Raw genomic sequence first — 58,115 nt, forward strand, 5'->3', positions numbered from 1 at the left:
TATATGGTGTGGTGGTTTGATTGCTGCTGCTGCGATATCACTGTATGCAAATTCCCTTATTGCCAAGCTCCATGAGTTTGGAGGAAGGAGGCATATAAGATACAGGGATCTTGCTGGATATATCTACGGTAAGTTTTTCTTTTATGTTGTTTTTTGGGACAAAAATATCTACGCCTATGGTAAGTTGAAATGTGGTAATAGAAGTGAAAAACAAGTAGACTCCTCCTCGTGTTCGTCTCAGCGTCGTAATTTGTTGTTCGCATTCTCGTTGCAGGTGGAAAGGCATATTCTCTTACATGGGCGCTGCAGTATATCAATCTTTTCATGATAAATACTGGCTACATCATTTTGGCTGGTTCAGCACTAAAGGTGATGCAATTTTGGGAAGCAAGTCCATCTTTCCTATCCATTCTCATTAATTAATTTTTGGACACTTTGATGACTTCTCTGGGAGAGATGTCTCAATCTTTGCAGAAGAACTTCATAGTTTCCTTCGAGTATTGGATAACTAATCTCATTTTCCTGTTTACGAACCAACTACAGTTTATCGGCCTTTCTTTTCATTTACATATTGATCCCAAGCAAATCTGTAGGCATTTGTTCTTTTTATTAATTTCAATTTATGGGACTTTAATAATCTCAAGTCTTTGAACAAGTTGTAAAATCTTCTTGCATATCCAATATTTGTGGAATCATTCTGATGTTCTATGAGCTAAAAACTATGATCGACATACCTATTCTTTGTCGTTTTTTATTTTGTTAAGGCCCCCTTTTAATAAGCTTGTGTGATTTTGTGTTGAGCATTCGTGCTGAAACAATTTCCCCCCTCAAATCTTTTCTGTGCATTGTGGTGCAGGCCGTCTATGTTCTGTTTAGGGATGATCATCAAATGAAGCTTCCATATTTTATTGCCATAGCTGGATTCGTGTGTGCAATGTTTGCTGTATGCATCCCCCATCTTTCAGCTCTGAGAATTTGGCTGGGATTTTCAACAGTCTTCAGCCTAATATATATTGTAACAGCTTTTGCGTTGTCGCTTAAAGACGGTAACCACTCATGTCTCTGCCTAAAGAACTTTCCATGTAAAAGTCTGTTATTCTCTGCATTTCCTGAGGAAATAAAATGTCCTTTCCTGACTGCTTCAGGCTTCTTCGGTGAGAGTGACTATAGCTATCAATGCATTATCTGAAATTGACGCTTATATTCATTCAAGTATTGATTTTTTCGTTTGGATATGAGTTCATCAATATCCATGGCTAAGCGTTCTGTAAATATGCCATATGCTTGTAGAAAATTTTGAATGCTTGGTCCTCGCCTAAAATTCCTGGCGGTACTACGTTGAACATTTCTTTTATTCCCCTTCTCGACTTAAGGCTCCTCGGACAACCTTTTAAAGCTTGCAGATAAATTCATTTCAAATTTACTTCATTGTGATTATTTTTCTCCCTTGTCATTTGCATATGTGGCGATCTTTCCCCTTATTTTCTTTCTCAGAAATACCTTTCCTGACACCGTACACGATATTGCAACGGATGTCTTATATTTTTGCTAAATGTGAAGCATAGAGCAGCATCCGAGGCCTAGCAAACGAATGTCAAATTCTCCTTTTATCTGTTTCATTTAAAATTTATAAATAGTCCTATTCTTCGATAATTTGGGATCATATTACACCCCGTAGGATGGCTATGAAGGAGCTTTATCCCTTGTGTTGTGAATTTGAACTAATCGCCAATGCATCATCAGGCTTGAAATCACCAGCTCGAGATTACAGCATCCCCGGTTCAACAACAAGTAAAATATTTACAACAATTGGAGCGTCTGCTAGTCTTGTGTTTGCATATAATACAGGGATGCTTCCCGAGATACAGGTAAAATAGGAGCCCATGATCCATTTCAAAGCCTAATGCAGATATATCAATCTCTGTTGTTGTGTACTCTGAAAATTAACACTTAAATGGTGTGACACAAACAGGCAACTATCAGGCAGCCGGTAGTCAAAAACATGATGAAAGCTCTATATTTCCAGTTTACAGTTGGAGGTCTACCTCTTTATTTGGTAACATTTACAGGGTATTGGGCTTATGGATCTTCCACATCATCCTATTTGCTGAGTAATGTGCATGGTCCAGTCTGGTTGAAAGCCACTGCCAACATTGCTGCCTTTTTGCAGTCAGTCATCGCATTGCATGTACTCACATCTAAACTAGAATGCTTGTTGATTTTAAACATTTCCTTGAACAATTTCACTGAACTCAGTCGTTCTTCTGCTTCTTTCAGATATTTGCAAGTCCAATGTATGAGTTTTTGGATACTAAATACGGGATCACAGGAAGTCCGTTGGCTCTGAAGAACTTGTCATTTCGAGTTTTGGTAAGGGGTGGCTACTTGGCCTTCAATACATTTGTGTCTGCTCTCCTTCCTTTCCTTGGAGATTTCATGAGCCTCACAGGAGCTATCAGCACATTTCCGCTGACATTTATACTGGCGAATCATATGTATTTAGTGGCAAAGAAGAACAAACTAACGTCCTTACAAAAGCTCTGGCACTGGCTTAATGTTTGTTTCTTTGGCATCATGTCTGTTGCTGCCGCAATTGCAGCACTACGGCTCATCGCTGTTGATTCCAAAACGTACAGCCTTTTTGCTGATTTATGATTAAATCCAATTTATTCTCTAAGCAAATGCAAATGTAGTGGCCGCGCTTTGTGCTTTAAATAGGCCTTTATTAAGGAATAAAACGGGTATTACCTATCAAAAGATCGTATGATTGTTGTGTTCCTCTAGGATCGAAGAGGTTATTGTCTGAAAACAGTAAACATAACTTCACTTAAAAGTTACTATAAAAAAGTGAAGATAAATCCAATGCATTTTCAACGTGTATACTTTCTTATAGGCCACCGGTGAGTTTTACCTTAGCATCATCAGTGATGGACAGCTTCATAGCTAACACATACAAGAGCCAGATGAAGTCGCAATGCTCTTATTACATGAATGTTAATGTTGCTATGGCTGGGCGAAATGGTTTTATGCACATAATTCATAAAGAACAATCGGATCGCGGCCCAAGAAGGACAAATACGTCGATGGGTATTTTCTACAGAAAAAAATTGTCAAACTTTACTACCCAAGAAATAGTTGCTAAAATAATCCGTATAGGAATCATTGGCCTGCAATCATTCATCCAGAAAACGAAATAGTGTAAAATGTAATGCACTTTCATTTCCCTCGTAGCTTCTTTTTCTTTGTACCGCGCAAGAAAAAGGCAGGAAGGAAGCAGAGGGGCTTTAGATGGATGCCAGGCTTTGCCGACTGTTCTAGCTGTTGGATACTACCTTCATCCACCGACCTGCCAATTTTCAAATTCTAAAAGTTGAGAAGGAACCTGAAATATTCTAGAAATTATTTCATCAAGGTGTTCTCTCACAAGAGCAGGTCAGAGTTGACATCTTACCATCCTAGTTATCATCCAGAAACCAACTTTACAATTATGAAGATTGAGTTGAGAAGTATTAGAGGAACCCTCAAGTACTGTGTTGCATAAATGAGACCTATAAACTGGCCTTTAAATGATTTTGTCTTGCCGCCTGAAAAATCTGAGAAGCTCCATCCTCTGGGAGCAAGGAAGCGATCCTCATTTAGGATTGCTAGCGCATTTGCAAGAAGTAATAGCCCCTCAAGCAATGTCCACAGACCCATATCCCTGCATTATCAAGAAATCTAATCTGACGTAAAAAATCAATTCATTATACAAGTAATTCGCACTTTCTCTATCATTTGTAAAGATAATTCAATTGATAACAGAAGTAGAAGGGGGGAAAAAGACAAGGACACATCATATAAAGTTATCTGCAAGACAGCCAGCTACAATCATCCTTAAACCTTCGATTGTCTCAATCTCAAACTGTATCTCAAGGGTTTTAACTCTTGATGCCTTATGCCTTGGGAGGCCTTGCTTTAGTTCATAAAATCAAACACCATTTCCTAAATCTGAGCTGTGCTTCTAATTCCAATGCTACGAATATATCACATCACCGTTCTAACACCGGTCTGCAACAGCATTTTAAAGAACCTTGCTGATTGTGGGACATCATAAGAATTGGAAACAAGACATTGTCACGGCATTATAAATGTCGAACAGAACCAAACCATGGCTTTTCAAGCACCAGTTAATCAATATGTTCGCCTGTCATTGTAATGTAGTATGGCAGGCAGCTGTAAAACTAAGAAGGATAAGGGTCAACCCAAGGTTGGTAAAATCATATATTTTATCCACCATCAGTTGGAGCACCATAACAATAGAGCAGAAAGCATGATTTTTGAAAGTTCACATGGATAAACTTTCGAGAATATGTACACACTAATGCACGATCTAATTAAGTTTGAAGTACTAAAACTATCGACAAACAGACATCCACCCCTATGCCCGCCCTTAATGGGCGTCTATAATCTAAGTTGCTTGTGAGAACACACAATGAAGCCAATCGAAGATTCAGGTGCTAAAATTTTGGATATTGATGCAGCCAAACCTTACTACAACAGAATACGATCAAAAAAGGATTTCCAATAGAATAATGAAGGTATTAATGCCAAACTTTGAAATACAGCAATGAATCGAAAGAAAACTTTAGTATATATAAGTAGGATTCCCAGATCTAACCAAAAAAATCAATACCCAACAATGCAGACGTCGAACAAGAAGTCTACTTTAGAGCAGGAACAAATGGGAAAGCGAAAAGAAAAAAAACTTACGAAGAGAAAGCTAAAATGTGGAAACCCAAATATAAACCGTAATAGAAAGGTAGATCAGGTCAGAAGATTGAGAGGGCAGATAACGGGAGAGATAAGCTGATAAAGAAAATGGTGCTGATGCGCTTCACTTCTGTTGGACCAAACGGCGGGAAGGACAGAGGAAATAAGAAAAACAGAGAAACGACAGAGCGGAGCGAAGAGCACAGTCTGATTCATTTCCTCACCGTTTCCTATTTTTGGCAGCCTGAACGGGGCAAACATTTTCTTTGTCGTTAATTTTGTTATCGCGCCATTTCAAATTTTCACACAATCGATCATCTGTGAAATAAATTATAAACAGTATTTTAATTGTGATTTACTAAATATAACATGTAAAAAAATTTTATTTTGATTTACGTAAAATATATTCATAAATACTTATATAAATGTCTCCAAATAAGCACATCATTGCATGAACCACGTCTGGGAGGATGTGCGGGATGAGTATGAGAGGAATACTAATTTAATCTCTTTTTGGTAGAAGACCACTGTCTTTAAAAAAATAATTATAAAAAAAATCTCACAACCAAGCAAGCAGCTTTTGATATTAAAAAAAAAAAGGTTTATGATACTTATTTGTTACTCCTCCGGTCCTTAATATAAGACCCATTTAACTAATTTGATTAAATTAAAGAAGTTAGGTAAGTTAGTTAATTATAAGAAAAGTGACACATTTTTCTTAAAATACCATAATCATCTTTCTTAATACCCTCTCTCTCTCTTCTACTTGATTATGGTTGAGGGAGTATCCATAAGGGTAATTTAGAGAAAAATGATAAATATGAGAAATGAGTCTTATATTTAGGACCAAAACCAACTCAAGAATTGGTCCTATATTAAGAACCGGAGGAGTATAAGATTTTTAATATTACATTGCTTTTTTTTTTTGCCTGAATAATTACACTGCCTTACTTTTTATGTACCTTTCTTTTTTGAAATCGCGTAAGCCAAATGTGCCATTAAGAACATGGTAAAGCATCAAAGAGGGGAAATTGTCACCAATTTATATATTGATACGTGAATGAAATAAAAATCTTAAAGCACGAGTCATTCATCAAACTTCATTTGATCCGTTTAAACACGTTAGCTTTTGGGGGAGGGGGGGAAGATAATAAAAAGGCCTAATTAAAGTTAATCCAAATTGCATTACCAAGCTGGATTAATGGGCCCTAAAAACAGCGAAGTGGACCGAAGCCCAAATAGACGAGAGCCCAGTTATGAAAACAACCTGTGCTTTAAACTCTCCGTTTGATAAAAACCCTCGATCCCCAGCTCTCCGCCGATCTCCGCTTCTACATCAACTGGGGAGCGTAGCCAACCAGCCGAAGATGGTGAAGGGACGCCAAGGAGAGCGAGTTAGGTCTGTGATCTAATTACTAATCTCCTTTTACCTGAGTCTTAAACCATAGCTGCTGCAGCTCAGTTCTACGGGTTGCTCATAAAGATTCATTTTTGAGTGAATTTGGTCTTTTGAGCTGCGGCCGTGAGCTCTCCACTTGGTTTTACCTTATGTTGATTATAGTAGTACGTTGCCTGTGCAGTTCTCGGGTTCTGTTTTTCCGTTACGTGGAGACATCATTACAGATGATTCACAGATATTGCTTTGAACGTTATGTACTTATTTTGCATTGGTTTGTAAGCTCTTGCATCATTGTGGCCAAGTATAGAAGTCGATTAACTTTAATTAGGCCTTTTTACAGAAATTAGCAGCTGATGATAGAACCATTTGATGATGTTTACAGAAATTTGATCTGTTGGATTATTCTTATGGGAAATGCATCATTTGGTATATAAAATTGCATATATGTTTACAATTTGGTATCCATTTGTTTAAATAAAGTGGAATAAAAATATACACACATTTATTTAGACCTTGGTATTATATTAACAATAACTGGAAAGAACAAGCTTTCGTGGTATATATTGCAAGTTTGCAGCTTATAAGGTTGCATAATTGCGTGTTTGATTATTTCTGGGTATACATAGGAGCTTGACTATTTCACAGATTTATTTATGCATATTATGTTCTTGGTCTGAACTTTCTTATTTGTTTTCATTTTTCCTGATGCTAATGTTTTGATTGTTTTTCCTTTTATACCAGACTCTATGTTCGAGGGTCAATCCTTGGATACAAGAGGTATTTTACTCTTCTCAAACTAAATTGTCATTTTTCCCCCCTCGTATAATGCGTTTTATTACATTGAAGATTTCCTTAAGAGTATCCAGTGAAAGATTTGGTTCAGTGGATATTGATTAGTTTGGATTTTTGTTTTTTAAGCTGATAATTTGATAATGTTGTCCAGGTCCAAGTCAAACCAATACCCAAATACATCACTTATCCAGATTGAGGGAGTGAACTCCAAGGAAGAGGTTGCATGGTACAGTGGCAAGCGCATGGCATACATTTACAAGGCCAAGGTGAAGAAGAACGGAAGCCACTACCGCTGCATTTGGGGGAAGGTTACCCGCCCTCATGGTAACAGTGGGATTGTCCGTGCCAAATTCAAGTCAAATTTGCCGCCCAAATCTATGGTGATTGTTGTGAAATAGAATTGATGAACACTTTTACATAGCTTTGGCTGAGGCTTTCTGAGTCATTTGAAAATTGAAAATTAATCTATGTGCAGGGAGCAAGGGTAAGAGTCTTCATGTATCCAAGCAACATTTGAGGTAATTATTCCGTTTTATTGATACTCTTGTGTTCTTCTTTGACATGTTCAGTTCTTTTTGTTCTTTTTACACTTATGGAAATGATTGGTAATATAGTATAATCTTTACATTTGCGTTGAGAGATGCTGACTAGATCAACTGCTGCTAAGTGTTGAATGTAAAGTCAAATCATAGCAATCTTCCTTATGTGAAGATGGTGTTGTGAGATTGCGTCGGTAGAACTTGACCTCATGTTGTAGGTTGCTTCTATAACTTTGACACTTCAAATTGAGTTGTTCATTGCCATGACTTTCATACTTATGGGTAACTTATTTTCATACGCTCTGCCATTTGTTTGTTTCCCATGGTCTGGAAGTTTCACTATGGGAAGTTCTAATCATTGTTACTGCTCAATCATAAGCTTTTTTCCCCCCCAATAATAAGATATTTGCAATACGCATGCATGGCTTCTCTTCAAGCCAAGACGATGGTAGGGTTGTGAATTTCTGCCATAGATCTTCATTTTGAGCTCTCTTTCTTTTTTGCACAAATATTTCTTTTAAACCAGAAACACTTGGTGATTAATGCAGCTTATTATAAGTTATAAATTTTGTAATATACTACCTCCAGTCTTTAATATAAGAACTAGTTGACTAATTTGAGTAAATTAAAAAAATTAGCTAAATTAGTTATTTGTAATAAATTAGTATTATTTTTTCTAAAATAGTCTTACTAATCAAGTGTATTAGCTAGAATTATTATTATTACAAGGATTATCTTGGGAAAAAATAGATAAATACTACCTCCGGTCCTAATTATAAGACCCAGTTGACTAATTTGAGGAGATTAAGGAAAGAAGTTAAGTTAGTTATTTGTAATAAATAGGTGTTGCCGTTCCTAAAATATCCTTACTAATCAACTATATTAGCTAGGACTGCAATTATTAGAAGGATTATCTTGGAAAAAATGCATAAATATGAGAGACAAAGTGGATTGGGGTCTTATATTTAGGACCAAAATAAAAGTCAAACAGGGTCTTATATTAAGGACCGGAGGTAGTATAAGAGACAAAGTAGATTGAGATCTTATATTTGAGACCAGAATAAAAGTCAAACAAGCTCTTATATTGAGGACTGGAGATAGTATTTTATTCATATGCCCACTAGGTACCATGGTCAATGTCATCTTTTGTCTGGCGTGCACCTTTATATTGCTGTTCGGTTTACTGTTGGTAGTTACTTTCAGTGTTCGCTCTTAAACCGCATGGCTAGTGACGTGGTTGCGTGCCATTTTATCTTAATTACTTCATCAATAATTTATGTTGTCTTGTTCTTATTTTGCATTTTGATTTTCCTTGTTGCAGATTCTCAGGGCGCATCGTGTAGTCTGAAGAGCGTTTATTCATAACTAGGAGGAGGCTGTTTTCTTTTAGTTTAATTTATGACCTTTTGTTCTGTTGAGCACAATAGATTGCTTGTTCATGATGTGGAAAGATCTGCATTATTTCCCATGAGTGTCAATCAGCGTTGCGACAACCCTTGGTTTAAAAGAAGACTAGGTATATATATTATGTTCTTTGTTGTCTGATTTTTGATAAAATCATGGCAAGAGTATAATTTTTCAGATTAGCATCGCATTATTGACTCATTTCAGTAAAATTCTTCCAGATCATGTTTTTATTTGACGGCAAAGATGATATTTGTTGTGTAATTTCTTAGATCTGGATCAAGCTGTGTTTCTGCGTAAATATTGAACGATTATATATGTACCGTGTTTTGATTATATAACTATGTGGCTAACAAATTTACAAGATGATGAAGTTTACAAGCTTTGAACAAAAAGATTTTTTCTACGAGAGATCTCGAGCAATATATGGAGCCGACTTATCATTTGACACTGAAGATGCAAAGAATTGGATCCCAAATTTTGGATGGTGTATTTGATTTAAGAGTACTGGTTGCTTGATCCATGTTTATAATATCATCAAATTGCTGATGTGAGACTTGGGAAATATATGCATATAACCTAATGTTAATCAAATGGTCCAGCGCAGGGGGGATCATTTTGGAATTTGGAATCAAATCCGTTCCTATATAGTATTGCCAAAACATTTATTACTATTTGCTCATCCCTCTACGATCTCCGCACCTAACCAATAAATATTTGGAAGGATATGTGTTTTGGCCCGATTTGTTAAAAAATAAAGAAGTCAGTTGCGATGTCTATATCATTGGAGGCAATAATAAATAAAGACTCTTCACCAAAATAAATAAATAAAAACTTGTAGCAAAATAATAATAACAATAATAATAATAATAATAATAAAGACTCGAGCAACGTATCCCAAGTAACATCAAATTTATGTGGTTAATTGTTTGATCGTTCTTCCTAAATCTATACAGTGATCTTCAGATTCTCATTGGAGAAATGATAGTTTGAGACCAAGAAATAATCCTACGACATGTTTTTTAATTGGTTTTGTATGCGTGCATATTCCTGAACCATGTGCACTTCCACATGTTTACCCAAAGTTGCAAAAAAAAAAAAAAAAAAGGCAATCTGAGATCCCCCAAAAAAAGGGTCAACGGTCAATGCCTTCCTAATAACAAATGTGATCATGACGTTACTTCTCATGGATTAAAGGAATGAAAATGTTACTATTATTAATGGAGTATAATTGTAAGAGTCCCAACTCACAACTTTGCACGATGATAATTTGAGCTTTACAACGAACAAAAGACCTGATAAAAAGTCAAACACATCAACTTATTCAGTCGGATGAAAAATAAATAAAGCAACTTTGAGTTATATTTTTTAAAAAGCTAGAATCAATATGCACAGTTACACACATTCACAATCTCGGCTGTATGAAAAACGCCATAAGCATTTAAAAATTATTTTCTAATTCTTAATGTAAGATCTAATTAACTAATTTGAGAAGATTAAGAATATTAATTAAATTAGCTAATATTACACCTTAAGCAATTTTCTCAATTCTCTTCATCCCTTCCCTACTTGATTATTGTTAATCTTAAAAAAAATTGATAAACATGTGAAGTAGGTTTTACATATAGGACCAATATTAACTGCTTGATTAGATCCAACATTAAAGACTAGAGGAGTACTTTTATATAAAGAAAAACAAAACCCATCTCACATTCTTACTATTAACTTATTTACTTGCGACTCATGTGGCCTTTATTGACTTAGTATGACCTTTTTTTTTGGTGAAGAATAAAGAAGGGGAAGCCGATGAGCTGAACAACATGTCTCATATCATGGCTTCTTTCATCATATATGGTAGACATGTTGCCCATTAATTCACTAAATGGGTGCCACAAACTATTCTTTATGGAAATCGTTTTGTTATACCAAACAATTTCTTTATTTTTGGATCGGAGAGGACAATCAATTATTTAATAATTTGGACTCTCACGCATAATAACAGTTATATTAATACGTGATTAGGTGTACCTTACTGAGAAATTATACACGCTGCATGCCAGGGAAGAATTAGAACTAGTTCAAAAATATGATGAATAAAATATTTTAATAACAGAAGTGAAAGAACGAGAGTGCAAGTACATGACAATAAGTGGGGCCGCTCATGACGTCTTTAATGTATTAAAAATTTGAGGGAAATAAAGAAAAAAATTGAGAGAACTGATAAACTCAAATCATCCAATAATAGATCCTGCTTGGCAAAAAAGAAAAGAAAAGAAGAAGCTATGAGCTTAAGGCTTACTTACTGAGGATAACTTAAAATATAGTAACATAAACAAAAAGTTCACAATTCAAACTTTGTCTTGAAAGATAAGATGCTTGAATTAGCTTCTTAGAAGTAATTTATACCAATTTGAGTAAAAGTATTTTTTTAAAATATTTTTGTCTATGCCAAACACCCCAAAGTAAAAGTCGTTCACTTGTGAGAAAATTAGTACTTGTTTGAGCTAAGATTTTAAAACAGTTGCATGAACAGGTATAGATCATTCTTATTTTAGTTATAGGTTAGAAAAATAAAATATCTTGAGCCTAACGCGTGTTGGTTATATATACTTTATTATAATTCCAAGTGGAATGCGTGTCCCTTGCATGAACAATTCTGGGCTGACCCCATCTTCGCTCGTTGAAAATCCACTCCCAAAATTTTGACTTCACCTCTTTAATCATCTTAATGAGTTTGATCACTTCAACACAATTTAATTAATTAATTAATTACTTTTCTCATGCCGTAATGGGTTTGGTTGATTTTTCTGTGCCTAAACTTACGGAGAAAGTGACTTGAAACGCTTCAATTCCATTTGTCATGTGATCTGCAAAACGAAACGCACTTTGTAATAAAACTTTCATGTGATGTGAATTCCCTTTTGCTTTGCTTTCCTTTGCGTCCTTCCTCCTCAAAACCCTCCAAATCAGGGAATCAGCGTACTAGTCGGCCTTTCAAATTTAATAATAATCCCACTTATTATATGCTATGCTACTATTATTTTATCCATGCGATGCTTAGGCATTATCAGAGGCAGGTTATTAGCACGCTTCTTTCTTTAATACATGCACAGTACAGCTACCGCTTTGTGAATGGACTATTTGTTACAATAATACAAGTACCTCTTAATATTGCGATATTGTGCAGTCAAAATTTGCTTGGAGAAATACCCAAGAAACACAAAATTGGAACGGGTCAAGGGAAGGACCTAATTTCTGCACGACTCAGATTTTTGGGCCTTAATAGTTGAAGAAAAGTCATAGGTTTTAGGCAAGTAGATTAAGCAACGAAGGAAGGAAGGCGGCGTTTGGACCAGTCTCCTCTCCAGTAATGCTCTTCCACCTATCACGCCACCCCTCTCTCTATTCTTTTTTTTTTTGGGGTTACAATGAAACTACTGGTAAGATCAGATTTTATTATCAGGAATCCGACTAATCCGGTTCAACATAACTGAAGTCACTTGAAAGGAGTAGGAGTCTCTCAATTGATTAGGATTTTTTTCATGCTCCGGACTAAAACCTAATACGTCTGATTAAGGAGTTAAGATACTTATCATCTGAACCAATTCCTTGTTGATATCATGCCACCTTTTATTTGATTTGCGCAATGCCCTGGAGTAATCTTCTGTCATTTCTTAAAGTTCCCAAACACGGTTCTCTTGTTTCTTTCAAACCCACTTATTTTAACTTCTCAAAGACGAAGCATGTGCTCAAGAGAGAACAATGCTTCTCTTCTCAGGTTCCGTAACTGTGTTTGCGTTTTATTTACCATATTTATGCTAACGCCTTGGAATCTTTTCCCATTTATTTTAGGATATTCAGTTTGCTTCATCGCCACACCATTCTCCAATTTTTAGAAACATTTCATTTCATCCTTTTATTATAATGCTCATACTTTCAATTTAACTTGTATCGTATAATGAGCATGGTTTTTGAGCCCCCCCTATTTCTTGGTAGATGCGTCCTCCACTTTGACGTTTTTATTTCCAAACCTCAATTCTAGCCCACCTAACATATTCATTCCCCAAACACTAATTTAATTAGATAAATTCAATTTTAATTGTTAGCAGAAAATAATAATGATAATAGCCCCAAGCATCGAGAAAACGAGAAAAAATATATATATGGTATGATTTTGTTTTCTTCGTCCCTACATGCATAAATAAAGGGTTGGGTTGCTAATAAGTAATTATTAGTGATTTAGATATTAATGTACTCCTCTGGTCTTTAATATAGGACCCAATTCTTGAGTTGTTTTTGGTCCTAAATATAAGACCCATTTCTCATATTTATCAATTTTCTCACCCATAATCAAGTAGAAGAGGGAGAGGGGGTATTAAGAAAGATGATTATGGTATTTTGGAAAAAATGTGTCACTTTTCTTATAATTAACTAACTTACCTAACTTCCTTAATCTAACCAAATTAGTTAAATGGGTCTTATATTAAAGATCGGATGAGTAATATTTTTAAATTTTAATTCAATTTTAAAGGGGGAAAATAACCGAAACGAAGTGCAGGAAAATGAGCCTCTGCCTCTGCTGTACGCGTTTCCCTCCTCTGCTTTAAATGCTCCTTCTCTTTCCCACTGTCCCTTCCATTCATTTGCAGAGGCACGTTTCTTGTCGGTAATTCTCAAGCCTCCAGCTTTCTTCTTAATTCGAACCATTCTCTTTCTTTCTCTGCCCCTCTGTCTCATTCTGTGACTTTCTTCTTAATTTCTCTGTTTCTCGGGTGTTGCTCCTTTATCTCCCATGACATCAGATTCTCAGATCCATGGGAGAAGGCTTGCGCACTCTTCATTCTCTTCATGCATAATTTCTTTTTCTCCATAGCTCCTCCATTGCTCAGATCCCTCCTGGCTTAAACCCTACGAGATCCGTCCCCTTCTTCTCGTTATACAATTAACCCCTCCACGCTGACCCCCTTCTCCTCTGTTTCCCAATTTCAGGACGCCGATCAAGGCCGGCCTCCCAAAATGAAGGCTCAGAGTCGTCTATTCACATTCGGGCTTATCGCTTCCTGGTACTCCTCCAACATTGGGGTCCTCTTGCTCAACAAGTACTTGCTCAGCAACTATGGCTTCAAGTACCCGATCTTCCTCACCATGTGCCACATGACCGCTTGCTCCTTGCTCAGCTATGTTGCTATAGCTTGGTTGAAGGTTGTGCCTATGCAGACAATTCGATCCCGGGTCCAGTTCTTCAAGATCTCCGCCCTCAGTTTCGTCTTCTGCATCTCCGTCGTCTTTGGCAACATTTCGCTTAGGTACTTGCCCGTGTCCTTCAACCAGGCAGTTGGTGCCACGACTCCATTCTTCACTGCAGTTTTTGCTTACCTCATGACTTTCAAGAGGGAGGCCTGGCTTACTTATGTTACCCTTATTCCTGTTGTTACTGGAGTCATCATTGCAAGCGGGGTACGTGAGTTATCCTATTTTTCTTTTCAATTTATAATTTGATTCTGCATGTGCAATTCTATTTTGCCTTTTGTTTTTCTATGCCATTTAGAATTGGATGAAGTACATGTTACGGACGGTGTTTTCATTTGTGGAAAATTTGTTGCTGGCACTTGATTCCTTATCATTTAAAGATGGGAATCTTTAAATGTAATTTTATGTTTTAGTTATTTCTGTTACAAATCCTACGCTGGGATTGGTGCTTCACAAATGTTGAATTTCTAAATGAAAAAAACTGTGGATCTCATTTCTTATGTAATGTTCAAATTATGTTATACACCCAATATTCGGACTTCTAATTTATTACTTCTATTGGTCTTTATGTGATTATAGGGTGAACCAAGCTTCCATTTATTTGGGTTCATAATATGTGTTGCAGCTACAGCTGCAAGGGCCCTCAAAACGGTGTTACAGGGAATTTTACTTTCTTCCGAAGGGTAAGCTATTTTCAAGTAACTCATTGATCCGTGTCTGCACTTTGTGCTACTAAGGAACAACAACTCACATCATAGTTATTTTATATCAGGGAGAAGCTGAATTCTATGAACCTTCTACTTTACATGGCTCCAATGGCAGTTGTTTTCCTTCTTCCAGCCACACTTGTAATGGAAGAAAATGTAGTTGGCATCACACTAGCTCTTGCCAGAGATGATATCAAGATCATCTGGTATCTGCTATTTAACTCAGCACTTGCATATTTTGTCAACTTGACCAACTTTTTGGTCACAAAGCACACCAGTGCTCTTACCCTTCAGGTATGTCCCACTTCTTCAGATAGGACTATGCGTTTCCCCTCCAAAATTTTCAACCTAATAGACTTTTCTGTAAATAAAAGGTCAAATACTTGCAATTGTTACAAACAAATCCAGTATTTAAATTAAAGTATATGTGTGTTTTGCCATAGTCTTCGTCATTCCAGTGGTTTGTTTCTTTGTAACTCATTTTGACTACATATTTGGGCGCATTCCTATGTCTGTCGTTGGGTTTATCTTGTTTTAGTGAAAGGTAGAATCTCTTATGATTACCAGAGAATCAGAGACTACAAAATAATAACACCAGCCTGTTCCAAGAACAATTCAGAGGATCAGTGAGAATTTTAAAGCTAGCTTAGACCTTAGCATTGCCCAACCCTTTTACTGACAGGTCAAGATAAATTAGATCTAAAGATGAATTCTTTAATGAAATTTTACATGTAAGGTACATGGGTTCAAATATTTAGGATGGGGTTGTTATCAATGGAGTCAAATTGTCGCATAATCTGTTTAATTCATCAGATTCACTCTTGATGCTTGCGATGGGATCCCCTGCTAAAAATACCATAAGAGAGCACAAAAAGCAAAAGGAAGTGATATTGTATTTCATCATAGGGGATCTTGTTATGCAATGGAATTCAGCACTCTTCAAATCACACTACATAACCTTTAGACAGGTTCCAACAACACCGAATACAACACAATACACCAACAGCACAGAGAACATAAATGGAGTATGACACTGCGGTGGAAACTTAGATTATGAGTTAGACATGACGGAGTAAGGGTACTATAATGCCTGTAACATGTCTCATAAGTTGCTACGAGCCAGCATACAGCGCTTAAAGACAATGCTTAAACCAACATAGTAAGAGAAGAGACAAGGTGCAACACTGAAAATGGCTCAGGATATGAAAATACTCAGAGAATGGATCCTTTCAATTTTTCCCTGAAGTTGACAGCATCAATTTTGGAGAAAAAGACAAACACTGAGTGCATGGGGTGTATCACTTGAGGGGATCCCACGCATTCAAGTGTGACTCACTACTGAAGTGGGCTTGTGACATCTTCTACCTCCCCGCACCCAAAATTTTCTCTATAAGAGTCAGAAAGAAATTGAGAGAATCATTGTCAGTATTCTTCCTAGTACTTCTACCAAAATGTTCTCCCTCGTCTGAGGCTGATCACCGTACTCAAATTCTCTTCCAACCACTTCCACCTATGTGGTACGAAATCCTCCTCTAATTTCCCTTTTCCATGCATATGGAACCACTGCTCCTCCTGATGGTGCTGCCATCTAAGAGAATTGTTCAGATCTTGGATCATCTATATTTCCTAGCAGCACATGCTGCACCTCCAAGACGAGCATAGGGACTGGGAGGCTTGTTTAAGATATTTCCAGTTGAAACATGGTTCAGTTGGTTCTCTGGTCACAGCTGAACAACCTGATTGTTTCTCAACTGAGTGAAAACAAATCCTGAGGGTCTTGTTAATTGCAGTGAATTGATTTATGGCCATAGGCCGCATAGCTGAAACTTAAACTGAGGATGATTTTCCTGAGTGGTTTTGTGTATTTTTCGAAGAGGAAGGTTCAAAATTAACTTCTGCTTATGTCGGCTCTCTCTCTCTCTTCTCCTTTTTATGTCACCTTATGATTCAGAGAATTGTAAGATTATGCAGTAGTGGCACCATGTTTTGAAGTTTAAGTTGATAGGAGAAAGGAATCTGATTGGAGTCGAATGCGGTCTCTTAACGAAGTCTAGTTTTAATTCTCTTCATAGTAATCATGAACTGTGGCTGCATTGATATATTAAACGAAATGATTGGGCAAATGTTTTGGTTGCTTGACTGCTTATGGCTTCCTCTACTCTATCCACCTCAAGCCCCCAGCCTTTTCAACACAGTCGTTATTTTTGCTTTATTAGATGCTCTCTGCATTTGGCATATGTGATTTATGCACCGTCTAACATAAGAGTTGGCTCATGCAGGTACTCGGGAATGCTAAAGGGGCTGTAGCTGTAGTGGTTTCAATTCTTATATTTAGGAACCCAGTGTCTGTCACTGGAATGCTAGGCTACACGCTCACAGTGTGTGGAGTTATACTTTACAGTGAAGCCAAGAAGCGAAGCAAGCCACAACATTCTTAGGGAAGTCCCAAGTGATGTCCCTGTATTTTGTTTTCATTACTGCACAGACGACCTCAAGATTCCATGAGGCAAAAGTGTTGAAGGATGGTAATTGTCAGAATCCGGAGTCATGAAATCTTTGACTGAACATTTGTTTTTTTCCCATTCGGAAAGCCTCATTCAACGGGTTGACATTGTATTGGCAGCTGTGCAGAGTCAGCCTACAGTAGATATTTTCAATAAGTTACTAATACTCTCTCATTCCTTCTCTATTTATATTGTTAGACCCATGATGCTGGGGTCATCGAGGAATACCTAGCATTAATTCTTTTGTTGAGGTCTTTACATTCATGTTTTTGCTGTAACGCATAATGCCATCATAGATTAATTCCATTCAGTGATTTGTACATAATTATGATTATGATATTTTCAGTTTGAATTACACTTATTTCAAATTCCCCTTAGTGTTTTCAAGTGAGCTTGCCTGCTGGGTTTTCCAGCACGAGATACAAGGGAGATCTGGTAACGAATGATCATATGGAATGAGAATGGATTTGCAAGAGATTATAACGTTGCATGAGTGAAGCCATTAAAAACGGAACCAATAAAGATTCCTTCACTATCAATTCAAGTACAAAATGGACGAGAGGCCATGCCACCCCTCTGAAAGACACATCTTGCAAGCCACACTATTTAACTGAATGCACAATTGATAATCATTTGCACACCACACATAGAAAGATGTAAAAGGCCGAGTATAAGGCCATCATTATAGAACCAGAACAGGAAAAAAGCACGCATACAAACACTTGCAATGGACAAAAAATAAAATATCAGGCAGCAAGATTTAGGATTCTGGAACAGGGGTGGTTGCTCGTTTCATTGATGCAGACTTGATTAGATGACTATAACTTCCTTTCTCCTTAAAAAGCTGAGAGAAGTGGTGTTTGCAATACAAAATGCCCTCAAGAGCTGCATAATTTGACGGTGATATGGGACAGCCACCATGTGAACACTTGAAACATGATTTGTGATAGGCTTGACCCTCCACTGTTACCTACACTCAAAATAATTGCCTTTTATAGATGATGACAAACAAACTAAAGCATTTTCAGCATGACTAAGGAGACACTGGGTTTGCTCATATAGGTAAAGCATAAAATATACTCTCTTTAGTTTTAAATGTAGAACCCATTTCGTAGTGTAAATTACATTACCAAATAGGTTTAGTTACTGACTTTCAGTGGAGAAAGAGTTGGTTGTGCCCTTCCTGACTGAGTTGAACTCTAATGTCATGGCTTTCTTATATATATATATTCAAAATTAACATATCACATCAGCACCCTAGCCCTTCAGTTTAAACATGTTCGTGGTGATCATGATAAATAAGTAACACTGACTCGCTAACTACTTATATCTTTCAAACATCAAGCAGGGAAAATGGACACTGGTATAATAAATAAAGTTGACATTGACAATCTGCTAGGCAGCAAAGAATGAAATATAGGTACATTCTATTTCACTGTGAATCAACAAGTTCCTTGTCATACATATGACATTTTATAAAAAGTTTCTCAATAAGACAAGGAATTCAGATCCAAGGCACTCAACGCAAGGGAATCTATGTTTGATAGCACAACATGATATCATAGGAGGCATTTAGAACGGAAGTTGATACATGTTCATCAATTAATGCCAATAAGTAACAAACACCATTGAATGTCTCTTCATGCCGACATTTAAGTCCAAAATTCATTAAATCAAAGTAAATAGGACAGACACTGTATCACCATCCTTATATCCTGCCATAGCCCTAACAATTTCCAGGTACATATGAATACCATTGTTCCTGTTGCTCACATATTATTGAACCAGAGAGAAAAGAATTCCACTATTATAATGAATCTGGATGTGAATAGCAATAAAAATCCATCTTTGTCAAGACCTGAGCACCAATATTATCCATTCGTAACAAAAGCATAACCTAAATCAAATAGCATCGCAGAATTCACTTCTGGAAAATCTAGAACTGTACCTTCTCCAATGGATAAGCAGTTTTACCGCATGTAGCGCATTTCTCTTGTGTCCCAGAGAACATGCTGGCAGCCTTACTAGGGGACCTTGTCTAAAATAAACAAAAAATGCTAAAGTTCAACAATAAAACCAAATGCCATAGACAGATCACGATATCAATGAACCGTATAATCTAAACATAGTTTCTAAAGAAAACAACAGAGAGAGCTTAATATTTTTATTACCAGCTCAGGAGTCGTCTTATCAGCAAGCTTTGCAGCTGTTCAAAATGAAATTATTGCCAATTAAAGAGGTATCTGATTTAGAAATCATAAAGAGAGATCTATCTTGCAAGAAGACCTACGTGACTGAAAGTTCTTGTTGAAACTGCCTGTCTCCTTGAAGAGCTGCTCATAATGAGGCTTACAGTAGAGAACACCCTCCATTGAGGAATAGCTGCTTAGCTGAAAATAGAGATCATCAATAATATAAAGAATTCAGCGCTTTACTAGTTAACTAAAATATGTTCAAAATCATAAAAAATGTTTAAAATTCATTTTTTTAGCAGTCAGAACCGTTTTCTTGTAAAAAGTCAAAATATGTAACATTCTACTGTGATAAACCATCCCATAGTTTACACATCCACCGTTTGCTTTTGGCTGATATCACGGATGGATGCACAGTCTTCGATCTACGCAGATCAAAGAATTCATTCTCTCAGAAGTCATTCCAGCTTATGGGAGTTTACTCAAACGGAAGCACAAACTAAGTGAAGATTCAAGCAAAGAAACAAAATAACGTACGAAAGTAAGCTCTAAGAGTAAAGAAAAATAGTCGATTCCCCCCTTAAATCAACAATGCAATATAAAAAACAAGCAATTACAATAGACTACCTTTAATGTTCCTTTGCAATGAGAGCACCTGAAGCAAGCTTTGTGGTAAGCAACGCCATCAGCGGTTAGCTGATCCACGGGATAGACCGTTTTCTCGCATGCCTTGCACTTCTGTTGGGTACCGATGAAAGACATAGCTATGCCCTTTGGATCTAGCTTTATCACCAATTCCAAATCCCCAAGGGCCAAGCCAGTGAGTCAGACTCCCAGACTGCGCGTCTTTTCAGATTTGTATCTGCAACAACCTGCGCTGATAAACTAACCCCGATATGAAAAGTCCCCAGGAGAAAACAGTTTTGAGTTAATAGTCAGAAAAGGGTCAAACTAGAAGACAAATATCCGCTTGGTTCCAGAGAAAACTACAGAAAATCGAGTAGAAGCTGCCCTAGAATGGAGTCGGGAGCTAATGAAATACTGTCGAACTGGCAGAATCAAAAGAGCATGCTTACCTTGAAAACAGAGAATGAGAAATGGCGGATCGGTGAGGTTTGTCTGCGGGGACTGCTGATTTAAAGCGAAGAGAAGATTGAGTCAGTTACAGATTTGAAGGGTAAAAGGGACCGAACAAGATGAAAAAAATGATGACGGATCAATTATATAATCAGATGTTAATTCTTATTGCACCCCTCTCGTCTCTCTTACATCAGGATCACTCGACCTAGTTTATTGCTCCATGGATTTCAATTTTCAAAGTTCTCATTTTTTTTTGGAACTTGCTCTTTTTTTTAAGGCCAAGTTTCAAGAATCTTTGGACAAAATTAACCAAAAGGGAAAAAAAAAAGGAAGAGCAAGTCAATGTGCATCGAATCAATGAGGGATATTGAAGGAACAAAAATAAAAGTATTAACGTGGGGGAGACGAAAAAAGAAAAGGGAATTTTTTTTTTTTTTGGGTGAAGAAGAAAAGGGAATTTTATCACGAATGGAATATCTAATTGAATATTGAATAATACAAATATATCTTTCCCGGACACAGCCAGACAGGCGCCTAATGGTGGCCTTGACATCGGTGGGCCAGGGCCTTTTCAATTTCAAAGGTTAAAGTAAATTAACCTCTCATGATTCTTGGTTTTTTTTTTTTGACCTCATAACCTCTCATTATTCATTCAACAGAAGCGTACTAAATTTTAACTTTTAAAAATGAAGTCGCGAAATTAGAAATCTCAGCATTCATATGATATAACCCATATTAAAATCCAGTTTTTTAGGGGAGAATTGGTAAAAAAAAATTGTGGTTTGAAAATTTAATTGGTTGAAAAAGACTTGGATTTGAACATGTGCAAATATAATTTATGAGTACACCATATCTTTTGCTATGTGCAAATAACTTTCTGTATTGATGATTATTACACATCATTAATGATATGTTACACACAATAGAAGATATGTTACACTTACGTATCATAATTGTACTGGCACAAATTCGTGTCCTTTTAACTAATTAAATTTTCAAACAGGATTTTTTTAACCAAATTTCCCTTTTTTTTAATATTAAAGTTAAACTTCACACCTTCCCATCCTTTTCTTGGATAAAGAAAATTGGTAAGTTCTGCATCAACTTGTAAACACTTCCTCCATCCATAACACCATTGCCAATTGCCATCGTCTTCTTAGTTTCTAAGAAAGGTGTTTTTGGAATTGGAAACACGTCAGCTTGAATTAAGGCAAAATAAATTATAGAAAAAGGCACATCCTTTTTGGGTTATCAAAGTTTTGGTGTTTCTTAGATAATTGTTATTTTATAATTTTAATGAGCATTCATGATTTTTCTGAAATTCTACTTTTTTAATGATAAAATAAGGATATATTTTAAATATACCAAGTAAAAATATTTTAATCAAGTAAAATCAAATCTTATTATAATGTAAATTATTTAATGAGTTTTTTTAAAAATTATATGCATGATCTTAAAAATAAGTATTTTGAAACAGATATATATATATATATATATATATATATCTTTTTAGTTTAATTTTAATCAATTTTTCATTTGTTTTTATTCCCACTAACTTGACTTTTCATCATTCCTCGTTCCTTTTGTTTATTTCTGCCATACCCCATTCTTTGTTTAGTTTGGTATTTGGATGAAAACAAATTATAATTTTAAAAGTGATTTTACGATATACGAAATAAATATATAAGAAAAATTTTGTCTTGATTTACGTAAAAATATTTTTTAAGAAAAATTTTTTTGTTAACACAAACACTCCCTTGGTCCAATCCCATCTTAGACCTCATATCAACTTGCTAGCTACTAGCCAGGCATCGTAAATCATGAATAATTATATTAATGTCAAATATGGTTTTAGCTAAGATGTGGCAACGGAGACCCTCAACCTCAATCAACGGATTGTGCCTTCTCCTTTAGTGCTCTCCCGACGAACAGTAACACTGTAAATTATATTTTATAACTTTATTATAAATTTTATATTTTATATTGATAATTATTCAGGGATAAAAATTAAATAGATTAGATGGTGCCTAAAAAAAAATAAAGGAGAATTAGTAAGAGGTCTAAAAAAAAATTTAATTACCAAAAAATCTCAATACAAATGACCAGTCTGAACTTGTTGTCATTCCTTACTTTGAAACTTGTTATTTCTTGTTCTTTACTTGTTAACAGAGTGTAGAGTAATTAAATCCCTTCATTAGGATTTGATTATAAATTTCCCAAAAGTAAATAAAACTTAGGTCAAATTCTCTTAGTAGGATTATGACAAAATTTTCTATTGCATTCTGTCACACATATATATATATTTTTTCATATCATCTAATTTTAAATTTTCATGAAAAAAATAACACATTATAAACAACTTGAACTAGCTATTCACTAATACATTAATTTTTTAATTTTTTGGTTCATAGCTTTGTGCTATCAATGCATAAGGGCTCCTACAGCAGGACATCCCAAAAGCACCGTGATGATGAAGCGAAGCGAGGCATGGAGAATCCAAAGGGACTGAAATGAAGCTCATGGTAGCAGCAGAAACTGGAGAGCCCGCCAAATCTGTAACAAACCTTCCCCTTCTTCCTTACCATATCCCCCTTCTCACAACCAACCAACTTGAACCACCATGTTTCGCCTTCTCACTTTCTCTCTCTTCATTCTTTCTCTCCTTCCAGCTATCTCCTCCCTTCCATGCATCGGCGTCACCCACCATTTCTCCCGTTCGTCGTCGCCCCACCGCATTCCCACCGCCCTTCATTCCCTCAACACCAACTCTCTTCTTCTCCGAGATTCTGACCCTCACATCATTCGACCCTTCTTGTACACCAATGTCTCCGTCTTTCTCACCATCCCTAACAGCTTGGTCTCCCCCATTGCCACCAACCGCTCCAACGCCGTCCAGTGGCTGTACCATCACGTTGTGCCCTTCTACCCTCGCGTCAACATAACCACCATCTCGGTCGGCAACGACTTCACCGTCGCCTCGCCGCAGGCTGCGGACCTTATCTTCCCGGCTATCCGGAACGTCTACTCGTCGCTTCACGATCTTGGCATCCACAATGTCGCCGTTTCCACCTCATTCTCTTTCGTCAGCGTTATTACCAAGTCGTTCCCTCCCTCAGCCGCTAGATTCCAAGATTTCGCCGGGGTTGATATTATGGGGCCGCTCCTCCAGTTCCTGAGCCACACCAACTCGTCGTTCTTGATCAATTTGTACCCATACAACATGTACAAGCTCAATTCCGCCATCCCGATTGGGTTTGCTCTGTTTGAAGAGCACCCCTTCAATTTCAGAGACGATATCGCCTCTGGGGTCCGGTACCAGAACCTTTTTGATATGATGATCGATGCGGTGGTGAGCGCGATGGGGGCGGCTGGGTATGAGAATATACCCATTGTAGTGACAGAGACGGGTTGGCCGAGCACCGACGCCATTGCTGAGAAGGAGGAGGATACAAACGAGGGGTATGCCGAGATGTACCTGAAAGGTCTCGTGAAGCATTTGAAGGCCGGCAAAGGCACGCCACTGAGGAAGGAAGGAGTGGCGTGTGTTTACGTATACGAGCTGTTTGATGAAGAAGACGAGGGAACACGAGAATCAGGTCGGCATTGGGGGATTTTGTATCCAAATCTGACCAACAAGTATTCTCTTCAATTCTCTGGTTCTTGGTCTGCTAGGGCCGGGGAAGCTGAGGCTTGGGTGAAAATTTTATTAGAGGTTTCATTTGTTTCCCTTGTCTTGCTCTCTCACTAGAAAAACGTAGCGCTGGTACCATTCCCTGTCGCCCGTAAGATGTCAATTTTGGGTGTCTGTTTCGTCCTTGGAACTCTGATTTTAGTTAATAACTTTAGTCTGCAAGCTCAGCCGAAAGAGTCATTTCTTAACTGTTCCCTACTCAGGCTTTGGGACTGAGCCCGCGTCCCGGGTCATGAAGTTCTCTATTGAACAGTTATCGTCTCTTTGTCCTGTGGATGCTCTAACAGTAAGCAAACTGCAATTTTGGATTAGTGGTAATAAAAAGTGTATCTCGTGCTTAATAAAATTTTTTACCAAAAAAATCGTTTTTATACGGATCATATTGTTTTCAGCGAATTTATGCTCAATAGATGGGGTGTATGATAGATGTGGCCTAAGACGAAGACTGTAGCAAAGAGAGCCACGGCCTTGAACGAGCCAAAGGCCCTTCATGGGGGTTTATGCTGTTGTGATTTAAATTCATTTATAGATATGATATTAGGAGCAGTACTGGAATTAAGTCCATCACAGAATTCCGACCCTTTCGCTCTAGACGTTTGATATATCACGTTCTTGCACCTTCGAAGTTCGACTTCTTTCCATGTTCACCAATCAGTAATCAGTAATCTCCTGTCATCTAATACACTAAGCCAAGTTGATGCCGTCCCGTCCTAGGAGAATGAATGATCATAGCGTGTAGGTTGAACATTATGTAAGGAGCATATATAGTCTTTGAATGATTAACTTTGTTCTTTTTTTTTGTACCCAAAAAAAAAACTTTAACATATTCTGGTAAGTTCTAAATCATTTCATACTTATAATTAGTTCTTTTAAACAAAATATGAAATTTAGTTTATTTGCAAAATTATTGCGAAATGAACTTCTATAAAGAAATAAATTTTGTATCTATTTCTTGTTTATTAATCACCAAATATATGCGACTATGTCCTTATTGGATTATCTGACTAATTGCGCATGACGGGACTGTCACCCCATGACCAATAAACCAATCTAATTTTATAAGTTTTTCATCCATTCTTTCGTTACTCCGGGATTTTTTTTTTGGGTATAGATGGAGGGCCCAGGCCCAAACGCTACCCCATATCAGACCTTTCTAACCTAATTCTCTTCTCGTAACTCCTCCCCCCAACTCGTACCCTGTCTTACTAAAGAAAAATTTAAACTACCCATAAATAACTTAAATTCATTATTCCGTTAATATCAACATTTTATTTGTCCCATTTTTAGACTGACAATGAAAAACTCATTGAATTTTGCAGATTATGCTTCCAAATAGAACACATTAAAATACAATTCTGGAACTACAGATGACTATTTTTCCCTTTCAATACTACAAGAGTTACAGGATAACAACTCTCACCACAAAAAATTCTAATCCACCAACCATGGATCTTGTAATACAAGAGATTTTCTTATTTTTGAATTTTTAAATTGAGTGTAAAATATGATATCCTTCTAGATGTCAGTCAGCTGGATTTCAAGCGACCCAAAGGAAATTTTTGGTGATACCCCCACTGGAAAATGGAGCGTCACACAGGGTAAGAATTGAGCATCCCCAGATACAACGAGAGCCAACATGGTATTAAATTTTTGGGAAAGTGTCTCCAGACTTGTTACTATTGCTGAGACCTGGTGCTTCTCAAACGATGTTCATCCCAATCATAGTATTCACACACTTATCCACATTTTTTGCCAACGCCGTGGCTGCTCCTATGTAAGTATCTGGTGTCAACTTTGATAGATCTGTCTTTACTTCTTTCGGTATGTCCAAGCCTTCAATGAACTCTCTTATGCTTTCTTTAGTGACTGACCTCCCCCTGGTCAAGTCCTTTAATTTCTCATAGGGCTCTGGAACCCCATATCTTCGCATAACCTATATATGAATTTGCAAAGGCAGCAAACATATATATTAAAACCATGACAATAGACAATGCCAGGGCAAATCTGCATACGAATACAGCAAATAAATCAAAATCATTCTATCATATAATGTCTGGAATTACAGAAGTCCATTGGCTACAAATATTCCTACAACCAAGTTTCAAGAAGGGATTTGGGGCCCGTCGAGCCGTGGTGCACAAGTGCTTCTAGCAATACCATTAATATTTGCGACAAATTTAGCAATTTTTCTAATTCAACTGGGGCAGTTATGTCCGACAATTATTTATATCTGCTTCTGATTTCATTTCATAACAGCATGAATTCCTCGTTTATCTCCCAAAAAAAGGTTCTCACCTTCTTGTGATGGGGAAATACAGATGATTAGGAAACAGCTTTTATTCCAGGCAGCATAGACAAACAGGCACTACGAAATACAGCCATCCAATTTTATTCACAAGAATCAATAACTCAGATAGCACTAAAAATTGTCTCTCGCACCAATTCGTGAAGTGAACTGTGTTAAGTGAATATCACATCACTAATAGAGCTCAAGCCAAGTATACTCAAACATTGAAAATGAACAAATTATCAAACCAGTGGAAGTCAGAAGCATATACATACAGTCTGTATTGGTTCAGCTAGCACCTCCCAGCACAGGTTCAAGTCTTCACTCAAGCGAGCTTCATTGACCTAAAAGGGCAAACAAAACTTTAAAATAATGCTAGCTGTAAGAAGAACAGCCTATTGTGACATTATTTTTTCTCAAGGATTATACACAAACAGGAGGACTTTGATCTATGGGCTTGCAAGCAGCAAGTCACTGCAGATGTATACAAGCACTTTCTCAGATTAACTGCTATCAAAGAACAGAGGAAAGAACCAAACCTTATCACTTTACTTATTTTCATTTGAACTGGTAACAGAAAAGACACTCTGAGAAACCAGCAAAGCACATTCCACGTTATATATAGTACCTGAAGCTTTGCTATCCCTTGAAGTGTGCTTTTGTAGGCTAGAAGAGAATGGCCTATTACTACACCCATGTTCCTTAAGACAGTTGAATCCGTCAAGTCCCGCTGAAAATTTAAAAAAAAAATAAAAATTATTACTTCCAATAGCAACTTAAAATCAAACTATCAATGGTTCGCTACCACTCAATTGTAAGAGATCAATAGACTACAGCAGCTAAGACAAAAATGTTTTCCACATCATGGTCAAGCAACATATACATGTGTTCTAATATGCACACATGCCACAATTCATACTTGCTGCAAACCAAAATCCAGAAGATTAAATAGGCATGAGCTTCTTAGGATCATAGCTTAGATCGATTTCAATACAGACATGAAGTAAAAAATGTCGGATAGAAAAAGCAAGCTAATATAACTCTTGCCTGCCAACGTGAAATAGGCAACTTCATGCTTAGATGAGATAGACCTCCATTGGCCACTCCAAGATTACCTTCACTATTCTCAAAATCAATGGGATTTACTTTGTGAGGCATAGTTGATGACCCAATCTCCCCAGCCCTAGTGATCTGAAAGAAAGATATTGCATTAAGGAGATTATACTAAAAGTCCAACACCCTACGCTACTGATAACCTCTTTATTAGAAAGCTCACCTGCTTAAAGTAACCGAAAGATATGTAGCCCCATATGTCTCTGTCAAAGTCGATTAGTACATTGTTGAATTGGATAAGTGAATGAAACAGTTTAGCCATATAGTCATGACTTTCAATCTGTTACCACACCAGAGTAGTATAATCAAAAGGACATGTAAAGTGATCGATAACAAGTTTAAACTAAAGTGAACTGCTGTCTATAAACTTATAAATCCACAAGGTCATAAAATTGCAGAACTTCTTTATGATTTTAAAAAATGTTAACAAGATAAAAATGATGAAAATTTTTAAATAATCTATATTAGTGCCAAGAGGCACAGCACAAGCCTTAACAATTTCCCGAGTCTTGACAGCCTTCAAGATATGGTTTACCAAATAACATATAGTTGTACCGCTCTTAGCATAAAGAAAAAGAGAGGAACATACCTGAGCAACATAAGGATTAAAACTCAACCCGAGAGATTTTACAAACTCTTCTGCAATGCGAGGCCAATAAACATCAGGATATGCCACAAAATGTGCATTGTAATTTCCGACAGCACCAGCAAATTTCCCCAGTATCTCCACCTCAGATAGCTCCTTCCTTTCTCGGCTTAACCTCACACCAAATATTGCCATTTCTTTTCCCAATGTAGTTGGTGAAGCAGGCTAGAGGAAAGTGAAAAGGACGGTAGAGTGAATTTTTCATGACGTTGCATAGCATCAAAGTTCATGTACCATCATCAACACATCAATCAATATATATAATAAAATGAATAATAAGTCACACTATTATTCACAAGTTATGAATAGTATAACTTATTTTCCATATTTCATCCAATACATAAGGAAATGCATAAGTTTAAAACTATAGAAGACACTAAATCTTAATTACTAAACTAATGCACAAAATAGACTACCTGTCCATGTGTGCGTGAAAGCATTGGGACATGCGCATTGTCTCTAGCCATCTTACATATAGCCTTAATTAATTCATCCATCACAGGAACAATGACTTCGTGCATCGCTTCTTTCAGCATCAAGGCATGTGCAAGATTATTTATATCCTCAGATGTGCAAGCAAAGTGAAAAAATTCAAGAACCTGCAATGAAAAAAGAATAAAGTTTCAAAATGTTATGAACTATCAGAATTCATTATGCCAAACTGAAAGTAGTGCACGGTCTCATTGAACAAAAGAGAAAAGGAAGTGAAGTGCAACCTTAGCTACTTCTTCACTTGACTGGCATTTCTGCTTCAAGAAGTACTCTACTGCTTTTACATCATGATTTGTCACCTTCTCAATATTTTTTATCTCCATGGCATCACTGATGTTAAATTCATCAATTACTTCTTGTAAGTAAGATTCAGCCTCTTCACTGAAACTTGGAACCTCCGTAACTTCAGGAATTTGAGACAGCTGAAGCAACCATTTAATCTGACAAATAACATATTGATCAAATGAAGACCAAGATGAGGAATAAATTCATCAAAAGTAACAGAGAAATTAGCTCACCAAGGACGAAGTAGGCCTATGTACATATATGCTCAAACGTGAAGTATACATATAAATATATACACCGGTACGCACTCACAAATTTATGCAAGGAGTCATACCCCATCAAGAATCATTACATGTTCATTCCAGCATAAGCACATGACAGTCATTCTAGCTCATCACAAAGTAAAACAGGGTAAATTCCCAATCAAACAATCGATCACATATTTTTGCTTCAGAATTATTTTTCTTAATAAACATATAACATGGCAACGTCGTAAATTCCTTTCTCAATTAGTAAGTATAATCCAAATATGAGATGAATTTGCCTCTTTACACGTCCTTCACCGCCACACCCACTAAAAAATATTTTTTAAAACAAAAAGGTCAAGGATTTCTATAAAGTAACCCCGTGCACTCAGCTTAAATTGAAACTTATACCTCAACAAGAACCCGATAGTAGATTAGACCATATTCGCTCATATAAGGAGACAATTCCTTAACTTTGCCCCAATAACGACCATCCAATGGCGACAAAGCCGTCAAACCAGAAAGCTCAAATCCACCCGAATGAGCTCCAACCATCTTCTTCACCTGGAGACGTCAAATTCAACGATAGCCCATAAAATAAAACACTGCCCAGAAACATCATTCCAATAACAATCACAAAGTTCGATGAAAAGAAAAATAGCGGGAACCTTTGCAGCTGGTGTAGCGGTTTCGTTGAGGATGGCTTTACATAGGCATCCTCTGCTAGAAACAGAGGTTGGAAAACGAAAGGAAATATTAGAAAGCTGGGTATAACATGTAGGTCTTTGAAAGTTGCTTCTGACGTGTCTGAAGTTTGAGAATTGGGCACTGTTATACACACTGGAACAAGCCCCAAACTCCATGAAAGCAATGCTTGGAATTTGGGATGGCAAAACGAAAACGCCAAACTTACTGCTCTGTTGTAGCGCCGCCGCCTCTGCACAGCAAGGATGGATGAATTAGTGAGAACTGAAGGGTAGTGAAGGAGCAATGAGGGCTAGGGTTGAGGAAGTGAAATACAAGAATGATTTGTTCGAAAAACAAAAATACAAGAATGAGAAGCCACAGATTCCCTCGCCCTCCTCTGTCAAGCGAGCGACGGATTCGCGAGAACTGAGAAGGATAGAGGTGTCGGGCTTGCAGGTCCGGTTCGTGTGGGAATGCCGGGTCGGTCCATCGCATTAGGTAAAGAGTATGGACTTTCTAAAAGAGGGGCCTACCTTAACCGCTTGCAAGCGGGCGATTTCCAAAAGCCTGTTTAGTTGGAGAGAAGATTGAGAGAAGGGAGGAAAAATAAACCCCTCGTTTGGTTAGAAATTTTAAAAAAAGAGAGGGTAAAAATCTTCCTCTCCTCCTCCCTCATCTCTTCCTATTTTAGCTTCCTTTCAAATTGAGATTTTTTGAAGGGAGTCAAAATTTTAGATCCCTCTTATTTTTTTATATTTCATTAATACCAAAACAATAAATTATTATAAAACTAATTTCAATAAAAAATAAGTTATTATAAATAAAAAAATATGTATTATTATAACTAAAAATATATTATAATAAAAATTTATATGAAATAAAAATATTATTACAATTAAAAATTTTATTATTATAGATTAATTAATTTTTACAAAAATATTATTTTATTAACTAAAATGTTTTAAAGCAGGAAGAAAAAGCATAGTCAAAAGAAAACAAAAATTTCATTTTCTTAAAAGCAAAGTAAATATGTTAATTTGATTATTTAAAATATATTATTATGCTAATTAGAATAAAAAAATACTGTACCAATTGTCTAATACACATATTAACCCAACAATATTGCATTTTTATTAAATTATGTAATTTGAAGTAAGATGTAAATTAATTTTTGTAATATATAAATAAAAACAAAAATTAATATGCAAGGGTGAAATAGTAAATTGTTCATTACTATCCTTTCTCTCCCTTTCTTGAATTAAATAAGGGATCATTAAATATCCATCTCTCCTTTCTTTTTTAATCAAACCAAATAAGATAAAGTTAAACCCCTTCCCACCCTCCCCCACCGTAGGCTTCCCTCCCTTCAAAGCAAGCGGGTCCTAAGGAGTAGAACCTCACCCGAGCTCAAATGTATCATCAAATAAGGTAGGTTCGTCCACAAGCACAAACTGCACAATCACCCCGGCAAAAATTGATTAAAATTCGGATTATTTAGATTATTAGATACTACAAGACTTAGTTAGCTAATTTAGAAAAATTAAAAAAATTAGTTAAGTTAATTATTTGTTATAAATAGACGTTATCTTTGTTAGAATATCCTTACTAATCATGTATATTAACTAAAATTACCATTTGATAAAAATTGTAACATGTACAATTACTACGAGGATTGCTTTGAAAAAAAAAATGAAAGACAAAATAGATTGAGATTTTATATTTATGACCAAATTAAAAGTATTATAATAAGAAACAGATATAGTATTAGATATAAAATTAGATTATATAAAAATTAATAAATATTAATCATATATATGAGATCATGAGATAAAAATCCACCTACAGAAAGATAGAGCATAGATTTGTACGATCCTCTTTGTTTTCCCGTCAGATTTGTACTAGGTAAATAAAATAATATCATAGATATAAAAATTTGTTTATCTATCCTAAGTTCTTTGCAGAATGATAATGTAATATCTTAGACCAGCAGTACCTTAAGAGAAATTTATTTATTAGATTTTCTTATTTTTATTTTATTTAAAATCAATTTGAGTATCTCTTCCGTGAAATCTCATATTAGGAGACATACTTGTTGTTAGGTAGTACTACTTCCAGTTCTTAATATAGGATCTCGTTTGATTTTTATTTTGACTCTAAATATAAGACCCCATCTATTTTGTCTATAATATTTATACAATTTTTTTCCAAAATAGTTCTTCTAACAAGAGAGTTCTGGCCAACACATTTGATTAGTAAAGATATTTTAAAAAAGATAACATATATTTATTACAAATAACTAATTTAACTTATTTTTTTAATCTTCTCAAATTAGTCAACTAGCTCTTATAATTAGAAACAAAGGTAGTATTGATTTTCAGACACTACTAAATACAGAACTTTAACAGAAGTTTGAATTCAAAGCAAATCTAAAACAAAGAACTATAAAAGTTTCGGGATCTGAACTTTTTATTTTATTTTTTATAACTGGGATCTGAACATTTTTGTTTCCAACCGAACTTTTGCACTGCTGTCCCCATCCCAAATGAACAGAATTTGGCGAAACAGGAGGAGGATTCGTCCATTTTTAAAATACGATCAGGATAAGGCCAAGTTTTTGAGTTCGAGTTCTTGGTTCTATGAGCATAGTTCCAGTCGAAAGCCAAGCCATGGAACTGTAACGAGCCAAGAATTTCTTGGATTATCTTTATGGGGAGGCCAAAATTTTCGATCATGCACAGAAATAGTACTCTTTGTGCCATACATATGATTGTTTATCAGAATGATGATGCCCCAAATCATATGAAGTGCGTTCCATGTTTACTACTGGTTCCATGAGGATCGTTCCAGTCGAATATAAATTAGATCACTTATTTAATTTATATTATATTTAATTGGGTGGTTATCCTAATTAATTAACTTAGTCAACTGAAGTATAATATTACTTATTATTTTATTTAATGGGGATTTTCTCTAATTTCCCAAAGTACGAACCCGACCCGAAATCCAACCGTTACCATCCCATTGTAGCTGAAGAAAAGCATTTTTAAGCCAGTCTGGGATGCAGTGTACTCTAGAGATTCAACAGAAGAACAACTGAACTAGATGTGTATGGAAGGACAAGACCAGAAAAATTTCCAGAAAGGATGGTTATTGACATTAGCCGGGACCAAGTTCCGTGTGCATAATTTAAATCCTTCCTTCACAGAATGAGAATCAGCAATACGATCAACCCAGCAAATCTGATTATCAGTCCCAGAAACTGAGACGGGAATTCTGGAAATGAGGTCAGCATGCAAAGGAGAGAGCTAAGTTGGTCCTCTTGTTTAGTTTTGATTTTAAATATAATATCCCAATCCTTTTTATTGTCCAGAATCATTATTTCTGTCCTCAAATTATTCCTATTAATAGCATATAAAATCTGTGCATTTAATAAAAATAATATTCAATTTAAATAATTAAAAGAGTGGATGCTTTAGAAAATAAACAAATTTTTTGAGAATTGGTTATTTAATTGAACTTCAAAGCAAGATCGAGGAAATAACTACGACCAATAAGAAAAGTTAAAGAAAATTAGTTTTAGAACAACAATGACTCAATGAAAGTCATATTCAAGTTAAAGAAAAGTGCAAACATTATTGACTTCACCCTGATGCGTCAAGTTTTGAACCCGCTTAAATTATGACAAAAAAAAGGAAAAATTACATATAGGTCCCACAAAAGACAATTAATTCAGAAAAAGTCTTTGGAAATCCCCAAATGCTTCCTAAGTCCCCAGGGACCTCTGGATAATTAATTTCAACTGTCATATTGTAACATCCTAAGTCTTATCGGGTTTTAATAGCCTCTTTTGGTTGATTTTGAGGATAGATTAGTGATTTAATCTTGATCTTGGTGTTTGGGTTGGATTTAAGGTATGTTGGAGGAATAGGTGAACGTACCCCTCTCAGGGTATGTTCGCCGCGGCGCACCGGGAGTTTCAGAGGGGAGTGTCTTCTCGGGAAGGTTTGGCCGCGGCGAAGTCTTGGGGACGCCGCGGCGAAGTTGTTCAGGTGAGCGAGGCTTCCCTTTCGGGAAGGTTTCGCCGCGGCGAAGGTGAGGGCATGCCACGACGAAGTTTTCTGGGCGAGCGAGAGTTTCCTCTCGGGAAGCTTTCGCCGCGGCTAAGATTGGAGTTAGCCGTGGCGAAGTCGGGTTTTCAGGCGAGTAATCTCTCTCGGGATTAGTTCGCCGCGGCGAAAGGTCCCAAATTTATATAGTCGCGGGAGGGGTTCAGTGTGCGAAAATTAGAAAATCTGAAGGAGGAGAGAGGAGCTCTGCTAGGGTTTCGAATTTATGGCTTAGAGGGGGCATTTCTAAGGATCCATTACCTCAAGTAAGTGATTTTAACCTCTAATCTACTTTCTTTCTTGGAATTTCTGAGGATTTTTGGTGGAACCCTAGGATTTTCTAGGTTGTGATGAAACTGAGGTTTTTGACCGATTGTTTTGAGTTTAATTAATTACTTTGGGTTAGTTTAAGTGTTTAATCGGTGTAGTTTTCTTGGATTTAAAGAATCTTGAGTTTTTGAAGTTAGGGTTTATGGAAATAGGTGATTTGGGATTGAGGATGACAATGTAGAGATTGATTTTGAGTTTTGTGAATTGGGCTATGTTAAGGAGGGTTAAATTGGATATTTAATCGGTTTAGATTTGTTGTTGGAACCTTAATTGCTCAAATGGGATGTTTGGGTGTAGAATTCCTATAGTAGGTCCTTGAGGTTATGAATTTTAATTGATGTTTGGAAAAGAATTAAGGTTTTAATGGATTGGTATGACCATGGAGTGTTGCCTTGATAGTTATACCCTTTGAGTTGGGTAGAGTTTTGATGGGAGATAGGAATTTTGTGTTCCCAAGTATTGTTTTGGCCACATTATTAGTTTGAAAGCTAATATATGATGGTTGTGTGTTTGTGTGCTTGTGTAGACCGGTTGTGAGTCTTGTTGGTGCACGGGGCCACATTGTTGGTTGTTATTCCTTGCTCAGGTGAGAGGTAACCACTTTCCAATCCTTAGTACTTGCTTCTGTGGTATTGTGAGTAGATTTATATTTTGTGCTCTGAGTAACAATTATATTCAAATGGTATGTTGTATATGTAAAAAGGAAAACCGTCTTGTGGGGCTTTGATTAATGATGAATGAATCTTGAAATTGTGAAGGATATGCCACTAAATGAAGTTATTTATGAAATGTTCAATTACTATTTGATTATGGTTTGAGCATGATGCATGAATTGGGAATTGGTGAGAGTTTTTGATAGTTACTACCACGTGGTAAGGCTTCCATTAATGCATGATGGTTGGCTCTTTACGTCCCCCATAGTGAGGGATAGGCCTTTTGGCTCCCTACGTCCCCTAGAGTGAGGGATAGGCCTCTTATGACTCCTTACGTCCCCCATAGTGAGGGATAGGCCGGGTTCGGCTCTTGAAAACCCCCCAAAGTGAGAGATATGGTTGATGGGATTGCATCATTGCACTTGCATAACTTGTTATGGCTATCTCGTTATCATATTAGTTGTGAACTACCCCACTTGACACCTCACAAGCACCTATTTAGTAGTACCTTGAATTGGAATGGTTGGTTACTGGGACTTTGTCTCACCCGTGGTTTACAATGTTTTCAGGTGAAGTTTCTAGGCGTGCGCCTTCGGGAAGAGACGCAGAGGCTTAAGCTTGGTTAGCTTTAGGCCTCTAGCCTTTGTTTATGTATGAATATGTTGTATATTGCCACAATTAGGGTTCTTTGAAATATTTTGATTACCCGGCCTAATTGTAAATTGGAGAATATGTTATCTCCTCGTTTTAGTTGGCCGGAGGCCATTTCTATTGTGTTATGAAACTTTGTTACATGGTTGAAAACTAATTGGATGGGCTGCTTTTGATGTATGTTGTTACCCGGGCCGGAGGCTCGGAGGCCCAGTGGATTATGAATGAATGATTTCAGTTGCATGCAACGGACTTTGAGTTGGAATCGAGTTTACATGTTAATTCAAAATTTATGCAAATTTCTTCCTACTATGGTAGTTCATTTAACAGATTTCCTTTTCTACCATAGTAGTGATTTTGTGATGAGTTATAATGTTATGAGGTTAAGGGTCTTTACACATATTACCTACTTACCCCTGTTAATTTGAGTGTGAATAATTTGCCCGCCTTAAACCCTAGGGACCACCTTCTTCGCGTTTACAGCTTTCCATTACAGCATAGGCGGTTTCACATCCATTAGCGGCGAGCTTTACTCACACCGTTGGCAAGCTTCGTACCCCATCATCGATGACCTTCGCACCCCACTGCCAGCGAGCCTCGTGGGTTCCATCATCGACGACCTTCACACCCCACCGCCGGCGAGCCTCTCTCTCTTGGTATGTCATATTGATATTATCTATTACTGGCATATTTAGATGAGGCGCTTCTCAGTTTTAGAGCAACAGTTGGCTATTGTGTAAGTTGTATTATTTAAATTTTGAAGTAATGTTGGCTATTGTCAATTGTTGTGCATAAGTTGTTATTACGGTGATCGAAGGTTGTCATTAACGACCCCATGACCTGTCCTGTTATGTAGGATGGAAGACTTGTGTAAATTATATTATTTAAATTTCGAAATAATGTTAGTTATTGTCAATTGTTGTGCATAAGTTGCAATTACCTAAGTGGAGTGATTCCAAATGAACTAGGAAACCTATCACAGCTCAGAAGTTCGTGAGTGCAGTATTTTAATGTAGTTTCTAGTTCATTTATTTCATCCAATTTATGTTGTTATAAGGATGGACAAATCGCATTCATTCATCATATTCCTGTATTTCTAGGGATATATCAAGTAACTCCCTCGGTGGGAATATACTATTCTGTATATGTTGTAATTGGTTGCTCTGTATGTTGTTATTTACTATCCTGTATGTTGTCATTTACTACTCTATGTTGTCATTCGCTAGTATGTACGCTGTTAACTGCTTATATGTATGTTGTGATTGATTGGTGTGAAAGTTGTTATTGTCTTGTGTGCAGGTTGTCATTAGCCTCTATTAGTTTGTCACTTGCTTATGTATAGGTTGTAATTGCCTGCTGTTCTTGTTGTTATTCGGTTTAGCATGGATTGTCATTGGCTGCTGTATATGTTGTGAATGACACAAATGTAGGTTGTGATTGGCTGATGTGTAGGTTGCGACTGTATGCTGTGCATGTTGGATGCTTGTACTTCTCTCAAGAAATCCATGACTTGAAGGTTGGATGCTTGTGGTGGCTTGTAACTTATCGGAACAACCTGCATGGTGATCAAGTGCTGTCTTTGCTACAAGGAAACTCTCAAAGCAAGAGGAAGAAATAAACAATGAGCATAGATTGTATTTAGTTTTTTTTATTTGACAGCTGAATGTAAAGTTCAGATTTTGTTTCTTTTTTTAACCATGTAATGATAACTGGATGTTAAGATATGTTAATGTGTATTGACATACTTTACTGGTTATGAAGTTTTGGTAATGGCATTCATGTGTTTTGACAAAACAGGAAATTCTTCGTTCCACACACGGATCATGTCCACAAATGCAGACTAAATAAAACTGGATAAACAAATGATAACGATGATGATATGATAGGCATAGATCACAGTCCTCTCTGCCACATCCATTTACAACCTCAACGGGGTTTGTTGACAACCCGAAGACAAGTAGTTAACAACCTGGACAGTACCCCTGACAAATCACTTTGTGGGATACCACAGCTTCTAAATAGATTGTATTATCAGCACATATAACGACCTTAAAAAAATTGAGAGCATTTTGAAGTTATTAACAGTTTTAATTGAACCCAATAGGATTACAACAGATTTTTACTGCAGCAATTCATTTACAACCTTAACGGCGGGTGTTAACAACCTGAAGAGAAGTGGCTAACAACCTTCGCAATGGGCCTAACAAATTTGTATGAAAACTTATCAGTAATGCTGTACCTATATAGTGCTTGCCTAAGGGCCATTGCATCAGGAAAAATTTGTCCTTCTCCAATAACCAAACCCTTTCACTTTATTGAATTCATTTCTGGAATTGGGGTTGGCATCATTTCTGAACCATATGGCAATGATAGTGGGTCTTCACTAAACACATTGGGTGGAGACATGGACAATGCATCTAAACCTCCGAACAAGTCTTCCATCCTACATAACAAGACAGGTCATGGGGTCGTTAATGACAACCTTCGATCACTGTAATAACAACTTATGCACAACAATTAATAATAGCTAAGATTACTTCGAAATTTAAATAATACAACTTACACAGGTCTTCCATCCTACATAACAGGACAGGTCATGGGGTCATTAATGACAACTTTCGATCACTGTAATAACAACTTATGCACAACAATTGGCAATAGCCAACATTACTTCGAAATTTAAATAATACAACTTACATAATAGCCAACCGTTGCTTTGAAACTGAGAAGCGCCTCACCTAAATATGCCAGTAATAGATAATATCAATATGAGATACCAAGAGAGAGAGGCTCGCCGGCGATGGGGTGCGAAGGTCATCGATGATGGAACCCACGAGGCTCGTTGGTAGTGGGGTGCGAAGGTCATCGATGATAGGGTATGAAGCTCGCCAACAGTGTGAGTAAAGCTCGCCGTCGATGGATGTGAAGCCGCCTGTGCTGTAATGGAAAGCTGGAAACGCAAAGAAGGTGGTCCCGAGGGTTTAAGGCGGGCAAATTATTCACACTCAAATTAACAGGGGTAAGTAGGTAATATCACAATTGAAATTAATTATTTAGAGGTCCTTGGGGACTTAGGAAGTATTTGGGGATTTCCAGAGATTTTTTCTGAATTAATTATCTTTTGTGATACCTGTGTGTAATTTTCCCAAAAAAAAAAACCATTTAAATTCATCGCAGCCATCCAAAGTTAAGACAACTATAACTATAGTTTATATTAAAACACACATACACATATTACTCAAGGAAAAAAAAAATACCCACACAAGTTGTCATGATAAACTAACTCATTCTCTGCCACTAGAAATTTAAAAAGAAAAAAGAAAAAAAAAATCTTTCGTCCTAAACAAAATCAACAATGATATTAAGGAGTCGATATAATGGGTATGATTAGAAATGATATAATAATGAAATTAACGCATATTCATTATAAAAGAACTAACTAAAATAATTTTTTTCATTATTTTTAAATTAGTTATACAGCTGTTATATTAATCATGAAAGTATATGCCAACTTCCACTGTCGATCTATTTTTAAAAAAGCATTTCATCATGTTCAGATATCGAATTTAAACTTGGACTATCAGGTAAAATGTCTTAAATATTTGTTATTGGTCTTTTAAAAAGTTCAAATACGATATCCATTGCTTAAATTATAGTTGTAAATTCCACTTATAAATATAAAAGTTGAGTCATGACTATAAATTGTTAAATTTAATTTATAAATAAGCAATTTCTACTTGTTAATATCAATATCAATTTCTCGGGACCTCTCTATATTTAATTTTCTCACCTAATTTTTACTATTATAAAATTTAATGATTAATTAAATGACATAATCTTGAATTAGCGGCCTATAATAGGACAGGGTGATTGTCAATCGTGCATTCTGCTTCCAAGACATTCCAATACCATCTTGCCAGCCGCTCCCATCAAACACTCTGTTTTCACTCTGTTTCTCTCTACGTTTATGCATTCTCCTTCCTCCTTTTGCTTCCGAACTTGCTTCTCCACGAAGAAAAACGACAAAAGCAAACAGCTTCCCACTTTTCTCTCTGCTCTTTGTAAAGAATCTCTCTTTTTCCCCCATTGGATCTTTCCACTCCGCATCGCCTTCAATCCTCTCCCTTTCTTTGGTTCGTTATATTTATCTTTTTCCTCTCTTTCTGACCCCCTCGACCCATATTTGTCTGAGACTTGCTATCTTATTAGCATAAACCTTCTGGGTGCGTTTTTCGTCTTGAATTAATGATCGCCTCTTAACTCTCTCTTGGGTTTATACCCTAGCATCAAAATTTTGGTATATCATGATTTTTCCGAGATTCTCTTCGATTCTAAAAGGTGGAACTTTTACAGATTCTTTAGTTTGTGCCGTTAAGCAAAGCAGATTCCTGATTACACGTGATAGATTCTAAGTTCCTTGCCGTTTGAATCAAAGCTCAATACTTGTATTTTTTTTCCTTTGGCGTGCCCTTTCAAGTTCCACTCAATTAGGTGAAAATCTTTGGAGCTACTGAATTGAAGACATGGAAACTCTGTACCCATCTTCTTTTATGCCAAATTCAGACTGGCACGTTCAAGATAGCCTGGGCAACACAGAATGGACGAGAGAGGAGAACAAGAGGTTCGAGAGTGCCCTTGCCATACACGATAAGGACACCCCAGATAGGTGGCTGAAGGTGGCAGCCATGATCCCGGGTAAAACTGTGTACGATGTGATCAAGCAGTACAGAGAACTGGAAGAAGACATAGGCGAAATCGAAGCGGGTCGGGTTCCAATACCCGGGTATCTACCGTCTCCTTTCACCTTTGAGTTGGTTGACCACCAGAATTATGATGCATACAGAAAGAGGCCCGTCGCCTTCAAGGCTTCTGATCATGAGAGAAAGAAAGGGGTGCCTTGGACTGAAGAAGAACACAGGTCAGTTTCTAGCTTCACCAATCTGTAAAATCTTTAATTATCTCTGGACATAAAAGTTTTTGCTGAAATTCTTGTGATATAATCATAATTGATTGATTACAAGAAGCAACTCAAGATTGTTCATTTCATTGTTGGAATCTCTATGTTTTTGGAGTCACAGGCGTTTCCTGATGGGGCTTCTGAAGTACGGGAAAGGAGATTGGAGGAATATCTCAAGGAATTTCGTGGTGACAAAGACACCAACCCAAGTGGCTAGTCATGCCCAGAAATACTACATAAGACAGAAGCTTTCTTCTGGAGGGAACAACAAAAGAAGACCAAGCATACACGACATAACCATTGTTAATCTCACAGAATCTACCACCCCACAAGACAACAAGCCTGTTCAATTCAATGACCAGTCTCCTATGTTCTCACCACATCAGAAGCCAAATAATGATGAGGTTTTCAACCCTAATTGCGACGGTTTCTTGCATTCATCTTCATCTGATATTGACTGTGTCCTTCATGAGGCTTTTGGTTATGCCAACCTCAAAAGCCAGGGTTTTAGGGCAAATTCTGGGGACTTCGGTAACCCAGCTGTGTTAGGCATCCATGCATTGTAATGCCAGTTCTCATGATGTTCAAAGACAGCCGTCAGTTTCTACTGCATAGATCATTGCCCTGTATGATGCATCTTAGTTTATGAACATCACAAGCAAATTCCAATAATGTGTCAGTGGCTCAACTGTACATTTTCAATGGGCTTTCTTGTGAAGGTTTCCTCTTCACCTCCTATCAAATAAAAATTCAGTGAGACCCATCATCTAAAATGCCTTCTGTAATTAGTTTTTGCTGTCCAGAACATGAGTAGATGGTACTGTACCTAACAATCATCAATATATTAATACATGTAGTACAATATATTAGAATAGATTACACTAATTAAAAGTCATAAATGGTACAATTCACTTTTCAAAGCTCCGGTATAATTCTTGAAAAAAATGTGTGTAATTTGTCTGAAGGAAGTGGTTTGTAATTGGTGAATCAACAGTCAGATATGCACCTAAGGTATGCTATATGCTAAGCCTCTAAATTAAAGCAACTTGAAAATTTTCAGTAATTATCGAACGCTTTTAGATGACACACGTGCATTAATTTATTCAGACCAAAATATATCCCTTCGTTCTTATCTATGAAGCCGCAAATCCAACCGGAAAAACGACACCAAACCCGTCCACAAATTAGATCTCATCGCATTTCATTTAATTAATTAGTGGTAGGCCCAAAGTGCAACAACACATGGGAGCCTCAAGTTAAATTAGAATATATATATTGGGCTTAATAGATTTTCAAAATCGGAGGTTTTTGACTCGTTGTGCCATATCGAAAATGGAGTAGTTACATATATGATGTCACTGCATGATACAAATAGAAGGCAGCCAGTTCTTTTGCTGATGAAGAAGCTGACTCAGTCGAGAATTTGGCTTTTACACGCAGATCTTTTTTCCCCCCATAATAAAGCTTATTAGCTTACCTCTCACATGCTTACATGTCTAATCACAATCAATTCTGTGTTACTGCTCAGCATTACATATAGTTAGCAGCGTTGGCTGGGAACGATTTGTCGTGAGAGAGCAATAAGGGCAAGTTGACCCATCCAGGTGCGATGAGCATCTATGGAAGGATCACTTTAATATGATAATATAGTAGAATCTGAGTGTGAATTCCACTAAATGTGGTAGGCGAAAGGGAGGGTCATGTTATGAGCCAACCCAGATGGGCCTTTTTGGTTGATATTTTTGGGATGCGCCAATATATATTATGCTTATGGGTGAGTGGTGGCAAAATATACTGTTGCGTCAGCCTTTAGCTTTGCTTTGTTGCTTCCTTTCCTTTTTTTTTACTGGTCTCCTACGGCATCATGCTTTATTTTGATTCTTTATTTTACTTGATCGATGATCCACCACCCAATCGCTATATTATTATCACTGAAGCGGCATGCAGATTTTGTTCACACTAGCAACCACCATTTGTAGGAATAAAGCTGTCTGCTTTAGAATATATAACACTAATAGTGCACAGTAACTATCCTAGACATAATACTGAGCCTGTTCCTTCAACAGCAGCCACTGCACAACTCGTCTCAGTGCAAATAATTAAACATATCGCTCTCCTTTTGTGCGTGTGGGAAATGAAAGTAGTACGTAAGAGATAAACATAGATGAACAGACAGATATAGATAAAGTAATCATCTGTGGAGACGGTTTGATTTGATGCTGTTCTGTTGCAATATATTTTGACTGTGATTAGAACCCATCAATGGATTATTTTGTTTTTGTCGTCTGCTATGCTGTTATTGTCAGTGACTGATTAATTATCGCTTCTATATATCTCCACCGCCATAACTGTGGTTTTTAAGCTCTGCATAGTCCTTATATTGGCAGAGCACTCACACTGAATCACTAGCATTTGATGCTCAAGAGAAGAAATTAGAGATAAGGTCATCTATGGCCAAAAAGCTAAAATTCTCTCTCTAGCAATTTGCCTTCCATTTTTCTCAGTGTTGAGATTGGGCTGTAGATTTTCTCATCACAATGAATTCTCTATTTAATGCGTTCTGATAATTATTCATGTCAATTAAGAAAGAAAAGGTAAGAGTTGAGTGATGAATGATCTCATTTAACTCTCACGTACCTTTCTCCAAAATTATTGTAACAATTTGTGCGCGCGTGTGTGTGTAGTACAGAGAGTGACATAAAAATTGTGAGATTTGTTCCTGTGGACCATTGCCATATATTCGCACCGATAGTGAATTTCTATTTCTATCTCTCGAGGAAAGAAAAACACTAAAACTTTACATATATAGAAATAAAAATTGCCGACTCCAAGAACACCACAATGTCTTATCAGATTGATTAGTCATTATCAAATCTTTCGAGATTATATTACTATTGATCGACTTTTTTTAGCTGTTATTGCAAGTTGTTCTGGCCAGAATCTGTGGCTTTTTTAACTACACCTCCTAAAAAAAATCATTTTTAAGTCACTTTATTACTGTGATTTGAAACACTAACAACAAAATTATATATTATTTTCAATTTTAAATATAGAACTTATTTTAATTTGTAGTATAAATTATATTATAAAATGAGTCTTGTATTTAGGACCAGAAGAATACCTCCAGATCTCTTTTCTTGTAATTATGCAATATTTCACTTTTGAAAAGAAAAGGAGGAGAAATTTGAAAAGAAAAAATTACAATCAGATCCCAATAAAAAATTTTAATTATTTTAAAGTTATTAGAATTTTTTGATAATTAAATTTCTTTCTTGAAACCTCATGGTAGTTCTCTCATTTGGAAACGCCATCTTATACAAGGATTTTATTGAGTACGTTATAGAATTAAGCATTGTATTTGAGAAATTAAATCAATACATATTGATGAACAATAAACATCATATTTAACGTGGATAAACTTATCTGTAACTAGAAATTGTTTTAACTTTTCTTCGGCCTGATATATACAAACTCTTTTCGGCCATGGTCGTTAACGTCAATTTTTTTACTATTTATTAAGAGAAGTTATAGTGCCGATGCTTTTTACTTTACACGTAAATTTAAATTTAAAAGGTCCAATCCAATTTGAGGGACATGATCTCAACTTTTCTTTAATTATTTTTTGCCATAATAATTATTTTGTATCTAGTACGGCTATTTGTTAATTTAAATTTAAGTAGTGTTGAAGTTATTTGAAAATAGCTTTTCTTATCTACAAATTCAAGCATAAAGAAATGACAACATTTTCTCGTTTTCTTTTTCTTTTATTTTCTTTCTTCTCATACTCCTCCGGTCCTAAATATAAGATCCTTATACACACTACAAGTATGTATAAAAATTTTATATTTAGGACTAGAAGAGTATTTTTTTTTTATCCAAGCATAATTGTTTATGTATGTAGGTGCATGCAGGCACTACTATTTATGCCCAAGGATCAAATATTTGGTAAACTACAAGTTTCCAGAAAAAAAGGTGGGTAAGTTATTTATAAAGTCACACATAAATTAACATGTAACACCCCCCCCCTTCAAAATCTGGTAAGGTTGATACCTGCATAACAAAGCAGCGAGGCCAAGATTTAGATCCCAAGTGTAATGAGAGGATTGAGAAAGATAATATAACTTACAAATTTGGCTTCTTTCCTACTTGTGATCCTCAAAGCTGACAACAAATCTTTAGTTGGGATTAAGTTTTCAGCCTGATGCACACACATATGCTTGTTGCTTTCAGCTTTCAAAACTGCTTTATTTGGCTAGCTAGAGGGTTAGGAGCTGTCCTTTCCCATTTCTAAGCGGATTTTTACTTCTTAATTATATACTACATTAATGATTAATTTGAGTAAATTAAAAAAATTAGTTCTGTTAGTTATTTATAATAAATATGTGTTGTCTTTTCTAAAATGTCTTTATCAATCATGTATATTAGTTAGAATTATTATTTGATAAAACATTGAACATATACAGCTACTAAAAGGCTATCTTGAGAAAAAAAATTGATAAATATGAAAAACAAAATAGATTTGAGTCTTATATTTAGAATTAATTTAAATATTAAACTAGTTTTTATATTAAGAATTGGAGGTAATACCTATACCACGTTCAATTCTTAATATAAGACCTAGTTAGATAGCAAAAAAAAAAACCCAGGTAATTGGGAGAGATTAAGAAAGTTACTAAATTGCTTAATTATAACATATGTTACATGAGCTCTCTAAAGTATTTATGTGTATCATTAGATTATATATCAATTTATAAATGAGACAAATTAGTTTAGAGAAAAACAATAAATATAAATACTTTAAAGTAATAACAATCTCTCCAAATCAATTAACTATAACTTATATTAAGAACATGAGGTAGTACATGAGAGTATCTAATCAATAATATCAGCAGTAATTGGACAAGTTACCAATATATTTTCAAAGTAATATATACTGTCTAATTGATTAAGAGAGTGTTTGGATGAGAAGCAACCTATAATTTTAAATATATAAAATAAGCATGCGATATCTCGATTTGCAGTATTTTTAAAAGGCACTTTCGGAAAATCCACCCCGAAGATAATGAAGATCCTATCCCAACCTGTACGTGCTAGGAAGCTAGATTTTCCTATGGCCTAGACCCTATACATGTGCCGTTTTACTGGGACTATTTTAATGCCTCAATGATTAAGGTTTAGGTTTTAGGATAAAGTCTCCGAGCTACTGAATTGACGGACTTTACTCTCGAAGGAATCCTCCACTAACGCCCTTTTGTTTTTTTTTTTTGTATAATTACTAGTATTGTCTAACAATTTGAAACTAATCTTTATCAGATTCACATGAATATTAAAATAAAAACTTTTTTAATAAGTGTGTTTTTTAAGATTTTAATTTGTGTTTTCTTTTTTACAGAAATAAGATTACTTACCATCAACAGCTTATTAGTCTACTAACACGTTTTATTTTAACCAACGATGATTTTAAATTCGGCTTTCATATTTATTTTAGAATTTTGATTAATTTTATGTCTTATACAAGTTAGAAATTAGAATATTAGATTTATCTTATAATTAATTAATTAATCAAAATTATAAATCCCACGTTAGTAAAAACTATGCGTGCATGTGTATAGATTAGAAGGTAGGCGCTTTGGAATGCTTCCAAATGTAATATTATCTCTCATCCTTCGTATAAAAATTACATAACTAATTTATAAATATTAAAAAAAATTAATGTGGTGTGCATTCTCTTTAACTATTTACAGTGAAATTTCATTTTAGTAAGAACTTCTTAACATGTATAATCAATAAAAATGTTTTAAAAATACATAACTTTAATAGATAAAATAAACTGAAATTTTATATTTATAATTAAATTCAACTTTTAATTGGTTTTTTTATTAAAGATCAGATGTAATAATTTACAAATGAAAAACATAATTGTGATGGTAATTTGTGAAGTGCACTGCCACGATGTCTAATATGATTAATACTACTTCCGGTTCTAATTATAAGAGTTAGTTAACTAATTTGAGGAAATTAAAAAAATAAGTTAAGTTGGTTATTTGTAATAAATAGGTGTTGTCTTTCCTAAAATATCCTTGCCAATCAAGTGTGTTGGTTAAAACTACCATTATTAGAAGAACTATTTTGAAAAAAAACACAAATATTATAGACAAAGTGGATTGGGGTCTTATATTTAGGATCAAAATAAAAATCAAACGAAGTCTTATATTAAAGACCAGAGGTAGTATATAAGAAGTTTAATCAAAACTAGAAACTTGTCCAACAAGAAAATATATCCTTATTCATAAATATAAATTTTCTTGAGCCCAACAATTTCATTCATGATATTTATGTTATCCACTTTGGAGCCACTCTATACGGATAATGTATTATTGTGTTTGCACCGTATGATTGTGTTGAAGATACGAAAAGTGGATGGATCATTCCAATAATATCTCCCCCTCATCCTTATACATGCTTCAACTTTTCAGTCACGCTCACCATCAAATCCACATCTTCATCCTTATACAAATACTTCAACTCTTTTTAGGTAGGCTCAATGTCAGTAGCAGCAAGTTGCTTTAGTGATAATACCATCCGTCACGTTTTAATAAGGCTCCAGACTTGAGTCTAATATTAACATGTTTGTATGTGAGTGTGTTTAATTATATAAGATATAAAAAAAAATCTAAAAAACTAATATTTGGCTCTAGTAAAAATGGTTAATTCCTCGTAATATAGCAAATCAATGTTCATATGCCGGATGCTAACATTTTAATGCCTGATAATAGTTTGAATAGAAATATAAAATACCTCTAATAGAAGGAGACACGTACTTATGGAAAAAACTTTTAATTAACAGCATATTTTATCAAACATCTAATTGATTGATGAAAATAAGTGTGGCGGACCCATCCGCCTTCAGTATGAACTCATTTGGTGTTGGTGATTATAAGTTTGATTTTAATGACGGCGGTAGTGTTTATAGATGCTAATGAAGTTGAATGGGGTCAATGAATTAAATCTCAATAACTATTATGAAGATTGATTGTTTATTGTTTGTTTCGAATGCAATTTGAGATTATATATAAATATTACCTCGTCTGAGTTTGGATATTAAATTTAAAAAAAGTTTACCAATGTTAATTTGCCTCTATGTTATTTAATGTATAAAATTGAAATTTACTAATATGTACTAGTTAATTTATGACTGAGGAGGTGTTTGGATAGAAATCAAACCATGGTTTCAAAAGTGCTTTTACGGATTACGAAGTAAATATATGGAGGAGGTTACCTCGTTTTGCGGAAAAACGCTTCTGAAACGGTGGTTTTGAGAATGCCAAACACCCCCTGATTGTTTGACCATTGATAGAATGAATTCCTTCATCAATCCAAAGAAAGATCTGTTTAAAACAATATTGATAAAGATACTCATAATTTGAATCATACATGCGCAACATCCTCAATAACACTCCTTTAGAATATCAAAACATTTCCTGACATTCATGTAAGCATGAAAAGAATGTCATTTTTGTCTTTTCCCAAAAACAAAGAACATTACATTGTGTTCTTGAGTACTAGAATTTTCGCACTTTAATTGAAAATGAAAGAATAAATAAAAATTGTAAATTTAGGACTAAAAAAACATTTATGAGGCCTTGAGCATTGCTTTTATTTCATTCCAACCTCATTGGTATGAAATCGGATCGAAACAGAACGCGTCAAAAATGTGTTTCTTCTTCGCATTCTAAACTTCCAACTAATGCCTTCAGACTACCATCTCTGCTGGCACCATATTATACTGTATCAGACTCAGTATTTCACGCCCTACAAAGTGGAAATAACCATCTCAATCAGTTGGCTTGATGTGCTAAATTTCGCTTATTTGGATCACAGCGGTGTCAACTGCCAAGGATTGCTTGTGATAAGAATTAGTATTAAACTGCATTCAACATCCCGAAATATTTTTTTAAACACATCCAACACCCTCAAATATTTTATGATGCGCCTAGTACCATGAATTTTTTTTTTTTTGCCTTATTGCTAAATGCTTCAAAAAAATGTTTTTGGGTATTGGACACACATAAGAAAAATATTATAAGGTGCTGAATGAACCACAAGATACTTTACAGTGTTCAATTCACTCGAAAAAATATTTCGAAATGCTGGATACACCTTAATCCTAAAGATTATAATCAACTAATATAAATATTTTTTTTTTCAAACTAAATTATCGAAATAAGTCAATGAAAAGGTTTTATGTTCAGACCATACAATTATTATCACATACCAACAGCTCTAAACCAGACAGCAAATCACGGCAGAACAAAAGCACGCCTTATTTTCTTATTCACAAAATTGAGCATCTTCACTGAAAAGAAAACTACACGCACGAGGCAGTGGAAGCGTTTCCGGATCACAAGAGAAAACACAAGCTTATTACAAAGACTGATAATGTCTAGAAATAACAGGGAAAAATGAAACCCTCTAGCTAAAAATACCTCAGAGACTTGCAGACAAGATTTCAAGTGGAAAAAAGGGCGCTGAAAAAGGAGGGAAAAAGCTGGTATATACACCTCTAAACTTCAACATATGGTGTCGGATCCAAAGGAACAACAGTATCTGGAAAATCTGACCTCTGTCCTGCAAGAGAGTAATATGCAAGAATATGTGCTGGATGCTCAACCCATACGGATTCTTCACTTTGATAAGTTACGAGAACTCTCCTGGAAGGAATCAACTCAATATTCCAGAAGGGTCTTGCCATGGCAAAAAGATCACGCCCAGATGCGGATTGTCTATACCCTTGCACCCATAGATACCTTAGAGAAGTCAGTCGTGTAGCGGCAACGGCTAAAGCAAGCTCACTGAAGGAACAACCTCTCATTTCAAGCTTTTGAAGGCTAGGGCAGCCCCTTGAAAACTGCAGAAGCCCTGCATCAGATTCCCCTACATAACCCAGAAGCATCCATCTCACATTTTGGCTGTATTGCCCAATGTAGCCAAGGCCAACGTCAGTCAAGCCCCCGGAGCGAAGATACAGAGCAAATCTTCTAAGCTTATCACAGCCTCTTAATAAGGATCTCACCCCATTGTCAAGAGGTAAATCTGTTATGGTTGCCTCACGATCTAGCAAGACGAGGCGAAAATCAGTGAGGTTTTTCATGTGAGTGCCAATATGTTCCAGGGATGCATTTGTAATGTCAGATACATAAACAGCCAGATATTCAAGTTCAGGACAGCCCTGTGACAGAGCAATCAACCCTCTCTGAGAAACAACACCTTCTTCATCCTCCATTCCTTGCTCATCATCTCCTCGCTCAATCCTAAGTCTCTTGAGTCTCTTACAGCTTTGTGCAAGAACTTCGAGCCCTCTATCACCAATTACATTCCTTGACTGTCGATAAGGAAACACGTAAGTTGATTCAAAATATTAAAACTGAGAATTGGTCCAACAAAGGGCAATCAGAACAAGCGTATCCAAAATGTCAACATCCATTACGTGGAAGATAAAAGTCCCTCGTGAGACATTCGATTATGTAAAATATAATAAGATCTCAAAAGCCTTAGTCTAGAATTCCTGCGTTACATATATCACTCAGGAGACAACTGATAATGTTAAAATATACGAGATGAAGCTGCAGAAAGCGTTAATCTAGGGAGTCTTGCGTTGCCTATTTTTATAATAGATTAAAGATTCCTCGGCCTGAGATGCGCTATTTCTTATGTGGGGTAAGCTACATCAATATATGACATTATAACTGACTCTAACATCCAACAGTTTTCCCGCTTGTAGAGTCCAGATAGAGTAGTTCAAAGTTCAAACACGTTATTGCCTATGGAGAAACGTATGGAAGCATATCATTAGATAGGTAGGCGGGAAAATTTGTAAACCTTGATTAAAGGAGAACAAAGGACAAGCGTAGAGAAGACCAACACGGACACAACGAAAGTATTGCAAGCAAGCAAATCTGATGAGGAAAAATTCCAGGAATTTACCTCAAGGACTTCCAGGTTGGGGCACTTCTGGATTAATGCACAATGATCCTCTGTATCCAACATCGAATATAGGAGATCCAACTTTCTTAGAAGGGATGCGAAAGGAAATACTATTGGAAGTTCATTCTTTCCAATATAGGTCAAACCCAATCGACATAACTTTGCGGGAAATGGTACGGCATTGTACTTTTCCGGCTCCTCATTGTAGGCGCCTCCACAAAATTCTTCCAGTGCAGATGCAGAACGAAAGAAATTTACAAGCTTCAGGATCTCAATATCAGTAATTTTCACGGAAACTAAGTTGCGACAGTTTTTTGCTATAAGTTCAAGGTCCTCAATTTCGATACTGACAAGATCTGTCAAGTAAAAATTTAGAGCCTCAAGAACAGTATTATTCAAAGCAAGCTCATGTAGCCATTCCCCATCGTTCTCAACAATTTGACTCTCCTCCATAAACAAGACTCTTAGATTCCTGACAGAGAAAACAGCCATCTATGAGTGAACTGTACTTGGAAGAGGACACAGAATAAGGAATGAAGGAGCAACTGATTGGCAGTAGGTCTGAGAATTAAGAAACACAATGTGAAAGTAACGTAACAAAAGCACACAATACGACAATAACATAATAAAAGCATATGACCATCGATAGAAACACAATTTGACTCTCCTCCATAAACAAGACTCTTAGATTCCTGACAAGAGAAAACAGCCATCTATGAGTGAACTGTACTTGGAAGAGGACACAGAATAAGGAATGAAGGAGCAACTGATTGGCAGTAGGTCTGAGAATTAAGAAACACAATGTGAAAGTAACGTAACAAAAGCACACAATACGACAATAACATAATAAAAGCATATGACCATCGATAGAAATTCAAATAATTCGATGCCCACATATAACGAGCAAACTGCGTACTACTTTTTGAAAGGGGAACTATAACGTCATTAATTTACTCAAAGTGAAATCTTAAAAAGTGAAATGAGAATGAACTACAGTATGTGCAGCATTAATTTACTCAATTATGTCCAAAGGATAGATTCATGTCTGAAGTTAAATAAGAGAAAAACATTTTGCCTCTTTGATTGTTATTGCCAATATGAAATATGTCAGGCCCAAAATTCCAAGTACTAACCTTGCAATCTCTGTGCCCCCACCCAAAAAACAAAAAAAACAAAAAAACAAAAAAACAAAAAAGGGTAAAATCTCTCACTGAATCGACGTATGCCTTGGATAAAGGATCATATATGAATTTGAAGACATAGAGAGGAAATTTACTTAAATTATGCAGTCTGCAGATCAATATGACCGCTAGAGGACAGCTTCCAGCATTAGAATATATCTTTATTTTATCGTTTGGGATGGCAGATACAGAATAGGAACAGATTTTTCAAACCCATTTATTCAAATCCACAGTTTATCAAATAAAAACTAGAGTATTTACAATGAGCAACGTCTTTTTTCCCTTCTTTAAACACAGATTTTGCTTTTGGTTGATAATCCTACAGGTCTCTTGTCTCTTTTCCTCGAAGACTTTCTAACTATGGTCATCACTCCAAATGCAAGCTAAGTTTTCTCCCCCTAGAAAAGAATGCACTGCCTTGGCTTATTCTACTACACCAAAGTTTTGACCAACGCAATCAAAGGCAAAAGGTATTTGACAATCCTTATACTAACAACATAAAAGAACATGCTGCAAATTGTTGAAAAGTTCAACCCACAATAACAAGCCATCATTCGTAAACCATAATTATGCCCAAACCGGTGTCACAATTACTGATTATCCTTCTAAGTAGATAGATATGGCACTGTTGTCGGAGACTGATGGAGTAGCTTCCATCGCTTAGCAAAGTCTTGCAGTATCAAATAAGCCAATTGTGCATGGCACAGGATGCATTAAAAAACAAGCAGGGTGCTCACTAAAAGCAGATAATTTGGTCGAAAGGAGCACGTTTTCTTTTCTTTTCTTCTTCTTCTTTTTTTTTTTTGAGCCGCGGGGGGGGGGGGGGGGGGGAATGCGTCTGAATTCCGAAGACATAATTTGAGCCACCGCATACTCGTAACAGAACAGAGGCTTGATTTGCAAAAGAACGAGGAGAGTTGGCATTGCTAATCAAACATTGAGAATACATCAAATGGGAATTAAAATATCATCTCACAGAGTTTGAATCAAAAGATGGAGGTAGGCAATACGCTATCCGACTTCGGGCGAATTTCAAACAGCGTCCAATAGCATGAAAGGAAATGCCTTTACAAAGAATCGAAACTCAAACTCTAAAACCACTTCATCAATCAATCATCTGAGTGGGAGTTCAGTGTATTCACTCAATCAGAGACGCAACACTGATACCTTCTTTTCTTCCTCTAGCAGGATATACAGATATATTTTTAGGCAAATATACTCAACGATACGTTAAGAAAATACAACACAGGTGCAAGTAAATCAATCATGACTTGCAGTGCGAAATGAAATTGAGTTACTCGACCCTTCAAATTTATCCTAACAACTTTTATTAAACTCATGCATGTATTACACCCCCAAAAATCGCACATGTACAATTCAAATAAACAAATTGAATTAAATCAAGCAAAAGAAAGAAAATCCAGTAGATATTAATGATAAGCCTTCAGATTCTACACGAACAAATCACGAAATTCGAGAAAGAAAATCCTCAACCATGACTCCAGAGAAAACGCAGGCAAAACCATAATCCAGTATTTACCTGCAAGACCGGCCGATATGGTAAAGCCCATCGGTCGAAAAACCAGAACACTTGTCGAGTTTAAGAGCTTGAAGCACGTGTCCCCGTGACCGCGCAAGAAGCTCAAGATCGGAATCCCACACAATCATACGACGGAAATGAAGAGACTTCAAACAATCAAAATATCTTTCAATCTCTCTAACCCAAGGCCCCACATATCCTCCCCAATCCTCCGGAATCAAATTGAACATCGCCGCCCTTGGTTTCCCTTTCAGCTTCAGCGATTCAAGGTGCGGAAATCTTCGCCGGAGTCGGTCCGGGGTGGACGTGTAGCAGAGAGCAATCGTAACGTGCTTCCGGGTCAAGCAGTCTATCTCGTACCACTGCCGGCAAACTTGAGAAACCGCATCCCGATCTTTGGGGTCGTGAATACAAGCCATAACACGTTCCAGGACCACATCTGTTAAGCCGGTGCTCATTCTCCTCACGTTTCGATCATCCATAGCCATTGAAAAGTTCAGACAAGTTAAAAAGTGATATGAAGCCAAACACCTTCGAAGGCCAATAACTTAGACAGCTCGGAACTCAAGACACAGAATTTCAGGCCCGAACTCGAATGTCTCAACTCCCTGATGCAGATCGGTTCGAAACCTTCAAAATTAAAATTACAAAAAATTAAACCAAGACCAGAAGTACTAAACAAGAATGGAATTGACAGCATGGAAGGCACATACAGCAAGCTTGGCGCCGCAAAACCGATGACGTAAGAGATACAGCCAGAACGATGGCAGGGGGGCAGCAGCGAGAAAGCAGAGAAGGAGGAGGAGAAGAAACTGGAAAGCAATCAATCAAGCAGCGACTTTTGCACGGAAGACGAGCCAATAGGATCGGGAACGAATCGGCGACCCGACCAATGGAAGAAAGGGGGAGCAGCAGGGAGCTAGTGAGTGGAGTGAAGTCATGGTTAGAGAGAGAGAGAGAGAAGAACGGCTGAGATTGCGAGGGGAGTACAGGAATCGGACGGCGACAGTTGAAACAGTTTGGAGGAAGGGAAGGAGGATTGGGGATCAGACCCTAATGGAGTCTTTATAAAATAAGAGCCTCAAAAACCACAAACACAAAAAGGCGAAGGTGGAGGATGCAGAGTGGAGAAGACTGAAGATTAGGGAGAGAGATGGAGAATGATCACAGGCTGCATTTGGATGTCCCTTTCTTCACTTCATTTCAATTCCAGATTTTAAAATACGTAGTGTATGTATCAATCCCTCTTTATACGTATAACTTGATTGATTCAGTGGTCTTAATTAATTACAAGAAAAAAAAAATATTGATGTAATAGACATTTTAAAATATTGAGGCAGAGGCAGAAGAATCTCATTCTGTTGCTCAATCTAAAATAGGATCCAAAGTTTCTGATGATCAGAATGTAATACAGGCCTTTTTTATTGTTGGGAAAAAAACTAATTTTATAAACTCGAAAACATTTTTGGTTGTTGGCCAAAAGAAAAACATTTTTGGTTCCATTTGTCGTGTGATTTAAGACTTGGAATCTAAATAATACTACCTCCATCCTTAATATAAGACCTTGTTTGACTTTATTTTGGTTCTAAATATAATATCCCAATTCACCTTATCTCTCATATTTTATACATTTTTTTCAAGATAGTCCTTTTAATAATTGTAGTTCTAGCCAATATAGTTGATTAGTAAGGATATTTTAGGAAAGACAACACTTATTTATTACAAATAACTAATTTAACTTTTTCCTTAATCTTCTCAAATTAATCAACTGGGTCTTATAATTAGGCCGGAGGTAGTATCTAGTATTAATTATGTTAATAATATATGATAATAAATTCATAATAGAACGATATATCATAACAACTGTAAATTTATTATACGCTTGCTATTTATTTTACTACTGTCTTAAATTTTCTGGTCCATATTGCAGGGATAAGTTCTGAATATAAAGAAATAAATAAACTAGCAAAGGTCAAAAAGAGTAAGGTGGTATCAACCAAGCGCTAAACGACAAAATCTGCACTGTGCGTGCCAAGTAGATGAAAAACGTCATCGTTGGGAAAGCGATATTTGTACAATTTGTCCAACGCACAGCTAAGGCCTTGGGGCTTTTTTTCTTTTTTCTTTTTTTTTTAATTTCACAACGAAAACAGAAATTCTCTGGAATCGGAATATTCTCAAGGAATTCTCATAATATTATCATCTCTGATACTTCAATATAAAATCTAATTCATAACGCAAGTTGTATCACAAATCAAATCTTATACTATTTTCAGTATTTTCAGTTTTTAATATGAGAACTACTTAACTAATTTACAAAGATTAAAAAAATTAGTTAGATTAATTATTTGTAATAAATATGAATTGATTTTTTAAAAATACTCTTTGTGATTAAGACTATTTTGGATAAAAACTCCTTAACATGTATAATCAATAGAGATTTTTTAGAAATGAATTACAATTTTAGGCAAAGTGGATTGAGATTTTATATTTGTGATAAATTTAATTTTAATTAGCTTTTATATCAAGAAATATATTAAGAAATGAAGGTAGTATAAAGATATTTTAGAAAATGAATTACAAATTTTAGACAAAGTGGATTGAGATTTATATTTGTGATTAATTTAATTTTTAATTAGCTTTTAATCAAGAAATATATTAAGAAATGAAGGTAGTACTAAAGATAGGGACGGAGGTGGTATTATTTTTCTAAGCTTGAAACTTCATAAAAAGCACTAGAGCAGTAGTGGAAGTTATAATCATTAAATCAATTTTATTATTAAAAAAATTCACATACGACATAAATAAAAAATCTAAGAAATCAGAGTTCCTTGAGGAAGGCAAGCACTTATACTCTTTATTATAAAAATAAGGAAGCTTTGGTTGAGAAATTTAAGTAGGAAAAATATATGAAGAGGAATAGATGAGACAGCAAATTTTAATAGTTATTTGATATACTAATATTTTGCATCATATTATAAAAAATTATTAGTAGTTCTATAGTCATATAATCTTATGTGGATTAAAAGGTAGTAAAATTAAATCTCACCTGAACCATCCTCTACTCAAAACTTCTTCAATCAATAGACTCTGAAGATTGGTGGCCAGTGCATTCCTGCAGTCACCATCTGTTAGTGGAGAGAGTTGTCATATGAGGACAATTAAGTCATTTTCCAAAAATAAATTTAGAATTAGCCTTTTTGAATTTTCATTAAATGGCAGCAAAAAAAAAAGAAAAGGAGAGAATTTTTCATCACATGGCTTTCTCCCCAGCCCAACGGAATGGACGTGGAGGGCTACGAATGACTGTGTGAGGAGTGTGTGGGGGCCAAAACTTGCAATTTCTTCGTTTTTCCTCTGACTTCCTATCCAACACTTCTAAACTTCCATTGCCGCAAAAGCTTCACATCAAAATCCTAGTACTTGCTCTAACTCTCCTGAAAAAAAAAAAAAATAAATAAAATAACTCAGGTTTTTCCTTCAAAATCTTGTATGGTTTTTTTTTTTTTGGAACTTAGCAATTTAAACACTCACATATATACCCAAATGCTCACACCCACATATACAGAGGCACATATTTAAATTTGTGATTACCTCTAATAAAAATATATCTATGCTTAATTAAAAAAAATCTGTAATCCCTTCCCTTTAAGGGAAAAAAAAAGTGTGCCGCCAGATTTAAGAATATTTGACTTATGAAATAATAGTAAAAATGATCAATAAAACAACTTGCTGCATATATTTTACATTAGTTTTTTTAAAATGCTTATTCTATTGATAATTATACAGATCCGTATATTCACACTGGTAAAAAAAAACATTCAGAATTAGCTATGTAAATTATATTTGTGTAACGCACTGATTAGCATTATATTCTAGTTTACAGTTAATTTTGCGTCAAGTTTTGTTTTCCATTTTCTTGGCGTAATGATCAGCATCTTCATGGCATGATTAGATGAAGTGATAAAAGCAAACGCCATGATTGTGAAAAGACGGCGTCTTAAATTTCTGTCTTTTGAGAATTGTGAAGGCCCCCACAGGGGGGATTTTGTCATTTTCCAGTAAATCCCTGGTAGCTTGGTCCAAACGTAAAAATCCAAGTCGCCATCGAACATGTAGCCTCTTCCCTCTCACTTATTGCAAAGTGGCCATGGTGCCATTGTATTTGGCCAAAAAAAGTCGTGCCTTTAATTTATCTCCCTGTTCAGCATTAGGAACATACGAGAGTAATTATTTATTAATAAGTATATTCCTATTGAATAGTTGATCAGCTAAGAGGGATGTATGTGTTGGGAAATTTTCGCCCAAAAATGATCAAACCCAGTAACATTAACAAGAAGCATCAAATCAGGAATGAACAGAGAAGGTAAAAGAGTATAAAAAACCAAAACAAGGACCTGCATAGTTGAGACTAACCGAGTTCCTCAAGCAGTGCAAGGGGACTAACCACTATTTTAGACTCACAAAAAAAAAAAAAACAAGCGCACCCAAGTAAATTATTTCTGTTCAGTCCAATTTCTTGGCTTCTCTCTAGTTTTTCAAGAACTTTCTGGGATTGTTTACTATCCCACACGTTTGAATCACGTAAGTATGAAGCCACATTACATTCTAAGAGTCACCTCAACTTTGAATGCTTCTTGGATATCCCAAT

At 36.0% G+C, this 58,115-nt stretch overlaps 9 protein-coding genes across 11 annotated transcripts; 5 read left to right on the forward strand and 4 right to left on the reverse strand.

Moving 5' to 3' along the window:
* The first annotated feature begins 7 nt into the window (after positions 1–7).
* On the forward strand, positions 8–2,688 carry LOC114748411 (proline transporter 1-like). Its single transcript, XM_028936795.1, has 6 exons — positions 8–128; positions 275–369; positions 857–1,046; positions 1,744–1,868; positions 1,973–2,188; positions 2,278–2,688. Exons 2-6 carry the CDS (start codon positions 325–327, stop codon positions 2,653–2,655), a joined length of 954 nt encoding a protein of 317 aa, XP_028792628.1. The 5' UTR covers positions 8–128; positions 275–324; the 3' UTR covers positions 2,656–2,688.
* A 487-nt stretch (positions 2,689–3,175) lies between these two features.
* LOC114748410 (immediate early response 3-interacting protein 1-like) lies at positions 3,176–4,829 on the reverse strand. Of its 2 annotated transcripts, none has more exons than XM_028936793.1 (3): positions 4,750–4,829; positions 3,452–3,700; positions 3,176–3,346 (listed from the first exon to the last, which is right to left on the reverse strand). In XM_028936793.1, exon 2 carries the CDS (start codon positions 3,694–3,696, stop codon positions 3,463–3,465), a length of 234 nt encoding a protein of 77 aa, XP_028792626.1. In that variant the 5' UTR covers positions 3,697–3,700; positions 4,750–4,829; the 3' UTR covers positions 3,176–3,346; positions 3,452–3,462. The 2 variants fall into 2 exon arrangements, with proteins under 2 accessions (XP_028792626.1, XP_028792625.1); XM_028936792.1 differs by having other exon boundaries at positions 3,452–3,717; positions 4,750–4,823.
* A 1,235-nt stretch (positions 4,830–6,064) lies between these two features.
* LOC114748418 (60S ribosomal protein L35a-1) lies at positions 6,065–9,128 on the forward strand. The gene is made up of 5 exons (XM_028936804.1): positions 6,065–6,148; positions 6,890–6,925; positions 7,092–7,320; positions 7,416–7,458; positions 8,801–9,128. Exons 1-4 carry the CDS (start codon positions 6,117–6,119, stop codon positions 7,455–7,457), a joined length of 339 nt encoding a protein of 112 aa, XP_028792637.1. The 5' UTR covers positions 6,065–6,116; the 3' UTR covers position 7,458; positions 8,801–9,128.
* A 4,404-nt stretch (positions 9,129–13,532) lies between these two features.
* LOC114748417 (probable sugar phosphate/phosphate translocator At3g11320) lies at positions 13,533–17,715 on the forward strand. Its single transcript, XM_028936803.1, has 5 exons — positions 13,533–13,549; positions 13,873–14,340; positions 14,713–14,816; positions 14,906–15,134; positions 17,120–17,715. The coding sequence occupies exons 2-5, from the start codon at positions 13,900–13,902 to the stop codon at positions 17,276–17,278; spliced, it is 933 nt and encodes a 310-aa protein (XP_028792636.1). The 5' UTR covers positions 13,533–13,549; positions 13,873–13,899; the 3' UTR covers positions 17,279–17,715.
* A 95-nt stretch (positions 17,716–17,810) lies between these two features.
* LOC114748414 (LIM domain-containing protein WLIM2b-like) lies at positions 17,811–20,398 on the reverse strand. Its single transcript, XM_028936798.1, has 5 exons — positions 20,164–20,398; positions 19,635–19,734; positions 19,516–19,550; positions 19,293–19,382; positions 17,811–18,314 (listed from the first exon to the last, which is right to left on the reverse strand). The coding sequence occupies exons 1-5, from the start codon at positions 20,296–20,298 to the stop codon at positions 18,105–18,107; spliced, it is 570 nt and encodes a 189-aa protein (XP_028792631.1). The 5' UTR covers positions 20,299–20,398; the 3' UTR covers positions 17,811–18,104.
* Positions 20,399–23,236: 2,838 nt separating this feature from the next.
* LOC114748415 (glucan endo-1,3-beta-glucosidase 12-like) lies at positions 23,237–24,364 on the forward strand. Its single transcript, XM_028936799.1, has one exon. The coding sequence runs from the start codon at positions 23,237–23,239 to the stop codon at positions 24,362–24,364; it is 1,128 nt and encodes a 375-aa protein (XP_028792632.1).
* A 1,246-nt stretch (positions 24,365–25,610) lies between these two features.
* On the reverse strand, positions 25,611–30,526 carry LOC114748412 (adenylosuccinate lyase). Its single transcript, XM_028936796.1, has 10 exons — positions 30,044–30,526; positions 29,787–29,939; positions 29,070–29,285; positions 28,770–28,952; positions 28,297–28,518; positions 27,871–27,987; positions 27,642–27,785; positions 27,223–27,324; positions 26,870–26,938; positions 25,611–26,240 (listed from the first exon to the last, which is right to left on the reverse strand). Exons 1-10 carry the CDS (start codon positions 30,236–30,238, stop codon positions 26,007–26,009), a joined length of 1,635 nt encoding a protein of 544 aa, XP_028792629.1. The 5' UTR covers positions 30,239–30,526; the 3' UTR covers positions 25,611–26,006.
* Positions 30,527–39,825: 9,299 nt separating this feature from the next.
* On the forward strand, positions 39,826–41,532 carry LOC114748413 (transcription factor DIVARICATA-like). Its single transcript, XM_028936797.1, has 2 exons — positions 39,826–40,720; positions 40,881–41,532. Exons 1-2 carry the CDS (start codon positions 40,326–40,328, stop codon positions 41,323–41,325), a joined length of 840 nt encoding a protein of 279 aa, XP_028792630.1. The 5' UTR covers positions 39,826–40,325; the 3' UTR covers positions 41,326–41,532.
* A 7,527-nt stretch (positions 41,533–49,059) lies between these two features.
* LOC114748416 (coronatine-insensitive protein 1-like) lies at positions 49,060–55,355 on the reverse strand. 2 transcript variants are annotated; one of them, XM_028936801.1, is made up of 4 exons: positions 55,345–55,355; positions 53,465–54,094; positions 50,744–51,215; positions 49,060–50,141 (listed from the first exon to the last, which is right to left on the reverse strand). In XM_028936801.1, exons 2-4 carry the CDS (start codon positions 53,950–53,952, stop codon positions 49,323–49,325), a joined length of 1,779 nt encoding a protein of 592 aa, XP_028792634.1. In that variant the 5' UTR covers positions 53,953–54,094; positions 55,345–55,355; the 3' UTR covers positions 49,060–49,322. The 2 variants fall into 2 exon arrangements, with proteins under 2 accessions (XP_028792634.1, XP_028792633.1); XM_028936800.1 differs by lacking the exon at positions 55,345–55,355 and adding an exon at positions 54,178–54,642.
* Positions 55,356–58,115: the final 2,760 nt, after the last annotated feature.

This window comes from Neltuma alba, unplaced genomic scaffold (assembly GCF_004799145.2).
Source record: "Neltuma alba isolate B1F8T4 unplaced genomic scaffold, ASM479914v2 tig00005713_pilon, whole genome shotgun sequence".
Classification (NCBI taxonomy): Eukaryota; Viridiplantae; Streptophyta; class Magnoliopsida; order Fabales; family Fabaceae; genus Neltuma; species Neltuma alba.

Coding starts and splice junctions, on each gene's coding strand:
- LOC114748411 (XM_028936795.1), top strand. CDS start 325: ATGATAAATACTGGCTACATCATTTTGGCTGGTTCAGCACTAAAG. Junction 1,047..1,743: donor TGCGTTGTCGCTTAAAGACG/GTAACCACTCAT, acceptor ATGCATCATCAG/GCTTGAAATCACCAGCTCGA. Junction 2,189..2,277: donor AGTCAGTCATCGCATTGCAT/GTACTCACATCT, acceptor TGCTTCTTTCAG/ATATTTGCAAGTCCAATGTA.
- LOC114748410 (XM_028936793.1), bottom strand. CDS start 3,696: ATGGGTCTGTGGACATTGCTTGAGGGGCTATTACTTCTTGCAAATGCG.
- LOC114748418 (XM_028936804.1), top strand. CDS start 6,117: ATGGTGAAGGGACGCCAAGGAGAGCGAGTTAG. Junction 6,149..6,889: donor CGCCAAGGAGAGCGAGTTAG/GTCTGTGATCTA, acceptor CTTTTATACCAG/ACTCTATGTTCGAGGGTCAA. Junction 6,926..7,091: donor TCAATCCTTGGATACAAGAG/GTATTTTACTCT, acceptor AATGTTGTCCAG/GTCCAAGTCAAACCAATACC.
- LOC114748417 (XM_028936803.1), top strand. CDS start 13,900: ATGAAGGCTCAGAGTCGTCTATTCACATTCGGGCTTATCGCTTCCTGG. Junction 14,817..14,905: donor ATTTTACTTTCTTCCGAAGG/GTAAGCTATTTT, acceptor ATTTTATATCAG/GGAGAAGCTGAATTCTATGA. Junction 15,135..17,119: donor CCAGTGCTCTTACCCTTCAG/GTATGTCCCACT, acceptor TGGCTCATGCAG/GTACTCGGGAATGCTAAAGG.
- LOC114748414 (XM_028936798.1), bottom strand. CDS start 20,298: ATGTCTTTCATCGGTACCCAACAGAAGTGCAAGGCATGCGAGAAAACG. Junction 19,735..20,163: donor ATTGCAAAGGAACATTAAAG/GTAGTCTATTGT, acceptor CTCTATTTTCAG/CTAAGCAGCTATTCCTCAAT. Junction 19,383..19,515: donor ATAAGACGACTCCTGAGCTG/GTAATAAAAATA, acceptor TGTTTATTTTAG/ACAAGGTCCCCTAGTAAGGC.
- LOC114748415 (XM_028936799.1), top strand. CDS start 23,237: ATGTTTCGCCTTCTCACTTTCTCTCTCTTCATTCTTTCTCTCCTTCCA.
- LOC114748412 (XM_028936796.1), bottom strand. CDS start 30,238: ATGGAGTTTGGGGCTTGTTCCAGTGTGTATAACAGTGCCCAATTCTCA. Junction 29,286..29,786: donor ACTATCGGGTTCTTGTTGAG/GTATAAGTTTCA, acceptor GTTATTTGTCAG/ATTAAATGGTTGCTTCAGCT. Junction 26,241..26,869: donor TAGCTGAACCAATACAGACT/GTATGTATATGC, acceptor ATTCATATATAG/GTTATGCGAAGATATGGGGT.
- LOC114748413 (XM_028936797.1), top strand. CDS start 40,326: ATGGAAACTCTGTACCCATCTTCTTTTATGCCAAATTCAGACTGGCAC. Junction 40,721..40,880: donor TGGACTGAAGAAGAACACAG/GTCAGTTTCTAG, acceptor TTGGAGTCACAG/GCGTTTCCTGATGGGGCTTC.
- LOC114748416 (XM_028936801.1), bottom strand. CDS start 53,952: ATGGCTATGGATGATCGAAACGTGAGGAGAATGAGCACCGGCTTAACA. Junction 51,216..53,464: donor CATATCGGCCGGTCTTGCAG/GTAAATACTGGA, acceptor TTTCTCTGTCAG/GAATCTAAGAGTCTTGTTTA. Junction 50,142..50,743: donor CCAACCTGGAAGTCCTTGAG/GTAAATTCCTGG, acceptor CCTTATCGACAG/TCAAGGAATGTAATTGGTGA.